Source organism: Centropristis striata, chromosome 13 (genome assembly GCF_030273125.1).
Source record: "Centropristis striata isolate RG_2023a ecotype Rhode Island chromosome 13, C.striata_1.0, whole genome shotgun sequence".
NCBI lineage: Eukaryota > Metazoa > Chordata > Actinopteri > Perciformes > Serranidae > Centropristis > Centropristis striata.
Genome location: NC_081529.1, coordinates 26,399,575 through 26,471,663, shown reverse-complemented (window position 1 = coordinate 26,471,663; position 72,089 = coordinate 26,399,575). Strand labels below are relative to the sequence as shown.

Here is a 72,089-nt window from a genome sequence, read left to right as displayed (position 1 = left end):
TTTTTTGCCAGCAGTGACTTCAGTGTTAATCATCAGTGGCAGAGGAAGCCTTCGTATCATTCACAGGGAGTGAGTAATTAGCAATACTATAATGTCAAAATACTCCAATAAAAGTACAAGTCCAGCAATCAAAATGATGTATGGGAAGCACACATATAGAGATACACATTATCAGTATGTATACACATAAGTATTATCAGCAAAATGCACTTCAAATACCAAAAGTAAATGTACCCAATATTCAGAGTTCATATTATAGAAGTGGATTTTTATTATCGGTGCAGTAATAGTATACAGCTGTAAGATCAACCTCACCTCAAATGTAAGAGGGTGCAAATATAAGGTGACATTACATTTAATATGTTAAAACACAAGTACCTTAAAATTGTACAAGAGTACAGTGCTTGAGTAACTCTACCTAAATGCTGTTCATAGGTGTAATTTACACTACTGGGGTACTGAGGCTATGTCCCCACCTCTTTTTGAAATGGTTGATTTCGTCCCCATTACATTTTTTAACCCTTTGATGCACAACATATAAACACCTTCTAATGCACAACATGGGTCAAAAATTACCTGCATTCATTTCCCATGTTATTTCATGCTGGCTGTGTGTTTGAATATCTTTTTTTTTTATTACAACTGATCATTATATCCATATTTCCTTTCATACTTTATGAAGAAAAATAGTTTTTTGTATTATTACATCAAGTTGACACACATGGGTCCAAAATGACCTTGTGCATCAGAAGTGTAGTGATACAAAAATGGTTTTCATTCAAAAAGTAAGAAATGAAAACAAAAAATAGGATCAAAAACAAGTTGATTGAGGAAAACCTGGAATACTGAATGATGAAATGAATGTATTGCAAAGTTATAGAATATAAAAACTTAGTCGGGTCACTTTAGACCCATGTTGTGCATCAAAGGACAATTACAAAAGAAAATTTGTAATTTCTTTTATTTTGAAAATAGAACACCGATATGTGGACGAGGTTTTCAGCATGAGCAGAAATATTGGTGCTAAGCTCCTAAGTGCAGGGCTTTGTTCATTAAAGAAAGAAACAAAATACTAAAGAGGATGGAAGAGTAAATCATGCCTACATGTGTTTTGACTCAGGAGGGATAACTTACTACATAAGAAAAGTTTATCTATAGGTGAATAAAATCAGTACAGAATGAATGACACTATCTACATTATATTCTATTATACTTCACCCGCACCTGTATTTTATGTTTCCCTTCACATAAATAAACACATTTCCACCATAAAGATGTCGAAATGAACTATTTGATGCTCAACATTTCAAGGAGGAGGACTCACAGATCCCTCACATCAAGTGCTGAAAAAAAATCTGTCCTTGTGTGAATGACTGTTACTTATGCGGTTGAATTTGTAAAGCTTTTGGGTTATTTTTGTGCGGGTCTATAGGATAAAACTTTAATTTAAAAAAAACACCTTCAAGAGGCCCAAATACCTTCATAGACCACAGACAATTTCCCAGCTTTTACAGTTCAGTCTAATACAGGAGTTAGTGTTGTAAGCATGTAATCAGATCATCTGGCAAACATATTTCGAAGCCAGAATGTTGTAGCATCTGTCATCTTCTCCCACCACCTTGCTGATTTCCTGTCAGCGGGTCATCCTAAAACAGCTGTTAAACCAAAGTTTGAAGTATTTTAGTCCCACTCCCTCTATGTCTGTATCAGCATGTTGTTTTATGCCATAAAACTGAACAGCCAGTCAGCTCTTGGCTGAGATCCACCTCATGAATCATTTGAAATTTCCTGGTAAGCAGAGGATGCCATTTACTCTCATTCTCCAGTGCTTTTAAATGGAGTCGAACCAGCATCTGACTCCTCTCTCACGATAATATCAGTCCCCCACGGTACAGTGGAGTTACTTTAGCAATTCGCCTGTGGTTTTATCTCCTTTGTCCCCTCTTTTGACTCCCAAGAGAGTGCAGAAAAATCAATAATAATTGATTTTAGGAGGCAGGAAAAAGCGGTTGGAATTCAAGGGAAGAACCGTGAGAAGACAGAGACAGAGAGGTACTAGCAGAGAGGCGAGAGACCCTAAGCACAATATGCATGTGCTGGCACAGCTAAAGGTCACCAACATGAACCTGTCTGTAACAACAGATTATGGAGTGTCTAGGCCTCACAGCTACTGAGGTCTCACATATAAGATAAGAATAATGGCAGCCTCGAACCTCTTAACAGTAAGTCATTTTAATCCATAAAGAAGAAGGTTGGTTGTGTTCAAGTGCAGCCAACTGTAACATATTATTTGAAATAATTTTCTTGAACTCTGTCTTCCTATAGCAGGGCTGATTAAGCTCATAAGCACTGCAAGATTTAGTTGTTTTTTTACTGTTCATTGTAAAGTGGGAAATAATGTACCGAATACCGAATCTGTTGTCAAATCTGCTGTCCCACTATCAGTACTACTTTGTTGTGTTCTCCCTTGTAGCAGCCAATTAGTTGCCTGTTTTCTACTATCTGTGGCCGAGATGCATTTCACATTCACTTGCACACTGCTGGTCTGTTATCCCTTTTTTCCCCTAGACCACTCAATCAACCTTCACAGGCTAATGTTCAAAGCAGGACAAGACAGCAACAGACTTTCACTACAGAGAGGAAGAGCTGTTTGATTTCTATTGCAGGATTCGTCCGGGGTCCGGTGGGTCAGTGTGGCTGACAGCTCGGAGATTGATAGTTGAGATCTTTCCCAGGCGGAACAGTGTTGGACAACATGAGCAGTGATCCAAGGCACCAGCGGAGCGAGGTGGAGGTGGGGCAGCTGTGGATGTGGTATATCTCTTAGTTAAATGTGTGTGTGCGTGTGGTCTTTTGGTTTAAGGCCGTGTCCCCCCCTGTCATCAGGACTGCTGAGTACTACTCAGGACCTGCAGGCTCAGATCTAAGCACCTGGGGACCCATCATTGGTTCAGGACAAGTGAAATTTCAAAGAAAATAGGAATCTGCTTTTTCTTTTTTTGTTCCTTGTTTACTTTATTGATTTTTTATTATTCCCTGCTGTCATTTCCTTTCTTTCTTTATCTAGTGTTTCAGACAAAGCAAATACACCAAGATTAGCAGTGAGAGAAATCGTCACTCTTCCTGATTTTGATCAGAGCCATCCGAACGGTGAGTTGATTTTAATATAGATGCGCACACACACGGACATCCAATCACAAAGCTGTTACGGTGTTGCACAGATTTTATTCTCTTATGACAAAAAACAAGCTTATAAAAAATAATTCTTCAACATCACAATAGCGATTTTAGAAGTTGATACGCCTGTGGTGGGGTCATGCTCCACTCTAGTGTGTGTGTATGTGTGTGTGTGTGTGTGTTTTCTTACACTTCCTACATAGTGATGACAGAGACAAGTTTTTAACCAAAAGAGAGAGGACATTTTTAGGAAGTGAGGACATTTCAGCTGTCCCTCACTTCGTCAAAGGCCTGTTTGAGCATTAAGACTTGGTTTTATAGTGAAGGTTGCATTCAGGTTTAAGGTAAGGGTTGGGATATTTAGTTGTGATGGTTGATGTTAGGGTAAGGGAATATGGAATGCATTATGGCAATGAGTGTCCTCGTAAAGATAAAATTACAAAGGTGTGTATGTGTGTGTGTGTGTGTGTGTGTGTGTGTGTGTGTGTATATACCTGTACTTCCTACATAGTGAGGACCATAACATCTTTTTAACCAAAAGAGTCAGGGCATTTTTTGTACACATTGCTATAAGTCTTCGAATGCTTATGGCCGAGACGTGAGGTACATCTGTGACAAGAAATATTCGGTTTTGTAAGATTTTGAATCATTAAAAAAAGTTGCCTGTAGCTAAAACTTGAATCATTTATAACCTTCTTTCTTATAATGTAAAATATTTAACCATGGTCTCATAGAAAAACATCAATATCTAAATATCCAAGTTTAAACATAAGACACTCTGAAACGTCTGAAATGGAATCTAAGATGCAGCAGAATACAAACGTGTGTTTTTTAAGCTCAGCAGTGTGGATCAGTGTGTTGGCATGGTTGTAAATCCAAAGCGTTTTACAGCAGTAGCATGCAGTATGGATTAAATATCCCATTATCTGTTGTTACGGTTGTAGGATCAGAACCAGACAGGCTGTAATGACCCTTTGCTCAGCGCTGCTCAGCAGATTTTTACTGACCGTAGCTTCATTGTGCATGTGTTTCTGTGTTTGGTCAGATTTCCATCAAAGTGGGATAAAAAATGCCTGCACCTGTGAGTGAGCAGGTCATACCTGAGTTCTTCATTTGCATGTACTGTATGCATGCATACATTTCTGGAATACCAATAGAACACAAAGGTTATGTTTGTGAACTATTTCCTCAGAACGGTAAGTAAACTTGCTTGTTTACTGGAAGTACTTGAAAGCAAGTACTTCCTGGAAAGCAGTACTGATTCTGAGCGGATTATTTGTGAAACGCATACTTATCTTGCAACAAAGAAAGAACATGGAAAAAGTAGTCAAATACAACTGTTTAAAATATTTTTTTTTATGAAACAACAAGCCAGTCAATGAAACCTCAAGCTGGGCATTATTCAAAAGAGTGAAACCACATCATGGACTTAGAGGGGGCAGAGCTGTCACATCTGAAAGCAACAAGTACTTCTGCTGGATTAAAGAGGCAACAGAAATCTGGAAATGGGCCCAATGGGCCGTAAATGGGGATAATGGGTTTACTGGCTCTGCCAGGCAGCATCGGAAGTCACTGTCCTGCAATTTCCAGCCATTAAAGATATTTGACCACCTGTTGGATAGTTAATGAGAAAGACAGAAGAGCCAAAACTGTCAAGGTAACACACGAAGAGGTACATACCTGTCAAGTATGAAATAGTTTATAAACATTAAACACAAATCTGTTTAATTTACGGTAAAATACCGGCAGTTATGGTTGCCAGAATTTCACCGTAAAAAATACAGGGAGTTTTCTACTGTAAATTTAAATGTAAAAATCAGCAAAAACTGTAATTTAGACTGAGTAGTGCCTTTATTTTTAGGGTGATTATGTCCTTGTGACATTATGGTATTTCTCCATTCATTTTACATGAAAAAACTGTGTGTTTTCTACAGTCTAAAAGTTTTGCATTATTCCTTGATTTACGGTAATTACAAGCATCTACTACAGTGATATTACATTTTTAATTTTACGGCCTATTTCTGATGCAATTTGACAGTGTTTTACTGTAATTTTTACAAACATTTTTTACTGTGCAGAGAGTAGATTGATTGTTTTTCAACATGAGAATTTTATACTGCTGTTTGTAGTTTCTTAACCTGGCCAAGGACATGGTGTTTGTACTGAATATCTAAAGTAAAATTACATATATTTGGATTAACAGGCAATAGAAAAGGAAACATTGCATGACCCTTTATGTTATGCTTTCCTGCAGGAACAAAATGCTGTAAGGAGCAATATTTTAAGGAGGCCTCAGTGCTCATGAATCCTCTTTATCATGATTCATGGTTTCATGAGCACAGCAGCTAATACGAATATAAAGCCAGATGCTGCCATAAGCTGTTTCACCATTATTTATTTATGAATGAATATTCTCCAACTGAACTAATATGTCCCTGGGCTTAGGGAAATGACCTAATGTATTTGTTAAGATCGGTCTGGGATTCTTTATTACCTGTCAAATCTCTAAAAGTAACACTTTATCATGTGGTTTTATTTCTTTTCTTTGCACCCCCCTACAATACCAAGAATCCTCGTGGATGACAGCTGACCCTAAATGTTCTTATTATTATTACCTGCAGTTACAGCATTATAAACGGATATGAAAATTTGATGATGCGAGTTAAGGGCACAAATGTTATTTACTGCATGAAAGCAGGGCTGTTTGTGAATCTGGTGAAGGATCAGGGAAAAAAAACGAGTTCCTTCAATCATAATGTAGCACTAAAAAAGCACCTGCATTTCTTAATGACCCTGATATAAAATCTGTGTCTCCACTCACATATTTACACCATAAACATAATGTGCCGAAAGGGAGTTAAATAGAATTTGAAGGGGATTTATCATTACTTTCCTGCAGCACTATTTTTGTCCAATGGAAGAGGAGCGAAGTGGTTGACAGAAAGATAAATTTAAAACTGCTTTAATTCACACAACAATCTCTGGAGAATTCTGTTCGTTGGCTTAGTGAGGACGAATACAGGAACAAAGTGCCTCCCATGTACCGAGATGTGCTTATTCATGCTGTTATGGGGTTTCCATGCATCCTTGCAACCCCTCAATTAAACACAACAATGAATACACAATGGAGCGAACTCACGGGGACATAAACATTTGAAGCACTGACTGCCTCGTTGCCTCTTTTTCACCTCTATGAAGCATTTCCCTGGTGAAAGATAGCTTTTAAAAAGGAGAAGTTGACTAAAGACTGTATTTCAGCCATATCGCAACGACTCAAATTTCCCAGTCACCGAATAGCCTTGTGTCATGTTCATGACAAGTTTAAAAAAAAGCCATCCTCTCTGCTCCGCTAATTAACAGTAACAAGAGGCCCTATCACATTCCCCAGACTCTCCTTTTCACCAATGAGAATAACAATGAACCCCAGCAGAATGAATTATAGATCGTCCTATACTCTGAAGAATAATATGAGCACTTTAGTATACATTCAATTTTGGTGACCATTTATAGTTAATTTTAAGCTGTTTCCAGTGCCCACATAAACTGACTAATGAGTGTACTCACAGTGCTGTAATGAGTCAGCCAAGCGTTGGCTTTAACCAGAGCAGCACCCTAAACCAGAGCCCTGCTGCTATGGGTGTGTGTGTGTGTGTGTGTGTGTGTGTTTGTGTGTGTGTTTGTGTGTGTGTTTGTGTGTAGTAAGCTCTCTCCTTCAATTCCCACCAGTCCCTGGCTGGCCTTCTAAACAGACTTTCTTCAGTGATAAGCACCGCCTTTGCTTTTTAATTCCGCTATTTAAAATGCAAATAATAGCCCTAATTTCACCTTTGTACTCACTAGAAATTCTTGAGACATACAGATCGTAAGATGAAAACGCATAATTTATATTGATACATGGTTCTACTTAAAATAAAACATTTTAAAAATTCTCAAAGGGTGACATGCACTGCTGAAATGTAACAAAGTGCATTTCCGTCCATTGTTTGTTGATATAGCTAACAAAAAAAATGCATTATTAAAGTTTGTAGGAAACCCTCGTTTATTGTGATCCGAATGGCTCCTCTAGTGGCCACAGTAATGATGACGGATGCAACGGGAGCATAGTAGGAAGTGAGGCACCGTACTAGATGTAAATGCTAATCAGATCCTTTTAGGATAACAAACAAACAAACAAAGGACTTTGACCCAGGAGTCCGGTGTTATTTTAAGTGAATTGGTAAATAACCGTCCATAGATGAATATGTCACTGTCTACATGACCTTTGGAACCTACACAATCGCATCCAATATGGAAGTAGTTTACCCCCCCCTCAGATTTTTTAGGATATCATATAGACTGATGTGCATACATTTCCTAATACGAACCCATTCAGAGTTCAGTATTGTACTTTTTAATCCACTACATTCATCCCACAGCTTTAGGTGTAGCTCACTAGTTCCTTTTTACATAAAAACCCCATATGACATCCTTGAATAATATGCTGCAGTACAATAGTGCTAATCTACCCCGTACTGTCTCAAATTGGTTCCATGTTGAATAATTACATTAAAATGCTCTTCAATGTCTGTATATGTCAATGAATCAACTTGGAGTGGGTTCTTTTGGAAATGCTCCTGTGGGTTGGAGTTGAGGGTAAGAACTAATAAGGTATTTGGTCTCATGGCTTGGAGGACTTGTTGTTTAAGACTATAGTATTTTCTCTATTACTTCATTTAAGTATATGGGTATGTCCTCCAACTGCAACAGAATTCATATTGGGTGTGAAATTATTCTGGATTTCATATTCACATTTTTATATATACTGTATTTATATATAGTATATGGAATAATTTAATCCCTGGTGATAAGTTATGCATTAGGTCTCTTTCTACAGATTCTTGACCTCAATATGACGGCTTTCTCTTCTCTATAGAGCCGGAGTGTCCTAAAGAGTTCATTTAGCTGTAGCTGTAAGAGATGAGATGAAGCCCTCAAGAGCTGGAGAACATTCACCGCAGTCAGCTCCTCATAAAGTAAGAAATGTCAGCCATGACTCTGAGGCAAGCTGTTTAAGTCTACCTCCATAATTATGATGTAAGGAAACACATTAATGAATAAAATATCAAACTGTGCCTTGAGTATGTGAACTTGAAAACCCCTTGGCAACTCATGAGGATCTTAAAAACTCTTATTTTCATGCATTTTTAATTGGTGGTAAAATAAAGGGTAGAGGAAAGAAAACAGAGCAAAATGAGCTCCACAAAAAGTCTTTACATGTAATGCAGAGGCAATTTACAGCAATTTAGTGTGGCTGAAATCCAGTAGCCTCCTCAGGCGCCTCTTTTATTTTCATAGAAGATCCAGTGACAGTAATGAATCATAGTTAAGAACATACTGCAGTGTAAGCTCGCAGTTTATTAAACAGTCAGCAGCTCATTGCTTTTGATCCTTGGGAACGTCATTGTAATAGATTACAGTTCACCATGTTGATAGTTCTCCGACCAATCCTTCTCTGATATTCCTTCCCCTTCCACGTTTCAGACTTCATATTTCTTCAGCTTGAAGTGGAAAAACAACAACAAGCAAACAGACCCGAGGAGCCCTCCTTTGGAATGTGAATGAAATGACCTTGGCTCATGTTATCCTCCTGAGTGTTGAGTTTCTGTGGCTGAAGGCAGGAATTTAATCATTGCATTCTTTTGTCTGTGAAACAGGTTCACTCTGACATTCTGGTGAAGGACGAGATATGTTTGGGGAGAGTTATCAGGTCTTACACAGAAGCAGAACCCTTTCAGTTTCCCTCAACTGCATCGTTTATCATCACATGATTGATACTTATATCTGGTGCTGACACCAGGCCATTCTTCTTAATTCTGCTCAACATCCGCCATTAACGCCGCAGCAGCGAGTCAGGATGGGGTTTTGTTGTTGATTAGTGTGCACCATCAGTATGGCTGAGATTTGTGACATTGACAGTGTCTGTCGAGGCCTGGAAATATTGATGGTGAAGGATGGAAATGTTGTTTTGTCACTCTGAGGAGGCCAGAAAAAATATACGCTTTAAAATTTCAATGATAGTCGTAAATTGTTCCTGGTTGTCTCATGCAAGTGCTTGTTTGAAAAATTGTAGCGACATGGCACTCAAATGGCTTTTTTGTCTCCTGTGTGCAATTTCAACCAAACCATGGGCTTTTTCTGAGAGTTTTCTGGTGCTAACAAAATACCAAAATAAGGCCTTTCTGCAGAAAGAGGTGTTTTAAGACTGATTATCATTCATTTTCTTTATTCTGAACAATACATCATGAGCTCTAAACTTAAACTTGCTGTGGCTCAGTAGACTAATACTATAATACTGATATCCTTATCATGTCTATCATAAAGTTCTGTTATAATCCTCTAAACCTAAGGCAGCTGTCACTTTGGGGTTTCACTTTTAGGTTTGATCTACTGTTCCGAAAACAAACTTCACAACAACAAAAAAAGTACATATATTTAAAGAGGTGAAAGCACAGAAATCTGGTGGAAAGCTACTTTGTATCAGCAGGCTATTGGTGTATATCTGTAGGGAACTTTGCTGTCTGCGCTGCTTGTCAGTGTCTACCATGAATCTGTCATAAGTTACTGATAGTGTAAGAAGAAGTGGTCAAAACTTGATTCTCTGCAATAGCTGCTGGATTGCAACTTACACCATTTGTCAAAAAAATGTTGATTTAATTTAATAAATGTAATCAGATGTTATTTCTGAGGAAAATACCTAAAACATACATCACCTTATAGTCAAGTAGTTTGCTGCTAATACAAACAGCTTGATATTTCATTGAGTTACTGAGCTAAAATTTTACTATTGTGGTCTTTTTGTGAAAATTAATGTGCAACCAGTTTCTTGGAACCTAAGTTCTGTCACCATATTAAGGTGGAAACCAGGATATGCTACACTTCAGTCTTAAGACCTTCATCAGGGCAAATGTTTGCCAAAGAAAATCCAGCACCTTTTAACCCCTTAATTCCATAAAAGTCCCCTTAAAACTCCTGTAAAAAACCCAAAATACCCAAAGTGAATAGTTTGGAGTAAATCTGTGGTTTTTGTCACATTTGAAAGGTAACACTTATCATAATGTTTTTTATTGGCTAAACCATACGCCGGTCATCAGCTGGGCTGTGAGTGGTTCATCTTACAGCTAATCAAAGTGGGCGGGTACCTTCCCTCAACACGGGCCCTCGTTGGCTATTGGAGGTTGTGGGTTGGACATAGATTTTCGTAATCGATCAAATGAGGTGTCAATCGAAAGGTGAGAGTTCAGCAGCCATTTTGATTAAATGTGCTGGAAATTACATGTGACTTTGAGTTATGAGTGAGAATTAGACATATCTACAGAATTTTTGAAAAGACGAAACAACAGTCTGTGGGTAGTCATGAAAATAGAAATGTGTTTTGAACCAAAAAGTCAACTAGATTGGATAAACTGGACCTCTGCTAATGCAAAGTTTTTCATTTTCCATTACTTAGAAGGAATACTATTGATTACTGGATTACTATGAGGCTTCAAAGGTATGTTGCATCATTTCTGTAATTTGTTATTGGTCTGTCAGAGATGTTGATAAATTTGGCTGTTGTAGGTTGTATCTTGAAATGTTAAAATGTGATTTTAATCAATACAATCACAAGAATCTTGGCTTTTCAATGACATGTAGCATGAATATCAACTCAAACACAGTGGTTTTATATAAGCGTAACAGTGCATAACAGTATAAAACACCCCTTAGCGTTCCTATGTCCCAAATACTGACCAGATTAAGCACACCTGTTCAATCGTTTCATGCAAGTGCACATTGGAAATGCAGTGCAAGAGGAGTCTAGTTCCCAAGATCTTAGTGCACATCTTGGAAAGAAGAACTTCATTTCCCATGTGCATTTGCAGAACTTAGCACAGGTGTATTCTATTTTGTCTTATTATCTGGTTTTGGGTTCTGTTTTGTCAAATATTTGCCCTGATAAAGGTCTAAACAGTGTTCTTATTTCTGAATGGTTGCTTTGTTCACAAGTGTGCAGAGCCTTCCTCCTCCTAATGTGAATGTATTAAAATTGAGTCAGATTCTGGCGTGTGTGAAATAGTTCACAAGTGTGTTGCAGCCACTAGCCGCCAATCATTCATCCTCAAACACGGTCCGAGACATAATGCTTCACAGATTGCAGATTCCACACACAGAGCTGCATGTTGAAAAATGAGGTCTACACATTACATAATATAGCAGGTGCTACTGCTTCCTCTGCTCCCCCTCGGCTCTCTCAGCATGGATTTTTCTCTGGTGATGTTCACAGCGGGGGGTCATGTGGCTTAGACGGTCCACGCTGGTCAAAGCTTTTCCTTTTTAATACAGGGAGGGCCTTTGATGCTGATACTATAAGAGCTGCAATGAAAAGTTTTCAGTCATTTGTAGCTGGAGGTATATATAGAATGTGTTCAACTGTGAGGTGAGGTCATGTGAAACACACATATTATACTTGTACTATTTCAGGGCTGCTATTTGTCAAATGTAAGTGACAGAAGATGTTAATTTCCCATTTGTACAGTATCAGTCTGAATAAAAACATCTGGTAAATGGCCAGTGGAGGAAGAAGTATTCAGATCTGAAGTAAATTTGCTCATACACGTACACGTTATGCAGAATGTCCCTGCTCAGATTGTTATGTATATTCCAAAAATGTTTATGAAAGCAGCATTTTACTGTTGTCCAGGGGCTGTTTTTAACTACTTTAATATACTTTTATTTGGTTTAATTTTAAATTGATCATATTTTTCCATGTTAAAACTCAACCTGAAAAGTAACTAAAGCTGTCAGCTTAATGTGAGTGAGAAGTGCAATATTTGCCTCTAAAATGTTGTAAAAGTATAAAGTTACATATATGGAAACACTCAAGTAAAGTACAAGTACCTCAAAATTAAGTAAAGTACCTGAGTTAATGTACTTAGTTACATTTCACCACTGTAAATGGCTTAAAACTGACCTTCAAGAGCATAAAAAATATTCAACAATTTTGTGACAGTAAACCTAAAATTAAGAATTGCAATGCTATTTCCACAACAAAGGAACGTTCTGAGCTTCTCTCTCTCAAAGCCAGAAACCAGAGAAAGAGCCTAAATCTCCAACTTGTGATGTCATAAAGTCTGGAGCTGCAGTGTGCATCACATCACACAGCGGGGTACGCAGTATTTTCTCACAGTGCGTAACCACTGATTAGAAAGATAAGACCCCACCTGACATGCAATAAAAGTGGCTTTAATCAGTGTCATCATATCCTGAGACCCCTCTGCCAGGTATTATCAAGCCCACAGAATACAGTGAGACAGTCAATCCCAGGCCTGCTGTGCTCAGCATAAGGATATGTGAGCGCAATCTAAAAGCTGTTCCACTAACTGAGACAGAGCATCTACAGAGCCCTGTTCCTGGGAGCATATAATTTCCCATTTCAGCATATTGGCCTGTTGTGTAATTAATCTTAATTTGAGGGCAGGAGGTGGCAGGGGAGGGTGTTATATGGAGGCTTCAGAGATTGGTCTTCTGTCAGGTTGGACCTGGACTCTGTTATTTTAATAAAGAATAAAAGTGGGAATTGATCACCATCGGTTGTCATCAAGAAACAACGAAGAGGAATGATTAACTGTATCTCTTGGGATCCAGATGTATGCAAAAGTGGAAATAAGTTTGATTAAAATATTATTATACTTGCTGACTATTCTGATAGGCTATCTACCTCCAAAGGCTATGATTATAAACCACTATTCAGTCCTTTTCAGTGTAGTTTATTGTGTCGTAAATCACTACTGGGTTTATTATATTGCTTCCCCAAAGAAAATAGAGAAATATGTTTGAAACAGAGGTATATACACTCACTTCTTAATGATTATTACTGCAACCGACGTGCCAAAAAGCAATATTTTCATTGTCATACATAACCAGGAAGACTGATCCTGAGATGATAGGAGCATTAATCTAGCAGTGATGTTGCTATGCTTCTATAATCAGGTTTGTATTTATGTATATATTTGAAAACAGATGTTTGTGTCATTTTCGATGAATCAGATTTTGTTTATATTATGACGTTTAATACTTCATCACAATGTGAATATCTATCAGCTAGATGTATGAAATATATACTCTGTATTGAGATGAGACAAAGCACTCGGAGGTCATTGTGTGCTGCAGAGACCAATATGGCCACTCATGGTAATACGGTATCTATTTTCTGTTTGCACGGGAGCCAAATAGATGAATGTAGCATGAAATATGGCTCGCAGCTCGGGGACTGAGGTCGAACTGGTGTTTATGTTTAACTGCAGCAATTTATTTATTTAAATCTGTTAAAGAACACTATGTGCTGTAGGATTTACCGTTAATGACCCACAGTTTAAGGAGTGCAAAAGAATGCTAATGAGGATAGGACAGTAAATACACTGAGCAGTTTTCAAAACACTTTTCAAACATTAGGAAAGACTGCAAGGAGCTTTTTTTTTTTTTTTCATTTGAATTGGGAATCAGTTGCTGAGCCTGTTTAGGCCAAATTCTCGCGCTCCACTACACAGAATAATGAATGCATTTTTAATATTACAAAGATTATCAGGCTGATCCTTTTAGAAGACAGCAGCTGGTTATTCTCAGTCTTCCACCACAGTCTCAGGTTCAAGATGAAAATCCCTGTGACATGTTTAAAATATCAAGCAGTTCAACACTTGCAGTAATTGTGCATATTTGCATTGATGTGCTCGCTGTTATTTCACTCGGATGATATGCAGGATATGTCGTGTGGGGGATATTAACTTCTCACCTCACTCTATCTCTTCCTGTCTCTCCTCCAGTCCTCCCTCTCCGTCTCTCCCTCCTCCTTTCATCTCTCATCTGCAGTTCTCGGCTGATCTGCCACCATCTTTAAAGTCGCTCTGGATCTCTGAGAATATTCCTCGCTCAGCAGCTATGGATGAACTGATCCTCACACCCTGCTGCTGTATGGAGGACAGTTGAGAGTGTGAGATATCCACAGTTTTACACTCTTTCTTGGTATATGGCAGATTTACGAAATACTACACTTCAGCACCAAAAAAAATGGTGCACTAAATTATATATTTAAAAAAAATTCCCCTGTGAGTGTGGAGGTTTAGATGAGAAAATCTTTGTTTTCTGTTGCAGCAAAAGCACAGACTTTATTCCAGTTACCACTAACCGAGAGTCAACATGTCTGGTTTTATTTGTCCAAACATTGGTAACACACAGGCCTGAATACTTGCAAAGATCTGATGTAAGGCAATCCAAACAAGATGGGCCCTTTCGTCTAATCAGAGTCTTGATTGCTATTGATCTTCTCTCCTTTCTGCAAACAGAGGTTCAGGAGTATTTTTATCATTTCACAGTGAAGCAGCTTCTATCCTTTGACTGTTTTGTTTCAGTAGAAGCCATTTGATTTTTTTTTTCTTTTTTTGTAGCAGCGTTTTGCCCTGTGATTGGTCTTTATGCAAGAATAAATACAAGTTTACATAGCTGCGGGTTTATTTAAGTGATGCACATCATCATACTCAACAATGACTAAGGAGAACAGCCAGCTTGGACGAGGGTGTGATGTGAATCAGAAGCTGCTGTAAATCTTTTTTATGTGCCAAGCCGGAGGGAGTTTGCTGTACCATCAGGGAAGTTTTACAGCCCATTGGTACTTTAAGCATCATCCTATTGTTTGGAATGTGTCTTCGTTTAAACTTGTTTCTTGCAACAGGACCCAGGCTGCAGCGGCAAAACCAGCCCAGTAGCAAAATAAAGGGCCATTGTACATTTCTACAAACCACTTGATCTGCAATGTTTAATGGAGATGTTGACATGATGTTAAGAGCCAAGGTTCTGCCATTGGGTGGCACCAACCAACCACAGACTTTAAACTGGGAGAATAGTGTTTGCATCCCATTATTGGAAGTTTTATTTGGTCAGACTGGTCTCCCCCAAAAACGTAACTATATGTTGTATGTACAGGCCAAGGTTATAATAGTTTTGGATTTTTCATTAGTTTTAGTTTTAATTTCGTTGTGAATTTTTGTTTTCAAATTCAGTTATTTTTAATTAGTTTTTACAGGGAATTTGTTAGTTTTAGTGTTTGTTTTTTTGTAATGGGGTATTTTTTGGGTGCGAGATTAAAAGAGGTCACAATAAATATTGCCTTCATTTCCTTTTATTATCCATCTTAGCCCCAATAAGGTTATTAACTCTTACAGTTCCGGGTGTTTTGAATTTTGATTCGAGTGTAGACATCCCAGTCTCAATAAAGATATTCACCAATGTGTTCCTGCATGTTCACTAACCAGCAGCTATTTGTTCGGAGCTAAATAAGTACATTTCATATCAACCAAAAAGGATTATCCAGTGTCGCCCTAATATCTATTTTGCTGGATTTTCAGCGTTGCAAAAAAAAGATTTGATTTGAAATATCATGGGTATCATGAGTGTTACATTGGCGACACGTTTGCGCAATCGCATTTCGGATTACCATAAAAACTGAACGGTTTACGATATCTGAAAATTTAAATGTTTTCTGAAAGCAGAGAAATTGCTCTTTACAGACAATATGGTGTCATTACGCTAATTTAACTTGCGCCTCTCCCGGAATCCCAGGATTCCGGGAGAGGTGCAAGAAAAAGAAAACGGTGGAGAAATAGAAACACTGGATTATGTATGAAAAAAGTTGACAAAGACGAAACAAAAGACATTTTCACTATAATTTTAGTTAGTTTTGTAACCACACAATACAGTTAGTTCTCTTTTTTTTAAATTCTCCTTTGTATTTTTATTTCAGATAACTAAAATGTTTTTTCTATTCTAGTTTTCATTATTTTGTTTTCGTTAACTACAATAACCTGGCAGCGTAATACAACCTATATTTACGTATAACAACGTCATCTGCTAAGTAGTAGTGTTTTTGAGTCCCAGTGAGATGTCCCAGTGTATTGTAGTATATTTTCAGCCTAATCTTTTCTTTTTACATTGTGATTCCAAAAAACTGATGTGAAAAAAAAGCCTGTAAAAAACGAAATAAATAATGCAATAAAATGCAAATCCTGTGTGACCACAGTACAAATACAAGATATTTGATGTTCAAACTGGGAAATTTTGTTTATTTCTTTGGAAATGTATAGACATATTCTGAATTTGATGCATTCTGTTTTTATTTACATGTTACACAACCCTAACCCTAACCCATCCCACCTTTTTTTGAATCTGGATTGGACCTAACCTTAACCAAGTGGTTTTGGTTCCTAACCTGAAACAAAGTATATATAAAGTTTTCAAACAGCAATCGGTGCAACGTACAGTGTGTTGAAAACAGTGGCTGTCTTGTGCCACAATGAGAACGGGATGCAGCGAATCATAATAAACACATGTATATATCCTTTATTTAACCAGGTAAAAACGTCTTGTTGAGATTTAAAAAATCTCTTTTACAAGAGACACCTGGCCAAGAAGGCAGCATAAAAGTGACAAGTTACAACATTTAAAACACAATTAACATAAACAATTAAATACAAATACAGCCATCACAACATCAATGAAAGAGCCTCAAGTAGAGACTTAAAAGGAGCAGTCACAATGACTAAGGGAAATTATTTCTTTATCCTTTAGAATCGATTTAAATTCACCAATTCAAGTTTGTGATTGAACATTGTAGAGATGTAACGTTTTTGTGGTTTGCAGGAACTTACAATGCTAACAGTTATTCTGGGGACTGGTTTGCAGCGGTTAACTTGGATGTATTTTCAAACCCTCACAGCAGTTAAGCAGGTTATATTTGGGAATTCAATTACCAGCTACAGTAAGTATCAGACTGTATTCCATCCTGCAAACAGCACAGGTCACTAGTCAGCACTTAGTCATTCTCTCAGCGTTTCACAAGAACATGTAACATCCCTCCACACGCTATTCTGAACATCTAACAAGTCCGCCTATAGCTGTAATAAATTATATAAGACAGATGCTGCTCCCCTTGGACGTGTCAGCACAAACGCTTCTTCTGTACAACATCTTGCTCTTTTCCCTTTATAATCACATGAACTCCTGATGAGAGAGCAACCAAAAGGCAACCTAACTAAAACACTCATACATAACTGTTTGCCTTGGTGTTGTGTTTGTTTTTACTTTCGATCTGACAGGGCTGAGGTGAAGATACGCTTGAGTGTTTCTGAGGGCAGTGGCCCATCTGCCTTCGCTTCACGTCCCACCAGTGAAAAGCATGTCACTTGGACATGTTATTTACCAGACGGTCGGCATTCTTTAATGCTGCACTAGAGCGAGGCATCCCATGGAAGAAAGAGGTGTTTTATCATCATCTGTGCTCCCTAAAAAGAGACATAATGCCTGTCAGGCATTAAACCAAGCTTTTACAAAAATAATAATAATAACACAGAGTAAATATCCCCTGCTCTTGTTCCTGCTGTGGCCTTTAATTTGGAGATAGTGAGCTTTTATTGTCAAACAACTCACACTGCCTGCAGCCACACAGGTTAATCTGTAATAATGACTGTAACTGAATACCTAAGCACAACATTACATTCATAATTGGAATCGTAATAATGATATTAGTGACGTATATGCAGTGATTTTATTGCTCCTGACTAACACAATGTGTGACTGGGAACAGTCTGAAGCGGCAGTCAAAGGATTTCACTTTCATTGGTTTCAATGAGGGTCCATGGCTCATGGTGTAGAACTGTTGTAGTGCTCCTGCACCAGGAAAAACTGAAGGAAAATCGGTGCCCCGTTTAGTTACAGACAGATACTTGAATTCTAAATGACTGTGGCTCATCACATTCTTTTTTCATGCTCCTGTTGATTGTGCTCAACCACTTATTCGGCTATTATTATGTTAACACAGCGACTGAAGGGCAGTATATTATATTTTGGTAAATATCTCTTTAACAACTAAACTATAGCATACATTGCTTTCTCACAAGCTTGTATCACTACTATTTGATTTTATCTTATTTCTTAAGTGGAAAATATCTCTACTAATGAAGATAACACCATTTCAAGGCCCATTTGCTGTATAGTCATTTGCAAAAAGACTGAATGAGTGGGAGGTTAATTGGGGAATTTAAAATCTCACTTGAATAAGATGCGACTACGGAGCTAGGAATGCTTCAGTGTTACTTGTTTTGCTGGTCGATTAAGCTCATTCACGACCATTAGCCTCTGGAAATCGATGAATGTAGTTTGACAGGGGGCATAATTATTGTAATGAGGAAATATTTATCATTATTACCAACACCAGTAGGTTTCTTCTTCTCTGGTGGGAAAACGAGCTTGGATTGCACTTCTTTGTCTTGAAAGTGACCTTGTTGAATTATCATCATTGGTGAGCGATTAACCCTACAAAGCCAAATGTATCATATTTGTTACACAATAACTTATTTGAAAATTTGTCAGTTGTCATTTTATTGCATTTCATACATTATGCATTAAATAAAGCAACATACAGTCTTTTTCTCATTTAGGTAAACTAGGTATAAGGTTTAACTGACATAATTAGGTATATTAAGAGTAAAATTGAGATATCTCTCGAATAATTCAAAGAAATATGTTTTTTTTGGTGTGTATTTTTAGATGGCAAGAAAATTGAGCATTGATGATGTGTTGGAGATAAACAAACTGAGCAACAAATTGCACAAAAATAACAGATGTAGCAAAAATGAAATGCTGGTTCCACTGGTGGATCTGTCATTGCTGCATGAAAACTTCATATCAGCAGATGTATGATGTTGTGTTATATGGAAAAAAAATATTTTGTATGTTTGAGGAAAATGTTAAAAGAAAAGTCAAAGTTTTAATTGGTTAAAAATATTAGGTTTTATATGTTTTTGTTAGTTCAAGAAAAACAAACTGTGAGCAACAAATTGCACAAAAAGACCCAATGTATCAAATATGATACAAATTAGAATTCATATATATGCAAATTCATATATATTATTTTTATTTGTCAGCAGGTTTTCTTTTTAAATTTAATTTTCTGGCAATTATTTCATGGTTCAGGCTTTATAGGGTTAAATGAGGATGATGATTATTTTCTCCACTTATGTATTCCCAATCAGAAATGCTTTTCAATCGACAGGTGTTCAATTGGAGCAAAAGATAATTCAACTCTTCTCCTGGCTGCAGCTCACAAGCTTGTTAAAATGTCTGCCCACCATTCCCGGTATGGAGATTAGTATGGGGGCTGCAGGGTAAGTATCAGGAATTGTCAGTCAGTATCACGGCCACTTTTTGTGCTCTCCGACCCATGTGGGACCACACAGTGCATAACAAACGTCCCCGTGTACTTCACTCACATCCCAGCAGCACTTGCTGTGCTCTCAGCCTCTGGATTCCTCTCTGTGGGAGTCTGCAACACTCCCTCCTCTCAGCAGGAAGGGTGCCAGTGATTTTGGTGAGGATACACTGGTTGGGAAAAAAAAAACACCTAACACATAAATTCATCATTGCACGCTGCAAGTCACACCACTTGTGCAATCAGAAGTGTGAAGCGAGTGTAAATGAGCAGTTTGTGTGTGGCTGGTGTGCAGTGAGAGAGCTGCTATCTGATTCCCACAGCAGAGCCTTCTGATTGTTCCTTCAGGCCAGTTTGTGTGACACATAAATATTCAATTACCATCAGATTAGCACCGGATCTGCATCTCCCAGATATTTATTTCCCACCAAGGATCAGTCCACTCTTTATTCCTCCTTCCTTTTGTGTTCATAAAGTATAAGCTCTTTTGTGTATATTCAGGTGTTCAAAATCCACCACCAGCTCTTAAATATTGTTTTATCTTTGAGTTCTGTGATTGAGCTACACTGATAAGACGGAGTCTTTAGTTTCTGAGTGCTTTGGCTCATTCAACTTGAGACATTCTATTCACACCAACTGGAGTGAGTGTTTGGTGCACAGACTGTGGGGTGGATTTACAAGTCCTCCAGCCTGTCCCATTTTCTCAACATGTTGAACAGTGATGATAAAACTGTCAGGGAGTTTGCCAGAGGCTCTTTGTTTCTGGACATGAGGCGACTCGAGGTTCTGGCACAACAGAGCCAGCCGTAGTCTTGTATCAAAACCCAACCCACTGCTAGAACGGACCCAGGCTCTGTTGGCTGTGTTGACCTGAGCTCAGTGATCTTTGCAGAGGAACTAAAGTTCTTCTCTGGACTGAGTGAAGTCTGGCTCTGACTTGAAACTCTTTCTGAAGATACTATTACTCACTCACTCACCCCAGTCAAGGTCACTGATGCACAAGATGACACTGGATCATCTTTCAACTGACAGGGGGAAGTCGCCTTAGAGGGAAAAAATGAATTACGTGCTACATCAATATTTACATTCTCCAAATCTGATTTCATGCAAAACTTTATTTATATAGCACTTTTAATTCCAGGTGGAAGCACAATGACAAATCAAATCAAATCAAATCAAATCAAATCAAGTCTTTATTGTCATTATATAGTTCACTATACAACGAAATTGAAAGTACCACAGCAGAAGGTGCATAGTTATGACAATCATAACACAAAACAACATGAGTAAAAACATTTAAAAAATACCGAGCTAAACAAGGACAGAAACAAGAACAAGGACATGTGATGTAATAAATAAGTATAAAAATAAATAAATGGCTACTGAAAATGCCATTTATTTATTTTTATACTTATGGCAAGAGTTAAGAGAATTATAAAACATTAAACATAAGCAAATACAATTAAAACACATACATAAAATAATACATGTGAGTTCTAAACCATTAATAATTTTTAACATTAATAATAATTAATAAACCCTTTTTTTATTTAAAACAAAATTCAGATAAAAAAACGACTAAAAAAAGAGTAAAATAATTCAAATAATAAATAAGACCATCATTTGACCAATGAAGATGCCAAGACATGTGTAAGTTAGAATAAAATAATAATAAAATAGTAAGTAAGACTAGATACAGAAACAGTGAGTGAGTGCCAGAGATCAGAAAGAAACAATGTTACAACTACAGAAAACTTTTCCTTCACACAGCGTAAATAACACACACACACACACACACACACACACACACTAAGCTGTCATTTCCACACAGTTTGATGTGACAGTGATTTACAGAATTAACTATCTCACCTCACATCATTGAAATAAATACACAAGCTGTTGTGATAATTAATGAGGGCTGCGGGGAATCGAAAGATGTGTTCTTCCTACAATAACAGGTGAGTAATTTTCAGCTTTTCAATAAATGCTGCCTCAAGTAACAGTCTCTCTGCAGAATAAAGAAATTAAGATTTTTAACTGCACATTTTAGCCAGAAGAAGTATTTACTCTTAAGGTTTGCTACGCCTGCAAGATTTGGTTTAAAGTCCGCCTCCAGGTGTGTTTTTTAAAATACTAAAAATAATGACTATTTTTTCAAAACTCTGAGGAGGGGCTCAGTACATCTGTCTTCTCCTTCAATGAAAACTTCTAGATCTTATCCCCACCTTGGCCACCACCACTGCTTGCCTTAGGCTGACTGACTGAAAAAGCAGTGTGAGCTTGCTTCTTGATCTACAAGATCAAGAATTGTTGGTAGTTTTCCGTCCAGAGGAAACACCAGAGAAATTCAGTCATACACGTAAATGGTAAATGGACCTGCACTTATATAACGCTTTTCTAGTCACTTTTGCGACCACTCAAAGCGCTTTACACTCACTCACACTCACCCATACTGGTGGCAGAGGCTACTCTAAACAGTCCCACCTGCCACCATTGGGAATTCATTCACACACCGATGAACACAGCACATCGGGAGCAATTTGGGGTTCAGTATCTTGCTCAAGGATACTTCGACATGTAGGCTGCGATGGTCAGGGATCGAACCACCAACCCTTCGGTTGGGGGCCAACCAACTCTCCCAGCTGAGCCACAGCCGCCCTAACACGTGGGAGCCTCCGGACTCAGACAAAAATCACCCAAATCACCCACTAGTTAGCATCTATTGGCTTGTTATCTCATACAAATGGCAGTGGCTGACACCGAGCAGTGGTAGAGCATAGGTCCACTGATAAGAAGGTCGGACGGTTGACATGTAGAAGTATCCTTGGGCGAGATACTGGATCCCAAACTGCTCCTGATGGCTGCCCCATCAGTGTTATCTTATTGCTGAGCAGCCAGTGTATGATATGATTGTGAAGGGGTAAATGTTGACTTGTAGTGTAAAAGATTTAAATTATTCGGTAATGCTTTAAATTAAGGTCCTTGTAATAACCATTAATTAACAAGTAATAAGTCCTTGTAAGTCCTTACAAGATGCTTATTAACATTATTGTGTGTTTATAAGCTTATATAAGTGTTAATAATGGCATTACAAACACCCATGACCCACCCATTATGTCTTTGCCATGCCTTTATTAATCTTATTTTGTTTGCTTATTGATATTAAAATATACTTTATTGCTCACTGATTATAAGTTAACAATAAGTTAACTATGCTTTTTGCAACTACCGGATCTAAAGCGAGAACAATGCCTTATTACTTGTTAATTAATGGTTATTAAGGACCTTATTATAAAGCGTTACCAGTTATTCCTAACCCTAGCCTTATGACTAGAAAAGCGCTATACAAAAACAGTCCATGTAATTGCCTTTCAAAGTTGTGACGCACCTAATCTTGCTTGCCCGGCGGGGACAGTCAAACTTTGTGTGGATACCAGTCAGTAGAGTCAAGGTCAGACATTTTAGACATAAACAAAAAAAAAACCACACACATTTTTGACTAGAAGAGGACTTTAAATAAAGGATAAAGCAGCCAGTCCACAAGCACCATGTATAAATGCATTTATAAAAATTCCTTCATAGAAAATTTCACTAGAAGTATTATCACACCCAATCTGTGGTCGGTCAGGAACACCTATGTATATTGCTGAGTTGCCTGAGGAGGGATAAGTCTGCCCAAAGTGTATGTAATAGGATTTTAAAAACACAAACTGTTTTAAAGCTTGACTTTAATCTAAATGCATGAATTTCAGTGCTGCAGACATGTAAGCCTATACATACAAATAAAGCTGTCACCTTTACTGCCTTATAGCACTAACCACCTGCCACTGTCGCCAAGCGTCCATCTAACTGATTGAATCCCCACCGGACTGTCTGGGACTGACTGCTGCTGTCCCGGAAGATGGCTTAGTAATTGTAGAAAAACAGACACATCCCAGCAGGTAGTGTACTGTACTATTAGGCAGCCGGTGACTTATTTGCATCTTTCTTGGCATTGATATTACAATCACACACTTAATGGCAGGTTGTTTGAAATGTTTCTTAGGAAAGCCTGAAGCATAAATATTCTTTGAACACAAAAGATCAATTGTCTCCAATGATCAAAAACTACAGTGCTGCGCTGATTCCCTTTGAAGTTTAAGGCCGTTCTGCTGAAGGCTCCTGATTTCAAACATTGCTGATTCAGTGACATTTCATAACCCCTACAGTGAATAATCACACTCTAATAAATTTTGAATAAGAATCACAAGGATGGCATCTTACAGACGCCAAGCTGCTTATTTGGCTCTATGTTTTGATGGCAGTGATTTAAAAAATAATAAAGTTACAGCTTTTAACAGACTTTTTCCCACTTTTTTGTTACAATTTGAATTAATCCACCCTCATGGATGAGTTTCAGTTTAACCTTGGCAATCTATGACTTATGACACTGGGGACGGGACAAATCAACGACACAGAAAAATACTCATCTGTGATATGTTGTGAATTGTTTAATTTGAATTCAAGTGTATGGTAACTAAATGTCATTCATGTTGTTTAGTTTCTAAAATGTTTTAAAAGGGCATGTTAATCATGCTATTTACACTTACTTTGTGTTACGCAGAATACTTTTATTTTGAAAGCAGGAAGCAATCTGTTGAATTGTCCCTAGAAAAGATGAGATTGCAAGATTTTAGACTTGAGGCTCTGTTTGTCTACTTTTCTATATTCTTCTTTGTAAAACGGCAGCATATTGGAGAGTAAATGTTCCGTTAGAAAAATGTCTGAGTTGGTCATTATTTGAACCTTCTACAACACAACACAACACAACACAACACAACACAACACAACACAACACAACACAACACAACACTATATTCATCAAAACAATTTAAACATGAGTTCAGTGGCAACGTCTGGCAGTCCGGCTTGAGGTTAATTATAATAGCTTAGGCTACTGTTAGCTATTTTATTAAGTTTCCTTTTAGACAAATGCTGTCCTCTGGCAACCAGTTACAGAGTTTAGGCTATATGTCTAGGGCTTTTATTGCGAAAGGTAAGACGAGAAGGAATGGATCTCATATGTGATAAGTTGACAAGAGTAATAAACTTGGCCATCTTTCTTCAAACTACGATGCCTATGCAGGATTTTTTTTTCTTCTAAATTAGATGCACCTAATATCTTTCAGCTACAGTGTACGTTTTAAATATGTTCGCTGTTCACACCATGGTTGTTTGATGCTTTTATTGGTTGGGGGCGAAAGCCTCAGCCTCATTCCACATTTTACTCATTGCTGTCTCTCCTTTCAGATAGTGTTGATGTGGTGTTTGGAAATGTAGAAATGATCATCATCATTAATGCGCACATTAACATCCTTGTAACAGCTGACAGACGTGCTTGGGTGGGAAATTGCTCTCAATGAAACTGTTCATAATCAAATCTGTGGATTATCAGAAGGAACTTTGACATCTGAAAGTAAATAAATAACATTTTTCAAACCAGCCACTGCAGAAGTGAACGCGTTTCTACTGCAGAAACGTCAGTGAATCACACCAAAACCATCAGCATGATTTGATACTATCCAACATTTATATATATATATATATATATATATATATATATATATATATTGTATTTTGGGTGTACAGATCCTTCAAATGACACCCTGTCTCAAGGGAAGCCTCTGCTGTAACTTTTTCATTTTTTGTGTGCCTGGGAGCTGAAAAACGACAATGTCAGCACTTCAGTTTCCAACAGTTCATTATGCTGAGTTTAAATTTGGTCTGTTATCTGTGACTGCATTGGCAGGTCGGCTCAAGGTCACCAAAAGTTGAAGTTACACTCGCAGCCTTTTTAAACATCAGGGTAAGACAGTATGCAAAACACTTAGGTTGGATTAAGTGTCTTGCAATAATCGTTAGCAAACGGAGTCTGTAAAATTGCGGCTCCTGTCGTCTTGACATAGTCTCTCTCTCTGGATGCTCATCAGGAACCTCCCTGCAGCAATGTGTGTGACCTTTACATGATAAACCATGTGGGGCCACAGTTCTGACATGTCGTTTTGTCTTGGGAGTCTTTGGCAAAGAGGCTCAACTCTCCTCAGTGCACGAGTGCATGACAGAGTCCTGGGGTTTTCTGAAAGGCCACTATCCATTTTCAGAACATTTAACAAGCATCTAGCACACACTGCATTTGCTTGGCCCCATGAATCATATCTGTTCACCCACATCATCCCCCTTTATTGGCTCTAATGTGTTCTTAGCTTGAAAAAAAAGTACTTCAGTCAGCATAGCTTTATAACATGATTGCTCTGTTGTATTAGGGCACTGTGAACTTTACCTATGCTTACATTTATTAATTGCTTGGAATGCTGGTCCATGGCTTGGACCATTAAGAAAAGAACTTACTCAATAACAACATTCAATGGCAATGTTTTTAAAATACGCCGTTGCTCATAAAGTTGGAATAAAATATTTTTTAACTCTTTCCATGAAATGATTGTGACAATGTGATTTAAATCCTTGACAGATAATCTAGCGGACGTAGCTATGCAAGGGACATAAAGGTGATGATGAATTTGAGTACGCAAGTTTATTTAGTTTAATTTAGTTTAGGTTAACTTAAAAATAATGCTGACTTTTGACCCCCGGCATAATTAGGAGGTTGCTGCCTTACAGAAACATCGATATGGGTTGTAATAAATTGTGCCACCTGGCTCACAATTATGTGGATTATATACGAATAAGAGTGTATTACAGGGGTGGGCCATTCATTTTCCCAAAGGGCCACATAACCAATACCATGAAGGTTGCGGGGGCCGGACCAAAACTCTGAATTTAATCGCTTTATAAAATACAGTAAATGATCTGGTTTTGAGCTGCTACTGATAAGAATACATGTTATGATTAGACTGTTAATGTGGAGTAAATCAAATATAGCAGTAAAAGGCAGTAAATACTAATCACTATCACTTTTCCATTTATTTTAAACACAACTGCAAATGACCTTTAGCAAGGTTCCTATTGGTGTTTTGTATTATATAGCTTGTTTTTCATGTTTGTACATTTTCTAGGTGTTTTACAATGTTGTGAAGGTGCCGTCCAGCGTGAAACAGGTGCTTTAATTTTGAAAGTTAGCGACAGGAAATAGCAGGTGGAAGGGTTAAATGAAATAGAACGGTAAATAATAACGAGTGCGTCGTTATTCATATAAAATTGATATAAAGTATCAAAAGGCTTCTATATTGGCTGACTGACAGGACACAAGGTTTGTTAAAGTTTATTTTCTTCTGTCATATATATTAGTGGCTATATTTGTTGTCTTAACTATAGTAAAAGTGCTTGTTAGCTCTAGTGCTAATGCTAATGTTTGTTATTGTTTTCACACCTAGTAGCTCTTAAGGTGGATTCACAAGGTGACCAAGTAATGTCTTATTTTTATTTTCATGGAGCTACGATTTTAAATAAATCTTGTGAACTATCAGTTAAAGAGTCTACCGTCATTGAGCCAGGAATGCATACGTTCAAACCACAAACACAATATAGAGCATGTATGTAATGCAGTAAACAAATAATTTATTAAATTCATGCGAAAAGCAATACATGTTTTTGACAAGGTACCTAGGTAACTCAATGTATTTTGTGGAATGCGGTTCTTTGCAGGTGGGTATGTAAAAGCACTGCGGTTGTATTGGTTTCTAATTTCTGGGTAACCTCACGCTGGCCGGACAAGGACAGCCAACGGTCCAGATGTGGCCCGCGGGCCGCCCAATGTCCAGGTCTGGTGTATAACTTTACAAACAGTGAATGAGAACAGCCTGGTAGGTTTAAAGTTATAGCTCGACATACACTTACTTACTTTCTTGCAGAGAGTTGAATGAAAAACTTGATAAAACTCTAAAGTCTTTGTAATAAATAAAAAGCCAGAGCTAATGGACATAAAGTTTTGCTTAACACAAAGACTGGAAACAAGGGGAAACAGCTAGCCTAGCCTTGTCTAATACTGACTAAATCAGAGTTCACTCATTATATCTTGATTGTTTAATCTGTGCAAAACTGTGCAAAAGTGATTTTTCTTCTCTTATTTTTTTGTCCTCTTATTTTTCCTGTTTATTTTTTCTGCCCGCATTATACACACAGATGCTTATTTGTTTAACTGACTTTTAATTCTTGAATGCTGGAACCAGCAGCCACAGCGGTAGATGAATACATCAATACAGGAAAGTATTTAAAGCAATCCATGCTTTCATCTGCTTTACTATGATATGATAATGTAACTTAGCCAGACAAAAACATGAACCTTTGATCTTAAAATATTCCCCTCAAGTTTATTTTCATACCAAACTAAATGTGAACTGAGACCACTCGCTGAAAAACAAACCTCGCATACCATGAAATCTTTGGAAAATTGTTGACAGCGATAATAATAATAATGTGATTTGTACTTTAATGACCCAAAACTGGCAAAAACTCTCATGTAATCCTTGAATCTTGAAGTGCCATTGGAACATTCTTCTGTTCTGATTCTTGCAGCACACAAGTCGTTTATTTTGAGTGAGAGAAAAACACATTCGGAAACCTTCAGCTTCCGCTCCTTGAAGAAGTGCGGAAGCGTTGGCGTGTCTAAAAGAAAAAGACATTCACTTCAAAGTCGAGCAATGATCTCGGTCTATGTCAAAGCACCAGCACGACTTCGAGAAATGGGGAAAAAAATCCGCAGCAAACAGAATTGCACATACTTGTTCTTGACACTTTTGTGGTAAGTCATCAGTCGACACTTACAGACAACACTGAGTGAAAATGTATTCAAATTCCACACAAGTGCGATGGTAATAAAAATCTCTTCCTCTGTCTCAGGAAAATCCATTGCAAAGCTGCAGGGTATACTGTAGGATGTTTCTGTCTCTTTCTGTACAATATTTATTTAGTAAGAAGTTCAGAGAGGTCTGTAATTGCTCGGCTATTCACTGTAACTGAACATGTCCTGAATGAATGATCACCATCTGAACTTTGATCTCAGAGTTATTTCATCAGCTCCTCTGAAGAAAACAGACCAAGCAGCGTCCACACATTATATAGTAGCCCTTCATATATAAAGTACTTCCTGTGTATAAATCAAAGTCGTTAAACTGAATTGGTTCAGACTGAAAACTGTTGATAGACCAGTTTTAATAATTCAGTCGTCAAACAACTTTGATGCTGTAAGACACAAAGGCTGACAATTCCAGTGGAGCTCACTGTAAGTCCCAGTTATGTCAGCAAACATTAATAATCCTCTTACATTTTGAACCCATGTAGTGCAACTTGTCATGCATTTCAGATTGATTCTTTTGTTGCCTTCATATAGCTTTAGAGCGTCTCTGCCAACCACAAGCCATTAAGCTGTGCCCATTTTACAGGCCGACAGAACAGACGAGCCTCGTTGCGTCTTTTACCTTTTTCTCTCAGATTCCAAGGGTGCGTGTGAAGTCATTCAGATGTAAATGACTGTACTTCCACAAGAAAAGAACCGTTATAATCTGAGGCAAATGTTCATTGAGTGATTTTTCTCAAATTTACCAAGAAGATGAGGCTGGTAGAATGATGTTTTAAAGGTGCATTAACACATCATTTTCAGCTATTTTCTCCCCGGGCACATTGTTTTGAAGGATGCCAAATTGAAGCATGTGTCTATGATGACAGATCACCCATCTTTTCTTTGGGGTGGTAATAATATCCTGACAACTAAGACATTTGATATTGCCAAAGGTAAAATGTCTCCTATAAAATCAATGACTGTGTTGTGAGCAGAAAATGTAACACAGTGGAAAATTCCAGCCTGAGAGCCGATGCAGGACTTTGTAAAAAAAAATATTGAGACCAAACTGGATTAATCATATTCCCTCTTCAGAAGCCATGCAAGAGATCCAAGTTGACTTTTCAAAATGTCATTAAAGTTCTCTCTTGTTGAAATTGTGTTCAGTATAACCAACTTCCTGGTGATCCTAAATTAGTCCAAATCAAAAAACTCCACATGTGCCTTGGATTGATTAATTTTCTCACTGAACTTTTCTTTATTAAATTTCAGGTTATTTTGTACTAATATTTTGTCTACTTTTCCTTCCAGTTTTATTTAATAAGTGTGACAATTTGTGAAAAGTCTGCATTTGTGTTTGGAGTTGTTGGAGTGTATTTCTTTTTAAAGAAATAGTTCAATATTTTGGGTAATGCATTGATTCACTTTTAAACTGGACTTACCCCCAGGAGAACGGGGTTCGTGTCCTGTGTGAAACCAAAACCAAATAACTTAAATTTTTGACGTAACGTGGCTGGCGGTTTGTGATTCTAATTTTTTACGTGACTGAAGGTCAAAACAGCTGCAACACAGCAAAGTGGTTTTGTTTGGCAGCGTAAAAGTGAAAAAGGAAAGAAATCAGTGGTGCTGTCAGCAGAGTAGCAGTGGACCATTCAACCCCTGGTGAGGTTGGAATATTTAATTTATACATCCTGATATATATAGCCTAATAACCTATATGATATCCAAATAATGTTATTATTATGATGGAGAGATTTTTTTCACTTCTTTACATTTAGTAATAATTCTGTCCCAGTGAGAGGAGTGTGTGGCAGCGCTGATTGGGAATGTTTCTATTCGGGTAGAACCGCTGGTGAAGGAGATGCTGGCGCTCCGATGTCCAGCAGGATAACGGTAAATAACAGAAGACAACAACATTTAATAGCCTCGGCTAATAGCCTGTTTAAAGAATTTCACAGTCGCAGGGAGTTTTTATTTTAAATGCTAATGAAAAATTATATAGCCTAAACATGCCAGAGTTTTATTAGCTCCAGGCATCGATACAATAGTCTGAGATAAATTCTCAGACTCAGACGTGTGGACTTCACGCTGACTCAAATTTGCATACACAAGCTGAGACCCGATATGAGATCTGATCGTACCCTCTGCTCATGTCCAAATTGATAAATGCCGAGCCTTGCATAGAAATGATTGTGCGCCCACTTTACGCTCACTTTCTGTCGTACGCTTGTTTGATAAATGATGGTGCATGGTGTTTGCATGGTGTTGTTTATGTGGTAATGGTAAATGGACCTGCACTTATATAGCGATTTTCTAGTCGATTTGCGACCACTCAAAGCGCTTTACAATACAGATCATTCACCCTTTCACACACACATTCATACTGGTGGCAGAGGCTACCCTAAACAGTCCCACCTGCCACCATTGGGAATTCATTCACACACCGATGAACACAGCACATCAGGAGCAATTTGGGGTTCAATATCTTGCTCAAGGATACTTCGACATGTAGGCTGCGATGGTCAGGGATCGAACCACCAACCCTTCGGTTGGGGGCCAACCAACTCTCCCAACTTAGCCACAGCCGCTGGCTGCCACCAGCTACCTAATCTTAAGGAAGTAGTTTTGTTGTATAAACCTAATCATTTTAAAGCATTAACAACACGTTTGAAACAGTGATCATGATGTTTAAAGCTTACAAGAGCTTATTATATAAACTCCCTTACAAGAATATGCTGCACTGTTGGTTAAAAAGAAGAATGGCAGCAATGGTGTAGATACTGCGTCAAACCTTGAGACCATTTCTTCATTGAAAGGAGAGCAAAGAATGGCACTGTAGGTTGGAGCCAGAAAGAATATTAGGGATTTCCTTAAATATCGAAAATGTCACTCAGAATGATGGGGTAGAGTTTGCATTAGATGTTCACATGTCAAACATCTTTCTCTTTTTGTTATTAAAATCAGGGGAGAAACATGAGTGCAGAATCTCCTTCATACAAAGACATATAGATATGTGCGTTAAATGGTAAAACGCAGAGAGCTGGCTGGAGTGAGCAGCACATTTCTTAAAATATTTAACATGTGGGTTGGGGGTTGAGGGGAGACAGTAAAAGACGAGAAAGAGTTAGACTGATGCTGACTGAATGAGCCCATTTTCTCTGAAAGCATGAGAGTAATGACACAATGGAAATGCTTTGATAAGTCACATTACACTAAACTAGAGCCAGTGTGATTGCAAAGAGCTTCTCTACAATCTATGATAATTTCCCTCAGAGAATCTATCCCGGGCAGGCAGAAGCAATCTCAGAGGCTTTGCATTTTGCTCTGATTATTGTCTCCTGTTCTCCAAAAGTAGGGCTATTAGTTCCACAATTACAGAGAGTTATATTCAAGAATGATTCACAATTTCTTCCAGAATGACGACACATTAAGGGTCAATGAGGCATTATATCAACAGAGCACGTCCTCCATCCATGTTTACGGCGCTGATGGCATTTTATTCACACCCTGAAAACAATCGTGACAGCTTTATGGCGCCATTTCATTAGAGATGCCTTCATAAATCTCAAACTCGCGTTAATAATTACATCTGAATAAGCAACACAAATGTACAGTATCGATCAAAAAGCCAAACAGAATCATTACTCCTGTAATACATAGCTGTAGCACAGAGGCTATGAGAGTTTAAATACTGGATGTCTCTGCAAACCATTTATCTTATCATGTCTGCAGTGGCTCATGTACCTGAGGTGGTGGAGGACAGATAACGAACACTGAATCTGGCCTTTCAAAGAGGAAATAGCGGCACCTGCATGTGGAGCGTGTACTGTATGTCTGACAGCTCAGTGGTTCTTGTAAATGACATTCAGATTACCTGCTTACTTTCCTGTTTTTTACCCATTAGTAGTTAAGAGAACCCTCTGTGTTGTTTAGAGAGAAGTACTATTAATTTTTTACTACCTGCTGGGATTTAAAAAGTTTTCGAATCTGTGCTTGAGCTGCTTTTTCGATGAGGCCAGCGGGCTCTGGGACTTGGCAGAAATGACAAAAGTGGTGGAAGTTTGGGTAAGTGGCGGTCATTTGGCAGAGCTCCTTATTGTGCTCTGCTCTCCTGAACAAGCCGTCGGGCACATTCCCTCAGTTGAATAAGGACTTAATTATCTAAGTTACAGACTCAGACTGACTGCATTTATCAGGCTTCCTGGAGAGGATGTCTGTTATCACTGCGGACCCCTTCTTTTCCTCCGGGGGTCCCCTGGGCGCAGTCCTGTACACTGAATTGACATCCTCTGTGATCCCACATTTATATGGAAGGCGGCGGGCAGAGCGCAGTCCTCTGCCAACGCTGAACAACTCAGAGACTTACAAAGCTGCAGCCTCCAAAACAGTGTGTTTATCATTTGTCTTCCAATTTGAAAAAAAAAAAAAAAGCATTAAAATGTAATGCTGTTGATCAGATGTTTTAGAATTTCCAGGTATTACAGCACTGGGAAGCTGTTATGGTTACAAAAAAAAACCCGAACATAAACCAGACTCCGGTACAAAATCTGCAAACCCGCACCCCGAAACGTCACGAGTTAACACTTTACACCACGTTTGTTTAATCTGAGTAAAACAGAATAAAAAAAACAAGAATTTGCCATTTTACATGAGTGGCTATGTATTGGACTATTTCTCTGGAGGAGCCAAGCGGAAACCCCCAGGACTGAAAAATAAAGCCAATGTAAAAGTCTCAAAAACTATAGTTCCTCGAATGACCAGTTTCCAAAGAGTTTTTATATAACACCTATATTTAAAGACTTAGGTTATGCATAATTATGGTGGGGTCACTTTGAGTCATCGGTGTCGTGTTTCAGCAACTAGCTCTAGCATAACATCAAAACCTTTATCCAAGCTAATCAATGGTGTGTTGAACACCCCTGTTGGGTAACATAAGTGTACTGCACTGTAAAAATCATGGTACTTCTCCATTAACTTTACATGAAAATGTTGTATTTTTACAGCAAAACTGTGTTTTCTACAGTTTATGACAGTAAAAGTAAAAGTTTTGTGCTATTCTTTGATTTACAGTAATTAAAGTGCCGACTAAGATGATGTACAATTTTTAATTTTACGCCCTATCGCTGATGTATTCATGTTTAGATGTCTTAGCTATCTTGCAATAGTGTATTGAGGGTTAAATACAGATCATCAGCCCGCCTCAGCTCCACGCCCATTTTCAGATTAGCCAGGGGATAGGCGGAGTAAATAATGGGGTCCTTGAGAGGGACTCCTATGGAAACCTATGAGTCTCAGAGAGAGACTCCATGTTCTCTAGAGAAACACGTTTTATGTTTTCTTGCGGAGATTTAGATATGAAAATTGTTATCACTGTCAGGCCCAGCCAAGAAGGTTCTGCACATAAGTGGTATCCAGTTCTTATCCAGGAACTTTTCTTTTCCTGAGATGCCAGCTGACAAAATGACAAATCATTGAAAAACCCCTGCACATCCAGCATTTTGCATTCACATTCTCTAGCTTTATTTCATGTCCACAGTATCAAAAATACAGAAAACCTTTGTCATATTTCCATTGATAACACAGTTTTAAATGATTTGTGTTGACAAACATCAATAGCAAGTTAAGACTCATCTTCATCAGTTCCTTTTTTACTATACAGCTGCATTCTTTCCTGCCATGGCATAGTGTTTCCTTTATTATTGTGCATGAGAACAATGTAATGCAAAGTAATGCAAATCCCTACCTCACCTGCATGTGAAACAATGTGTTCCTTACCCCTGAGGGTGGCTACGGACTGCTGTGGTATCCCAGGAGCTCTTATGCATCTACCACCACTACTGCCTAATTAGTTGACTGTGTGCCTGGAGACCAGTTCCTGCACTTGACCTTTCTGAAGGTAAGGCAAGCAGCGAGACCAAGCAGCACATGTTCAACAGACCACAGGAAATGAGCTGAGGGGAAAGGTTTTTACATTGAGCATATGTTAGATGTGCATGGGTGGCTCTGTTGTCCACCCCCAACCCCCAAAGAATGCATGTCTTCTTTAATGGGAATCTTTATTTGTGTGAGCTTGTCAGTTGTAATACATGAAGAATGGAACAGCATTGCAGAGACATAACCTAAGAAAGAAGCACGCACCTGCAGAGGAAATAAATCTTTTTTTTTTTTTTGGTTACATCTTTTAATTTTTGAAGAAGTATGATGCACAGTGATAGAACATGTTCCGGGAAAAACCTTGGGGAATGATGACAAATTCAAAAGGTGCATTGATGCAGGTAGAGGTTAGCTTAATGAGATTTCCTCTGGAGGGGTTTCTGGCAGCCAAGTTTCAAATCATCTAACAGGAAGTCTGCTCTTCTCATTGTCCATTGGAGAAAAGGAACATCCTCATTATCCTCCATAGCTTTAGCTCATTATGTGGGCCAAGGAGATTTCTCGATATAAATACTTCAACACTGTCCCACAAATGGAGAAAGTGAACATTCCAGTAAGAAACAAGATATCTGCTTGCAATACATCTGGAGATTTCAAGGGACATCAGTAAACAAATCGCAGCAAACTTGGTACATTACGTACAAGAAGCCAATAAATATTATAAGATATTCATCGCTTTTTCTACTGTTGTATTTGAGCTTTTTTTTTAGCAGCCTATGGTTGCTCTGCTTTCTGGGACACAGCACATTCGCAGCTGTTTTTCTTTAGATGTCGTCCCCGCAATATAGAGATTACAGACACGAGCTTGTAAAGTGTGTGAAGTTTCAGGGTTGGAGCCTCAGTAGAATTTCAATAGGTTTTCAAGGCAGGAGTTATAAAAGAGCTCTACAGCTTTGGAGTTCGTAAGAGGCAACTGCAATACATATATTTGAAAGCTGCCTCGTTATTTGTTTTCATTTAGTAAAAAGGAAAATAAATGGACTCCGTGGTAATTGATTTTTTTGTGCGGTGTTAGACATTTGTGATGAGTGGCAGAGGTGTATTTTACCTCAGAGTCTTTGAAAGTTCATGACATTTACAACAGCTTCTTTGGTATTTACTGTGAAGGTTAGAATGGTCAGACAGCTTTTAGTTACCCAGAGAACACTTTTGTTCTTTCATAATGAGGAGTTAATACATTACACACGTCAATGAGCAGCGTGCTTTCATGGCCACAATTGCAAGTGTAACATTGCAGGGAATGTAGAAGCACTGTGATGATGCAAAATTAAATGAGCACAAACATTCGAGGAAAAGATGTTCAGAACTTCCAAAAGCTCCCACTTTCCTCTCTGCAACATGTCTTGAATGCTTTAATCTTCCGAGCAAAGTTCACCTGATATTCTTCAACGAAAGCCACATGGAAAGTAGCCATATGCTGATAATACATCAAAGTATTCATTGGGTATCATACGGTGGCAGCCGTGTGGGAGTTTATTCCACACTGCCATGTCATCAAGCCCAAAGCATTCTTGGGGGAAAGTTATAATTAACTGAGCTGAGATAAAGTTGAGCTTTTTGCTAAACTGGCGTGTCTGCTGATGGCTCACTAAGTAGCAGGCAGCTGCAGACGACATTGGCAGGTTAATCAAAAATTAATGGAGAATATCGCAAATGACAGTTTAAATACTGCTGTTGGCCAATGGACATGTACTGGAAGAGCACAGTTGGAATGCAAGTGAATATCTAATTTCTTTTATATGGAAGGTCACATTGTCACTTTTGCACATTAGTCTAAGTGCGACTAGATATGGCTGCTCCATTCACAGCCCTGCAGCGAGGGATTAAACAATGAAAGTGAAACACCTATCGAAGAAGTCACAGACATTTTTTATACCCCAAAAAGTGTTTCATTATTACCATAGCAGCTTAACTTGGCTGATTCAGTCAGGGTGCTTTGCTTAGATTATCCCATTAGCTCAAAATGTCCTTAAATAACCTCTCAGGACAATTAATTATCAATGAATGCATTTGTAAATTTCTTGGATCAGGAGCTATGTTGTGTTTGCAACACTTTTGGACCTTATCTGAAGGATATTCCGACTATTCCTTCATTGTGTGTTTTATTTTTGTAAATGCACCAGTTTAGGCTATTTTGCCATATCAAGAAAAAGTGAAAACCCCAAATGTTGCAAACAAATGAATCAAATCAAATCAAGCTGAATCAAAATTAGCCAGAATCACCAAAACAGTGATATAAGGTGAATGTTAAAGTTGATAATTCAATGTTAAAGGGATAGTTTTTGTTTTTAAAATGAATAACAGAATTATAATAATTTATTGTAAATATTGCTTTCCTTATCTTGTTATCTTTTTTTCTGATGCTTGCTTTGACAATATATACATTGTTACGTCATGCCAATAAAGCCAATTGAATTGAATTGCATTGAATAGTTTTTGTTTTGTTTTCTAAGTGGTGTCCCCATATTCAGCATTACATTGCTTAGCTTGCCTGCTGCCCTACTGTAGGTCATACACTGGAAAATTATGGATAAATACCTCCTACAACTCAATTTCATCCTTACTACCCCTTTTAACCCAGAAACAACATGCCAATGCTAGCACTTTCAGCAATGTTGGAAGGTCATATTGTACTCACAATGAAAGTTAAATCTAAAGCTGCACTCATATGAGACACAAGTATAACCTGGAGACTTAATTTAATATAATTGCAAAGGTCTTTGTGTTCTTAATCCTGTGCTTATCTGACATCTGTAAACTGCGCAATAACAATTCCACCTTTGAGTTTGCTGCCATATTTTACAGAACAGACGTACATCTAGCATACATATAAACATACGTTTGGAGGGTTTTTGTATTATTATTACTTATTGCACAGATTCTTTGGTTTTCTGCACTTTTCCTTCTCTTTTGTGTTGTGAATTTTGGAGGCTTCAGTGGAAATTATTGATGACAACTGTGATTGGCTTCAGGGTGCAAATTCAAGAGGTTAATCTAGCTGCTTAGCACCGGGACACATTCAGAAAAGAGCATGAACAAATCCATCAAAAGAGGAATCTTGAAAGTTAATGAGATCAGTGACATGCATGGCAGCACTCGGTAAGGAAGGTTTCATCTTTCAACAGCCTCAATACTTTTTATATGTATGTTATATATGTTTTTTGAAATTAAGTCAGGCGGTGTGAATGAATGCCCTTAAATCATATGAAGTCCTGTGTGAATGGGGTTTTACATTATACAGGCAACCTTTATTATTATGATTATGGCCACATGTTTGACCAGTGAAACCCCAATGTGTAAGCAGATAAAACAGAAAATATATCAAATAAAAACTTGAGATTTAGACGTTTGCCTTTTATTTCCATGATCACAACAAAAATACTGACACAGAAAGAGCAACAAACGGTTAAACCTTTATCAGTGTTATAGCATCTCTTTTAATATATTTCTTCTCTGTTACAGTACATTTATTCAATAAATCTGTCCCTGTTGCCTATGAGCTTTATTCAACAATAATGAGATAAATTCAATTGCAGAATAATTGACAGGCATATTTTAATATTCATTTGACATTTTGCTGCAACTTCATGTTGAGAGCTCATTTTAACAGTAAAGCCGGTGGTTCATTTTGATCAGAATGAATATGTAAGCAGTGTCATTGATGTAAGTGTGGTGTTGCTATGGTAGGAAGGCATTGTGATGAATGCTAGTTAATGATTTGGTTAATGAAACAATGCTGCCTGACTATTGATGGCTTAATATGTCATGTACAGGTACATCTCACTACATTAGAATATGATGGAAAAGTCCATTTCCAGTAATTTAAGTCAAATAGCCCCAACCAAGTATTAATTGTATATAGATGGACATACTTTTCAGAGGCCAACATTTCCATATTAAACACTCTATTTAAAATTGGTCTTTTCTAATATTAATTTTTTTAGACACTGAATTTAAGGTCTTTATTAAATGTATGCCATACTCATTATAATAAGAAGGAATTAAATAAATTAAGACATGAAATGTATGTTTCATTCTCTGTGTAATGGCTCTATATAATGTGTTATTTCCACTTTTTGAATTGAATTACTGACATAAATAAACTTTTCTATGACATTCTAATTTATTGAGATGCGCCTGTATGTGGTAAATAAACCTTGTTTGTATGCTTTTTTTATTTAAAGAAATGTTACCTGTTATTAGAATGACCCAACCCAAAACCCAGCATGATGTGAAACCATTTATATAATTGTATTTTAATGAGTTGTATATTCTTGTAGATTATCTTTTTCAGTGAATACATAGCTCAATAAACTAGTCATTTAAACTTTTTTGTTGAAGACACCCTCATTTATATTTCTCTCGTGAGAAAAAAAGCACTGTTACTGTATGTCAGTCTCAGTCCCACTTGAAGTCTTGCCCCACAGTTTCAAAGAATTTGATATTAAATGGCCTATAAAACTCCTGAAGCTGCTCTATGACCTCCTGTTCGATCTGTACGTGAGTCCTGCCCTTGGATTTGCCGAGGCAGCGCGGCTGGCTGCTGCTCTCCGGCTTCTTCAGACACGGGAAGCCTTTGGTTCGATTAAAGTAGAAGTGCTTGTCCGTGATTATTCGTTTCAGTCCTAAAAAGTCCTGAACGCGGCCCATTTCCCCTGCCGGATCTGTGATCAGTCGCTCCCCGCTCACAAAGTGCATCTGGGACAGGCGGAAATACTGCAGCCAGTTCTCCAGGTGCAGAATGTACATCCCGATCCGAATGGCGTTCCAGGAAGCGTCGACTAGACCCAGACTTTTGTTCTTAAAGGCCAGCTCTTCAAACGTAGGGATGTCAGGCTTCTTGGAAAGAGTCTGTGTGTAGTCAGAGATGGCTCTTGTGACTGGGTTACGCACCACAACAATCAGCTTGGTCTCGTGGGACATGCTGGAGATGCGTCTGGGTGCCTCTCTGGTGACAAAGTAGCTGGGAGTCTTCTCTAATGTGATCTGGCTGTCTAGTGTTCGCGGCATTAGCCCCCTTGGGAGAGAAAGAAAAGAAAAAAACACAAATGGATGAGTCAGCAAAAGTTGTTATTTTCCTGTCCAGGTGCATTTACACATGCATTTTCTACTGGATGGATGACATGTAGTCAGAGGGGAGCAAGCATTAATTCATACTTGTATTACAAATACTGTTTTTTTTTCAAGTTAAAAGCAGCGTCTATCTATAAAGAAAGAAGCTTCTGTGTGTGTGTGGATGTGTGTCTAGGGCATATCTCGCTGACCGTTAGTCAGACTGACCTAAGATTTAGTATGTGGCTTGCGAATGGCAAGAAGGTGTGCATCCTCGATTATGAAGATTTTTTAATTCAATTTTCAAAATATCATTATATACGTAGGATGTGTTGCGGCAGTGCACTGTTTCCGATCGGACGCCTTTCAGGGGAGCTCCGCCCCCTTGTGTGATAGGCCTACACCTGGTCAGTAACACAATTCACTCTGGATTTACACACCTGACTCATCTCATCTGTAAGTCTATTTAGCCTACCTATTTTTCTTTTGTTTTGAGTTTTGAAGTGCGCTACAACGTTGGATTTTCCAATATTTGAATAGTTTCCAGCGAATATCAATGTTCAATGTGTATGTGCTGGATGGTGTGGTACCTTATGAAAAGTAAGTGTTTTATGGAGTTGCAGACGTTGTAGTGGTCTGCTTGTACAATTCTGTTATTCGCGATTAGCATGCTAAGCGGAGATTTATCTTTATTCACTTCTTATTACATTCATGTTGCTTAGTGTAATGCCCATAATCATTTGATATGAGATACTTATATGCAATAGTATATCAGCTATTTGGGTTCATGTTAATGTAGTTTCAGTGCAACATACTGTGTAATGTGCTATGACACGATTAGCATGCTAACGAATTAATTTACTTCCTATGGGCACTGCACTAGTTATTATTAACATGCAGGCTGCTCTCATTCCCTGCTTGTGGTTAAATATTTAGGATGTATTATAATTAATATATAACCCACATAAAGATGAGGAGATGCTGCTTGTTATGACCCATATTGGTAAAAAAGTAGATTTTTTTTCATTGCATTGTAATGGAGTAAAAGTATAAATTAGCAAGAAAGGTAATTATTCAACGAAATTAAGTACCTCAGAACCAAACATTACTAAATGCCCACGACTGGTAATAAAGAAAAGCCAGAACACACTAAAGCATTGGAAATAAGTAGTGCCAAATTGTGAAATTACAGACACAAAACCGTTTTATAATGTTTCACAGACTTTAGATGGCAAACTGTTGGGTTTTTTCCCAGCTAACACAGAGAATCAAATAACTGTAGACAAATTAATGCAATGTGAATGTATTTGTTTGATATTCAGTGGTGACAGGACAGCTTGTACAATCAAAACATGCATCATAATTATCATCATCATGCTGCCAAGATAATGGCTTTGCAAACTACAGGCAAATGTTTCTATTTGTCATATTTGTCATGTGAGTTTTCTTTCCCGGTCTAATGTGTCATTCTGTTTTGGCACTTTGGTTCAATAAAACTTGATTAATGAGCATCTGATGTTGGCTGTTGAGACAATGAAAGCCTCGGCCACTATTCATCCGCACTTTGTTCTCTGCTTCCTGTAAATAGAAAAAGGGCTTTGCTGTAGCGTCAGCACAATAACTCTGCAATGTGGGGAGAATAATTACAAAATAGTTCTATTAAACTATTGTTGTTGGTTTTTTTTTTACTTTTATGATTACAGAAGATATAGTACTTGTATTTCTCTATTCCAGAGAATCAGTTTCTGGATTTCGGGTACGTTGCCTCACTATTCTGATGATTAAATACCACACTTTCTTTATTATTACTGGGGGAAGGCTTCGATTAAAACCTAACCTTTCTCAAAGCTTTCTCTCTCAAGGTAGGGGTAGCCATAGGTTACCTCTAAAGTCTTGGAAATATTGATCCATTTAGTTTTATTTATGAATCCTGAGTTGTTGCCTAGGGTGCCTCAGGGCCACTAGGCAACTATTAATCTTTTATGAGAACAGCACCTTTTCAAGCAAACAGCTTTGCTACACACTAAAAAACTTGCTGCCATTTTCCAGGAGGTGCAGAATCTTTGGCTGTGTGTTGAGGAAAATGTCTTTATTATCTGGCATGTCAATTCCATACATTTTCCCCATGCTCAGAGATAAAGATTGTGTAGATGAGACGGCCCTGGACGCGCTGATTCAAAACTGCAACTTATCATATCGCAGAACTGGCCTGACAATGTGAACACGTACAGTGAAAGGTTGCAGATGGTTCACCATAAAATAGTTTATTTATAGAGCAGCCTGTTGTTGACTATTGACGGGATTCTACACTGAATTTCCACACACAATCTTTTTTGTGTGTGTGAATGGATGCAGAATATAATACTCAAAGTGAACATGTCCATCAGAGGAAGCTGCAACATGTGCTAACTTACCTTGAGTTATTGATTTTTACAGCTGTAAGGCTTGGCACCAGATAAATTACAGGTTGACGGAAATGATATGGCATCGAGGGGGGCTGATAAAGACAAGGTGGAAATAAGGGTGTTCAAAAAAAGACTGATGTGAATCTCAAGTCGAGAAGCCAGCTGCACCACTGGGATCAATTACCATGGAAGTGTAAAGACGGGTTAGTATAGCATTAAGGTGTTATGATGGAAACTCATAACAAGTTTTGACATGTCGCTTTTGAATGCAAATCAGCAGTCAGTTAGGTATTATTAACATGTGATATGGATCCCATACACATTAATTGAAAAAGGAGCAGCTGTCAAATGGCTTTTATTTCAGACAACACAAACTCACCAGAATGATTCTTATTCTTATTATTTGAATTTGATCCATCCTTCCCAATAACATTTGGAAAGTCTAGAAGAGCCATATAATGAACTGATCTTATTGTGTTTATGTGTGCAGGGAGCTAAAAGGAAGTCAGGCAGCTTGGCCAGTGAAATTCTGGGACATTCTTTCTTTCAACTGGCCTGGCTGGAAAAACAGTGAACCATAGGCTCAAAAAACAAAAGCATAAGTAAGCAGTTATGTGCGCCAAGTGAGCAACTTTTATAGAAATGAATGGGGCTCCATTTGTAAACACAGTTATCATTTTTTATTCAACAGCATTGCTCTGGGAGATTCTTTGAGGGATCAACAAAATCTGCAAATGTGTCACATGACTGACAGGAGTGGCAGAGCTCCCAGTATGACTAGGAAGATGCTGTATTCTCACAGTGTGTAACATTAGCCTTGTGTCTTGTACGTAAACATACTTAAATTATGTAGGTAACTAAACAAACGTATACACTAACAGTATTTTACAAAAAAACATAATTCCTAAACCTAACGAAGCGTTTTTGTCTCAATTTGGTGTTTCAAACTGTGATATTCCCCTTCAAAATGTGAAAAAGACAAGGTTGCTCAACTGTCCAACAAGCCCTCTAAATGACAGAGCATTGTCCTCTAGAATGACACATACTTTGTCAACAACCAACACAATGCAGCCGGATTAGAGATAGCAAGAATGCATACTAATAACACATTTCAGATGCAAAGCCCTGTGATGTGATCTCAAAGTCAAAGTAAACATTTACTGCATATGATACAGAGTAAAATGATAGTCTTTTAAGAGTATCGTCACTGATGAAATATTAAATGGTCCAAGACTTTAGTATGTTCTTTTGAGAGCCGTTCTCTTCAAAGAACACAAGTTGTTTCCATCTATAAGATAAATTAAATGTATCTCCAGCATCTGTTCACACAAGATGAGATGAAAACAGAAATATTGACAGAGCATCATCTAACTAAGGCTCTAATCTCGTGCTGTGGCTCATTAAACTGATACCTACAGCCTCTGTGTCCTCTGAGCTCCGTTACCGGTTGTCCATTCAAAGAATTGTTTAACTAGCTGTATCTGCGGCCGGGCAGAACAACGTGCAATCCCATGATCAAAGGAGGTTAGTCTTTATTTTTATTGAAATCAGGGCTATTTATAAGACATGCTTTCATGTCAGTGGAAGCAGTCTGGAACAATAAATTCCAAGTCTCCTGTCTTGGAGTGATGTTAATGAGGAACGCTGGGGGGGGCACCTGAGTTTTATAGTTGGAGCTGATGATCAGTTAAGACAGCTCTGATTTTAATGGCCAAATATTAACCTTTAATGGCCATATGTGATATAACAAGCAGAATGCAAGTGACGAGCAGAGATTTATTATTTTTGATAAATGGTTTCCTTGGCCGCCTCAAACGCACCTGGCAGCAGCAGCCTCATTTATGTATCTGTTCGTTGGAGAGATAGGGAGAATCAGGCCAGAAGGGGAACATGTGATACCTGAGGCAGGTGTCTGAACCAACCATCAGGATTTCTTTTCCCTCGTACCCCCAAGAAATTATCTGCACTGCACACAGCATCTCAAAGTAAAGGATGAAATTGAGGATCTTTATGGCAGTGTGCTCTTTCACTAAAAGCTGTTTCGCGTCCATGCTTGGGAATAATTATTCGCAGTTAGAAAATCTACATGATTGTAATACCAATGGAGTTGCTTCGAGGGTAATCACCGATGTTTCTGACACTTTCCTATCTTTATCAGCAGTGTGCATCAGTAGAAACAAACTTTAAAATGCACATTAATATGAACGTCTTGCTCTTGCTTTGGGACGTGTGTGAACACACGCACAGTGACACACACACCTTGATTAACTGACATTTGAGTGAAGTGCTCTGATTGATTACCACCTTTTCACTCAGAGTCAACACTAAATCCTTCTGGGTAATTTACAGTCTTCTTACCAATTCTTGGTGAAACTTTAAGTCAGGGTGCATTACAGACTTGGCTGTGACATTTTAATCACTCGGGGGAAAATGAAGTCAGGTGTGAAAGATCAGCTCAATACTGTAAATGAGACCTGTTCCTGGTCAAATGAGAGGACATGGTTGAAAGCTATTTTGTTCTGGATGCTTCAGCATTGTGCTTGATACGCTAATTGCACAGTTCTTGTTGGTAACTTCTGTAAAAAAAAAAAAAAAATGCAACTTCTATTCTTATTTTGGTATGCCGAAATACTAATACTTGCAGCATTATATATTTTGCCTTTGTGAAGATTATTTTGATGCCTACATGATGAATTTAGACAGTTTCTTACTGAATATGAAGCAAAAAGCAACATTGCTGTTTTTTAACCAAGAATGTCCAACAGTGAAGAGCTGCTTTGTGTGTTTGAACATCGCAGGAAGTCACTGTTAATGGGCCACTAATAGGGTTTACATATGGTGCTCCTTTTATTGTGAAGGTTTTTATTTGTGTCCCTTCACAACAGGGAGACTTTACTGCATGTTATAATGTGTACATAACAGAATAATATCCTCAGAAATAAAGTTAAAACTTAAAATAAACAGAATTATTTAGATGCATGCAGTCATTATTAAATATGTTTTTTAAACTAGAATTTGGACTATAAAGTAAGACATTAGTAGCCTTTTTGTTAATTTTTAACATACTTTTTTTCTGCTCTCACATTTTGTAATGATTAAATGTTTTATTTTAGCTTAATCACCCACTCCATGACAGGATAGAAGGAAAAATAAAAAACCCAGCATCCTTCTGCGGCTCTTATCTACAGGTAGTTAGAGTCAACAGTGGAAGGCATGGCAGTCGCTGCCACTCATTAATGAGCTGTGGTGTGCTGAAAGCTAGTCTGCATATTGTAGTGACCCTGAAAGAGCCTGCGGGCTATCTCGCTGAACAATTTATCTCTGTTGAAGCAGTGGAGGAAAGAGGTCTGGAGTTCACATTTAGTTCCCTCTGGACTCTGCTATATCATTATGGAAGAATAAGCCACAAACATGGATGTCTTTATTTCAAAGTACCAAGGACTCCGCATTAAAGCCAGATACACCATTTTCCCACAGCATGCAGTTCCACTGGGAGAACAGGCTTCTCTTACTACAGTATTCATACCTAAAGCTATTCATCAACTATGGCTTCATGGCTGTAAATTAATCCCTGCTTTGATTGCTTGACTTTTGCCAGTTAATATTTGTAAATTACTCGGTTGTTTTTTTCCACTCAGGCTTCGTCTTCTCATAGGGCACGAGAGGTTTAGTCATTCTTTGCTGGTGTTCAACATACTGAACATTTGAATATTTTGTACATGCTGAACCAGTCTGGAGGAGCCCTTTCAGCTCTACAGGGTCTGCCCTCACAGTACACACAGGTCTGGAGAGAACCAAAAAAAAAACCAGGATACACAGGCTTTAGGCAGATATATATATATATATTTATATATATATATTTGGCTTAGAATTCAAAACCACCCATCTGGGCTGCACCTCAGGTTAGTTTTTGTTTGGAGTTCTCCCTTGTGAGATGCTGTAGTGCAACCCATTGTGTAGCTGACTTTTGTGCTTCAATTGAATGGCGATCTGGCGATGCAACATTGGCAGTGGCTGCACTAGAGGACTGCATGAGACTATCATAGTCCTATCTCAGCGACAGAAAATCACTACAGAAATCACTACAAAATCCCATTTAACCGCCAGTTTTCCCAACAACTCCAGTTTGTACTTTCAGTATTTAAGGCCATCAGAGCAATGGGTTTTTCGGTAATGGCCCATTAAACAAGTGGGATTTTTTGGATCCCATCCAAACAATTGGGACATTGCAACAATTGGCAGTCTCTCTGAACAAACAGTGATTTAGCTTGAAAGTAGATTTTTAGTCCGGACTCCAATCTGTCAGAAACAACACCATCTACAGTAGAGTCCCTCCAGGACTACAGAGGGTGGCACTAGAAGAAAACGTACAGTGTATTCATCATCCTCTTGGATGAATATATGCAGTAACTTTCATGGCAACGTGGCCTGTATATTTTGATGTTTCTTTCGTTAAAATACTAGTGAAGTGCCCGAAGGAAGTATGTATTTGTACATTCCACACTACAGTATAACATCTGCAACTCCATAAAACACTTACTTTTCATAAGGTACCTCACCATCCAGCACATACACATTGAACATTGATATTCGCTGGAAACTTTTCAAATATTATTGGAAAATCGAACCTTATAGCGCACTTTAAAACTCAGAAAAATAGGTAGGCTAAATAGACTTACAGATGAGATGAGTCAGGGTGGAAATCCAGAGTGAATTGTGTTACTGACCAGGTGTAGGCCTATCACACAATGGGGCGGAGCTCCCCTAAAAGAGGGCGGAGCTCTCCTAAAAGGCGTCCGATCGGAAACAGTGCAATGCCGCAACACGTCCTACGTAAATAATGATATTTTGAAAAAATAATTAAAAAATCTTCAAAATCAAGGATGCACACCTTTGTGCCATGCGCAAGCCACATAAGAAATCTTAGGTCAGTCTGACTAACAGTCAGCAAGATATGCCCTAGACACACATCCACACACACACACACACACACACACAGACGCTTCTTGCTTTTATAGATAGATGTAATTTTGGCCTGTTGGTGGTGCTGGAGTAAACATTAAGGGGTCAACAAATATCAGAAAATTTGTTCAGGGTGCATTCATATCTATCCAAAGACTGCAGGGCAATTAAAATCCCTGTTTCACACAATAACGGTTGACAGATGAACGGACCCTCTTTACACTAAATGGCTACAAGAGCGAACAGCAAAACTAACCAAACTTCAATCCAGTACAACTGTAGAATACAAAACACCCCTAATTACGATCAAATCATCTCTGACTCACAAACTAAACACAGATTGGATCTTCACTGCTATTGGTGCAGCAATGTTGTATTAAAGAACAGACTGGAAAGACCCACCGCCTGTATGTGAAACTGCATGTATAAAAAGCTGCAAATAGCTGCTTCACCTACCGCATGTGTGTGATTAGTCTCTCAGTGGACTGCTCGGTTTCAGACAAGTGTGTCTTGTTGAACAACTTAAACTTCCAAAGAGCAGCGCAGGTTCATCAGGGATGCAGACCATCAGAACAAGTAAAGGTCAGCTTTGAATCATCTCCTTGTGAACGATCAATGAACTCAGAATTTATTACTGTCATTTCACTGTGGTTTGAACTTAAAACAGAACGTTGCATGTTGTCAGTTCAAGACAAGCTCTCAGTAAATGTTTGCAGCACAAATACAAAAACTGTAATAGGCTACACATGCAAAATAAGGTCCCTTATGAAGCAACAAACACACCAGGCTACATTATGGTTTTCCATAGAACAAAAATCTGCACCTGTTTAATGTGGCAACAGACTGTTCTAAAACAACAGTTGAATGAAACACTGATCTGATTAGGATTTAACTTAGAAACCATTAATGACAATGTTAAGTGTTTTCTGCAGGGGCAGGGGCACAGAGATTTAGAGAATGGCCTTTCCCATCCGTCAGACAACAAATGTTTGTCATTACAAGGACGAATAATGAACCCTGCCCATTAAACAATATGCAGACTCGGAGGCTGACCATGGAGGGGCCCAAATCAAAGTATCCATTACATGTGCGGTGTTTGTTTGGTCTCTGGAGTAATTTAACAAAAAAATAGTTACACAGTAAATTATAAGAAAAAGTCTCCTGGGTTTTCATTGGCTGTGTGTTATCACAGTAAGCAGCATGCGGAGTAATGACGCTCTCAGTCCTTGGCGATGCACAATAGGCTTTGGTTTAGAAACAAAAAGGTGACATTCTCCAGAAGAAATAGATTAAAACTTTTATCAGAGGTCCTGCAAAGTCAAATAATATCCAACACAATCATGAAATGTTATTAATTGCTTCTGTTGTTATCTTCGGAATGAATTCGAGCTACACAAAAACATACAGAGCTATCAAGAGTAAGTAAGGGCAACAGTAAATTAGTGCTGAACACACACAAAATACTTCACTTTGCAAAGTTGCACTAATGTACCAAATATTGTGGTCTGCTTAGAAAATAACTTATTAAATACGTTGTGCACTGTCCTTAGAGCCTTTCATAGCAGGTTCAGGGTAATTGCTTTTTTGGGACACATTACATGGATATTTTTTTCATTCCATTTTTTCCCCCCTTGTTTTTCTCTTCATAAAATGTAAAAATGCTGTTCACCCAACCTTCAAAAATATCTCTGTCCACACTAGAACACAAATCAACTCTAAACACTGGCCAGCCCAGTAGTTGTGCAATAAAAGCTATAAAAATAGCAGCTTTTCAATCAACAAACTTCGATGCGCATTTTGAAGATTTGCATGAGAAAAGCTTGATGGAAACACCAAAATTCGATCAAACTTTAGAAAATGTGCATAAAAGTTTTTACACTTACTTCAGGTGATTTTTGTCTTTTTCGAAAAATAGTTAATGTGGTAAACAGGAGATGGAAATGATTTTTGCGACTAAGTTCTGACATAGCAAACATTTAACTCACACGACTGATCAGCTGTTTCCACTCCGCTGGTCAAGACGAGACGAAACAAAAGAACAATTTTAAGCTGCCCAATTAAATCTAATTCTTGAAGACATACTTTCTGTCATGGGTGAGGAATTAGCAACCTCTTTTTTTTATTTTCTTGCTCAATCTTTTCTTCCCCCTAATTTGCATTTTCTTTAATGCAACATTTCAAAATTTCACTTCAATACTCAATGGGACTTTTATGGAAACACGGCTATTGTCAGAGAAAAAGATTTTCAGTTTTCAGAAAATATCTGTCAACATTTAGACAGGGACTAAGTTGCAGCAACATTTTTTTGTACTTATGCATGCATGAGTTCATAATATTTTGTATAAATAACAATCTGAAGGTTTTCAATTCACTTTTTGCAAACTCCTTTTTATACTTTCAGAAACCGACTCATACTTTCAGAAAGTGAAATTGCATTTCATTCAAACCATTTGCCCTGAAATGTCCTGAAAAGCCAATACCACACAGAGACTTGCTTCCCTACCATCTAAACCCATTAACAGTTTGAATTACTCAGGTAGACTGTGCAGAGAAAATGTTCTTATGCTGCGTGATTCTCATAATGTCTGTGCCACTGCACTTCCTAAAAATGGCATCTTTCTCTTTTCTTGATACTGCATGGATCCAGTCTCCACTGGAGAGGCTGCTCCATTATTAAAGTATCACTCACTTAGATTACAGCTGTGATGACATCTGATCATTAATCACCGGCAACAGAGGCCCGCCGCCTTGAAAGTCTATTAAGAGTTAACAAAGAGCAGTCCAGACGTATACGACAATCCTGCGGCCAATTCAGCGAGGTGAGGAACAGAGGTGAATAACAATTCAGCGCTCTGAGAATCAAGCATCTATTTTTCTAATTTAATAGAAGACAAATTGGTTGAAAATGGCAAACTGACTGAGCCAGATGTGCGGCAGAGGATCCCTGGCCAATTCTTAGTCACATAATAGAATCAAAACATATTCATTGCAAGACAATTCAGTCCTGCAATAGTGGAAAATAAATTGCATAATATATTTGACCTTGAACCAAAACCTATTTAATCGCTGTCATTTTAGCACCGGGCTCTTGTTTTCTTGAAATAACAATTATTCATGGTTTGGTCTGCAGAGGGAAATGACTGACACTTGCTCTCCTTGAACAATAACGCGTTGAATTGAGCTGAGCTACGAGCTGTCACATTAACATGTGGCACGGAAAAGTATCCGCGGACATTGAAATGAAGATGGGAAAGCCTCTGAAATTCTAAACTGCACATTCATAGAAGAAGATTACTAGTTAATCTGCTTTTATAATATATATATATATATATATATATATATATATATATATATACATATATATATATTAACAGTTAGTTTCAGGCACCAAAATCACTATTCTAATGTTGCAGACATACCTTCCTTAATTAGGCCTATATATATATATATATATATATATATATATATATATATAAAACTTAACTAAATGTTTTACCACATTAACAATGTCTTTCAAACTGTGGTAATACTTTTTTGACAGACTGATTGTGACATATTGTGCAACAGCAGTTCTGAGTTGAAAACAGCACTTGTTACAGGTTTGTAAGAAATCACACAAACACCTTCATGAGAATACATTGCAAGTATTTATGAGCTGTAGTGAAGTCATACAAGAAATTTTCTCTCTCTACAATCTTTTCTGAAATATAACCAACTAGATTTGTTGTATAAACCCAACTTAGTTGTTCTGATGCCTAAAGCTAGCCAAACTGTGGCCAATTCACAACATTGGGACCAATCGACTTTAAACCGGAAGACTAGTGTTCGCGACCCGTTGGTAGCTATGTTTGGGATTTACATTTTTTAAGCCTAACCGTGTTATATTTACCTGAAGTGAAGTTGTTTTTCAAGTGTTTAAAACAGTGATCGTCACGTCACAATGGGAATGGGTTGCAGCAGTTCAGAAATTATCATTCAACATATTGGTTCAGAAATGTAGAGATTCAATGTTATTTTTGGTTTGCACAATGCCAACATTCATTCTGGCTACAGGGTTCTAGAGGATGAGAACAAACAACCTTTGTGGGTTGGAGGACTTGTTGGTTTATCATCTATTTGTTCAGTTTCACAGCAGCATCTTGACTGACTGATAAATGGAGATTTCTTGAAATTTCATCAACATTAGAGCTGTGAGAAGTTCTCTCTGGGTTCACACTGTAGCCTCAAGCAATGTGACAGTCAAGGATATTTATAAATGGAGAGTGGACAGTCCACACACCTTTAGCGGTTTTACACTTGAGTTAGATGGTGAGAAAGTACAAAAGGAGAAGGAATCGGGGAGACACAGGAGCGAGAGCTCAGACAGGATTTGATCCCTGGTCAGCAGGGAACCACTGAGTTCGCCAAGGGGGGAAAGTTAACAAGCTGACAATCTCTGAGGATGAGCCGAGGTGAGCTTAGGATCGCTGACTGCTGGATATTTCCAGAATCACAATGTCTCCAGAATCATAGCCTTAGTTTGATAGTATCATTTGTTTCAGGGGCGACTGAGGCTCTGAAGTGAGCTGAAGACACATCAAGTAACAAACCAGATTTCCATCATCAGTCACTTATTGTTAGACCTACAGCAAATTGTGCGACCATGCAAAAACACAACGTATATCACTAATAACTTCATCAATAACTCTTTCCTAAAACCTAAAAGAAAATAAAAAGGTTTTACTTCATATACTTTTGAATAAAATTGCACTAATGCTAGTCTCTTCATTATGTTTACTGGAAACATTTTGTCCAGTGAGGAAGTGTTGCATTTTATGCTGCAGAGGAATCAAAGGGAGGTGTTGGGGTGGATGATGAAGACTTTGACACAGGAGACATGGTTGCTCATTAGGTAATAGGCTACTTATTCACGTCCTGTCCTTCAAACTAGTTTTGACTTATATTTAATATTTCATCCAGACATGCATCTGTCTCCAATATTAACCAACTGCTTTGAGTTGCCTAACCATAAATATAAAAATGTTAATTATTCTGTAGTTGACACCAGCGGATATTGCAGGGAAATTAAATATGTCAGTGAATTTTTGGCAGATAGGTGCAGTATGAACATCTTGCGACTTTGCAATATGTTTACTGAAACTGTTTCTAGGTGACATTTGCTGTGTATTAATATATTTTTATGAGACAAGATAGTGCATCTAATTTCCTTGTAAGTGGAAATATGGAAATTATTAGCATTTTACACATGCCTGGAAATGATCGAGTGCATTCAACCCATTCAACTTATGAGCGCTGGGCATTAGTTTGTATGTATTTAGTTCTAAGGGAGGGCAATGCAGTATTAACCCCCTCTGCACCCCCCAACTAGACTCTTTTTAAGGCTGTTTTAAAGCAACAGTGAATATATTGGTGACATATATGAAACTAGACAACCTAAGGCATCCATTGGTACAAACCATGTCATGATATGTTATAGGGAAATAATGCTCAAAAGTTAGGCACAAAAAAAATGACACGGAAATTTTCACAGGGGTCAGGAAGCCCCAAAATCACATGTGGCCCGCTACTTTAAATGTAATAGAAACATAACTAAAAGTGGTTGAACAACTGATTGATGACTAATACGCAAATGGTGCAAATTATGAAATCATAATAAATTACACATAAAGAGTATTGGTTGTTGAATTGTGCCTTTAATGCATGCATAATCACATTATTTCCTGAATTATTCTATTACAGGAGTAAAAAAAAAACATATCTCCACGCTTCAGCCTGGTCTCACAGGGAAACATCTCAGAAAGAGTTGTTTTTTAATTAATGTTAACCACTACATGTCTCTGAGCTGCACTGAAATGAAGACAGCTCATTAATAATGCAGAGTTACGCCTTACGATCCCTTGCCATATAATGTGCAGTTTTCTGTGTTAAATGAGAACCATCTAACTTTCTGTCCTCATCAACCTTTCTGATGATACTGTTCCAGAGCTCCCTGCCTCCCCGAGCCAATTAATGTGGACCAGGAGAATATTTGTTGCTGCAGCCTCTCATACAATTTCAACCCTTCTCGGGGAATCTACTGGAAGTGCTTCTGACTCCTGTGAAATCAATAGAGCTGAGATGCCCTTTTAAGTCTTGATGGTGTATAGCAACGTGTTTTTGTTTGATCTTTCTGAATCTGTGGAGGATGGAAAAAGTGGCGAGAGAAGTGCGAGGAAATTGGTGGCAGCGAAATGTCTGTTTTATCAGGTCCTGCATGGTTACGTGAATATCCTCACACAAAATAAATGAGGCCATGTGTGTGTTCTGCTCAGGAGGCACAGTAATGAACACTGCACCATTTTTCTTCAGAGCCTAAATGATCTGTCACACACTTAATGTAACAGGACAGACTGTGCAGAATAACTAGCCACTACACTGAAAGTGACGAGAGTTAATTTGGTGTCACATATTGTATGATTCTGTCTGTTCAACAGATATTAGCTAATAAGAATACCTTAGATTTAAAAACAAGTTTTAAAATGTATCAGAATAAATAAATGGTGCTTTTATAAGGTTTTTTTTTTTACTGAGAGATAAGTACTGAAAATAATAATTTTATTTTTTTTGTCCATTGTTATCTTGTGATGACACTTGCAACTCGAGATGGTGTTGCAATAGTATTTTGACTTACTGATCCCAATGATCAGTCAAATGAATTTACAATTAATCATTGCGCTCATTTAGTCTTCATTACACACTAGAAAGATAAGTTTGCTACCAGGTGGAACTTGAGTTCAGATTATTTTGTTGTGTTAAGTTCACAAATAACAGCCAAACACTTAGCATGTAACCTAATGTAATGTAATAAATTTTCTAATGTTTAGCGCATTAGTAAATTCCGTATGACTTTGGTCTTAAAAGAATACTCCACATGAAAAACAACCATTAGTATTTCAATAACTCCCTGTGCTCCCCTGGATTCTTGAAGAAAACTTTGTATTAGTCACATGCATTCACAGTGGACAAAGATTCCAAAAATGGAGAAATTCTTGGTGAATTTATGTAAATGGGGGCCTCTCATCCAAATAATGTTTTAATTGGTAAGGTTTTAGCAAAAGCCCTTTTGGGAGCATATGACTAGATCGCAAAAGTTATCTGAAAGTTTGTAAACAGATGTTTTGATATGGTTTTGCTGTTGTTAATTGCAATGCCCATTTATTTAAATTCTTCAGTGATTCACTCTTTTTTTCAGATTTTTTTAGTAACCATGGAGGCATGTGTGAAAAACAAACTTTTCTTGAAATATCTGAGGTAAAGAGTCTGGTGAGTACAAATGATCATTTCTCAGGGAGAAGTGTTGCTTAAGGTTTATGGAGATATCTTGTCATGAGCTGAAATGGAAAATTAGGCGTATTGGTGTTGCAAATAAAAACGTCAATCAACAAAGTAATCAGGGGGCAGGCTGCACCAAATTTATTGATATTTCAACTATTGTCCAGGCATTTAAGACCAATGTTTTGTGGTTCACTTTTTGGGATTAATAATAGAATTAACTAAATGTCAGTTTAGTTTCTGATAACTTCCTATTGATGTTAAATAGGATTTTTATTCATTATTGTTTACATTGTTTTACATGTCTATGACTTCTATTTTGCAAAGGAAACTTCTACTTTTTGTTCTATTACATTCATATTCCCTTGAAGGACTTTAAATTTTCAGGGTTCTATTGATTTGTATTTTATGGATCTGGGGGCACATGTCATGTCTTGTTAATGTATGTGTTTGTACAATGATTATAGGTGTCTCAGGTCCTTCTGATTTGATTGCTTCTTTGATTGATTGAACAATTGAGTGTACAAATGTTTCTTTGTATTATAAGTTCAGCGCCTGCCAAAGGTCTATGGACGGAATGTTTCTTTCCCAATAAATATTGGGTGAGTTTAATTTTAAATTTAATATACTGAAAATAAAATAATGAATTGAGAAGAGAACTAATACATTAATTCATAATAAGAGTAACTTATTTACAGCCTATTGATAGACAGATAGAAAGGCCAACTGCTAATTCATGCACACAGCAGAGCAACATGGAGAATGTACAAATACGTTGTTATTTGCTATTGAGACGAATGTGACAGTTAATCAAAATGGAAAGATACTTTATGTGACGTGCTGCCAACAACCCAAACATTGTGACAGATAATCACTAAGGGCCGGTCCAACACAATGAACATCACTCAGTCACTCGACAAGTTGAATAAATGCTGCTTCAGCTTGAATTAAACCACCAGCCTTTGTGTCCACGATATTGTTTAAGTGCCTTGAATATATAAACTGTCAGCTCGTCACAAGCGTGTAATATTCCAGCTTTGTAATTGTGCCATTATATCAGCCAGGGACCTCGACTTATCTTTGCTTTAACTTGGAGTGACACAGAAAAGAAAAACAAGTCAAACTTCTGTAAAGCCCAAACCTCTGGGTGTTTACGTGAGTTTAACGGCTGCTACTGCACCATTAGGCTGCATTAAGATGGTAGATTCATGTGAAGGAAGGTTGCTGGTGCAGTGAATGGACTAATGGTTGGTGAAGGATGATGTCTGATGAGAGAAAATGCAGTTAGCCCTCTCTACATATTCTGCCAACAAGATCTCCAACCTAAATGACAGAATAGACCGTTTGTAAATACCACCCATGACAACACATGCGTTTGTTAAAATGATCCATATGAGCATTTCACGGCTTACGGTACAGAGAGGAGCCTTCTAAAAATAGCCCATACATCATTATACATACAGGTATGTAGGGGTGGGCGATATGGCCCTAAAAGAATATCACGATATTTCAGGCTATTTTGGCGATAACGATTATTCTTCACGATATTACGAAATACTTAAAAAGATATAGATAATATAATTTTTTTTAGTCTATTTGAATAAATACAAATCTTAAATGTAGTGTGAAGAGCAAATCTCAACAGTTACCAAATACAAAAAAAATGTACTCTTGAGTATGAGCAAATAATAAAAGTAACCATTTAGGGGTTCCGGGGGCATATTTTAATGACATTTTGTAAAGGAGAATAAAGGTTCTTGTATGTTTTATTTAAGGCATCTTATTTTGACAGTCTTCTTTTAAGTTCTGTGGTGGATTCTGTTAACACACTGTGCTCTTCTTTTGAAAGCTGCATGTGTTTAGCTACAGAGAGTAAGTAGCTTTTTGTGATTAAAACAACTTTAATTTAAAACAACCCCCCCTACTCTCCTACCCGCTCTCTCAGGTCAGCTGACCAGCTTCTCCTGAGAGTGCCAAGAGCTCGGCTGAAGCTCAGAGGGGAACGAGCTTTTGCCATCGCAGCTCCAAAACTGTGGAATGAATTGCCGCTGCACATCAGACAGGCCTCCTCACTGTCTCATTTTAAATCTCTTCTTAAAACCCACCTCTTCTCGTTGGCTTTTAACACCACGTAGAGTGTTGATTTTATGTTGATTTTATGTTGATTTTATGTTGATTTTATGATTTTTTGTTTTTATTGTATTCATGCATATTTTATTTTGTGCGGGCAGTACATTTTATATTTTATTTTATTTATTTTTATCCCATTTTTAATTTATTGCATCTTACTGATCTATTGTTTACTACATCTCTTTGTATTGTGTTATGTATTTATTGTTTGTGCAGCACTTTGGAAACCTTGTGTTTGCTAAAATTGTGCTATATAAATAAAGTGGATTGGATTGGATTGGATAATTGTTAGCCTTACGCCACTACATCAAGAAGTAGGAATGTTGCCAATATCATGATATGCATTTTTTTTAACCATAAAAAAATATACCGATATTATCGTGAACGATACGATATGGCACACCCCTACAGGTATGGTTTGCGGTTGTAAAAAAAGGCTGCAGTTTAAGTAAGTACAGGGGTGCACTGCAAACCTGTCATATCACTGCTGAAAAAGGTGAAAATGATGCAATCCCATAACCACAGATCATCAAATGAATGACCCCTTTTGAATTTAGTTTGCACCCATGTACTAACATTAGCTAGCTAGGTAACAACACATTGTTTTTCCATTTAACACATTAGCAGCTACAGTAAAAAGAAGCAGGCTGTGCAGGATCCCTGTATGCTAGCTAGCTGCTATCATGCATGAAAAAGAAAATAAACAAGATGGTTCGACGTTACAGCCTAACATTAACTTTAGCTACTTTCCCCTCTAGATTCATAGATTGTGTTCCTAAAAATTATTAAGCTTGGGCTTCTTCTAGACTCTAGAAGCCCAAGCTTAATTATTTTTAGGTACACAATTCTCACACACTACAATTGCATTTACAGACAGATGCTAATAATAAAATATCGTTTTTTCCCATGTAATATCAACTAGCTGCTAGCTAGCTAACGTTAGCTACTTCCCTCTACTAGTTCCAGCTGCAACACTCTTTTCGAAATTATACATTTTTACATAATTTCTATTTTATTATTTTTTATTCTATTATTGATTATATTTCTGTTCCCATTACCAACTTTGGGGGGAAAAACATGGAAATCTTTTTTGGTGACATGATATCTTGTTACACTTCAGCTGAACAGCTTGCTGTTGTCAAGTGGCCTGCTGCCTGACGCCGCTGTTTTGGGTGAATGACGTCAGGTGCGACCTGAAGGTGTTAACCACTTGTGTGCCAAAGCCAAAGTAGTGGCTTTTTAAAAAATAAAATAATTAATTGTTACACAAACATATCCAAAAACACTGTTTTATCAAAGCATCAACATAAGATAACAGAAGTTTTTTTTTTTTTTTTTTTAATTAATATTCGGGGCTAATTAAAAAACATCCGGGGCTGTAGCCCCGAATGTTTTAGCCTAGGGACGCCACTGCTCCTGGGTGAAAGTCTGCCATTTGTTCAACTCATCCACCTCCACTCCGTCCCGCCCCCAGTGTGACATCCGCCATTTAAACTCTAAAATGTAAATATGAGTCGTATTTTGCTACCTGTACAAATGAGGGGGAGACCGGTCCCCCTCTGCTGTGTCCAGATATTTAGTTAACTTCTGCTGCTGTAGTGTGTTTTGTAATGTTAATTAAGAAGGCATACGGATATGTACAACTGACTCCATTACACTGTGTCTACATTTTGCCTTCTGTCTGCATGTGTAAATTAATCAACACTTTCACCGCTGGAAAGGGACATCGTCTGGGCTCATGTTCAACGTCTCTGTGTCTCGGAGTATTCACTGGGGTTTTTAACAAGCTTTCCAGCTTGTTCTGATAAGTGTTACAAAGAGCAGCACCTTTCATTTGCTAATGTTTCTAAATCAATTTAATTTGTGGAATAGAACAACTATAAAGACTCACTGCCTATAAAATAGCCCCTAAGGAAGTTTTACTTTAGTGTTTAAAAGGCTCCTTCCTGTGTATTCAAGCAGAATGACTTCCCAGTGTAAGCTTGATAACCAAGTATAACACACGGAAAATTAAGATTCATATCAGAAATTGCAATTAAAAAGAGACCTTAATAAACATGCAAATTATTAAACAAGTGTTTGCTTTTTACTTCCAACCAGGGAACTCTGGAGTGTTTTTGTGTCTTACGTTAATGCATTTTTGTAATTTTATAGCTGCTGGTTCATTAGTTTGAAGATGAAAAGGGTTGATTCTCATTTCAGGAGTATGAAGCAGCTTTTTGCTATAAATCTATTGTACAACTGTCTTTGTGCTAACATTTCAGCCTGTCCTCACATTTCAGTTCACTTCAGAGGCCTGTTGGAGGGTTAAGACTTTTAGTGTTTAGGTTACAATGAGGTTTAGGGTAAGGGTTAAGGGACTTGAGAATACATTGTGTCAATGGGGCTCCTGGCAAGAAGTACTTTGTGTGTGCTTATTATTGTGCTTCTTACGAAGTGTGGACCACAACAAGTGTTTAATCAACAGATCGGGAAGTGAAGAAATTTCAAAGGCCTGTTTGAGGGTTAAAACCTAGTTTAACGGTTAAGGACCATACATTTCAGTCTCAACATGAAATACTGCTTCCATGAGAGCTAGCTTAACAACAACAAAAAAATAACTTGTAAATAGTCACAACACAAATGCATGAAAAAAACACCCATACTACACATGAAAACATAGATTTTTCACAGCATTTAGATAAGTCTTGCAAAAAGCTCACAACACAGCAGAAACTGTATCTGGAGGACACTAGAAATGATACACATGGTTTGGACATGCAGCACTTGTTTGTGGCTCATGAAGTCATTTTAACACTGTGATCGAATGATCAAGATCATATTGAATTTATCTGATATATCTTAGCGTTCGCCTTTTTAAAAAAAAATTAATACAATATATGAATCATGTGATCACAATGATGGATAGCAAACTTCAATAACTTCATAAGCTGCTCACAAACCATGGCAACAACAGGCGTGCCAGCAATCCACGTGAGTTTTTTTTCTTCCCCCCCTTGCCTTCCCATTGTGTTGTGAATGTTTTTTGACTTTTTCGTCATCAAGCTGGTGGAAAGATTTCCTAAATGCTGTGCATATCTCGTCAAACTGGCGAAGATGTTTCCTATTTGCTTGTGTTGTGTATGTGCACGAGTTTTCTTATTTTTTTTAGTACATTGAGCCTTTAGGGACACCATATTAAACAGTGTCTCTGAAGCTCAAATCATTAAATATTTAAACATGCACCTCCTGTTACCAAATATTTAATGGCTACTGAAAAAGCTGAAAATTGAGGCTGGTGAGAAGGCGGAGACATCAGCTGAAATATGATGTGCAGGTACTCCTACAAAGTACAGACTTCATCTCTTCTAGGAAGCATTACTCTGTGGTCTACTCCTGCCACACTGGTGGCATTGTGGGTATGTGACCGGAAATCTGTAGGCAATAAGACATAATGTAACAAAATACCATCGAGCCTTTTTGGACGACATATGCAGACTTGAGTGCAACATTTTTAGTCACTGCGTACACTTTCACAAAGAAAGAGAGAAGAGGGAACTGGAACTTTCTGCTTCAATTTCAGTGGAACAGAGAACAGAAAAAAGGTCTTTTGATTAGGCTCAACAGGGGCCGTATAGACAAAAAAAAGTGACAGACAGAGCTAGAGGGACAAGGATGGGTGGGTGGTGGTGATGCTCTGGGCTCAGGGCACCTTGTGAGCCTCTTTGCCTCCACCAACCAACACAAGAACATTCTGTGTAGCATGTTTGACTGGTAACCTGCGGGCTGCCTGTGTCATCTGTGTGCTGTTGACTGTGATTGCTTATGTGAACTGATCCTGCTTCAGCCTAGTGGTGCTGTCTTTTCAGCACCACGGAGCTCTGCTGACAGCTAACATCTGTAGCGCTGAGACAAACGGCATAGACTGGAAAAGTAGAATCAAACTTGTGATCTTAGTGTCGGCATGCTGTTTCTGTATGCGTGTGATACAACCCTGATTCCTAATAATCAAATAAAACAGAATGAGATAACATGCTAAACCTTTTTGACATATATTCAAATGAAAACTGTAGAAAAACTATACATTTTATTTTTAATCTGATACCTGTGTCTTTGTAAATACAGACACTGAATTCTGACCAGTGTCCCCATTTTCTGGAATCAGGACTGTATGTGTGATATCCACAACAAAATATATGATGCCTTTGTATGCACACAGTGCAGCAAAATGTGGCCCTTAAATTGAATTATAGGCCACTGAGAAATTATTAAATATTCATATGACTGAGTGCCTTGGAATATAATCTTACATTCACAGCTACTTTTCAGAAAAACAGTTACATTTTCTATATCAGGACCTCTGCACTGAAGTGAGTGACAACAGTGCATATGTGTAGAAATGTATAAAGCAAGTGCATCTATCTGAGAAATACAATACAAATTAATATTTATGTTTGTTTATTTGTTCCTCACCTGTACCAGTCAAGCCCTCTGTCATAGTTTCTATCGAAAAAGTGCGGCTCTGTTCCAAGTGCGCGCACATCTGGATGTATCCGGATGAACTCCAGCACCGCCCTGGTGCCTCCTTTCTTTACACCGACTATTAACGCATTAGGCAGCTTCTTATTCCCATATTTTTGCGCAACACTCATGTTTCTCAACTTCATATCAGCCCAGTGGCTCCCAGACGAGGCGGGGGCTTTACTTTGGTCGCGGAGATCACTTGATCCTCGCTGGGCAGCAGACTCATCCAGAGCGGACCTGAGTTCCAGCGAAGCGCAATTGTCTAATTTCCCCAGAAGTTTCTTCCCTCCTGCGTTCTTGCTCGGCGGGCATCTTTTCCCCTCGTAACCCTGGTTTGTCATGATTGTGCTGCGACAAAAAATGATACTGTAGCATAAATAGGTGCAGGACAATGACACAGTGAATATAAAGGCGAATCTGGCGCTGAATCTGTTCGTAGATAAGAGGAACCTATGTGCCATGTCTCCATGGGTTCAAAGTGCTGCATGATTTTCCATCGGAGTCTTCCTCCTCTCTTGGTCTGCGGTCGGAGTCTGGCAATAATATAGGTTCCAAAGTCAGACAGACTGGCATATGAGGATAGGGGTGGCTTCTCGGAGGCATCAAATGCGCGTAAGTCGCATTATTCCTTTTCATAGGCTGCTGAACTGTGCGAGAAACTTGGAGCAGAATATGATTACAGCAGGGAAGAAATGGGTCAGTCCTCCTTGAAACAAGTTTTGCTCAAGTAGTTTGAAGTGAGTCATTTGGATCAATTACTGATGCCACCGTCTTAAAACGAATCCCAGAGGAATTTGACGCCCATCTTTATCCTCCTTCTCCTTGTTGTGTGTCGATTGTGAGAGAAAAGTCCGACGCGTCCTGTGTCCCCAAAACTCCCCTCAGCGCGGTTTCTCTGCTCGCCTCCGAGGGGATTTTGATGCTCAGCCCACCTTTCTTTTTCATAAAGAAGTTGTGATATAGGCTATGCACTTAGGCTACCGGCTATAAATATTTAATCAACCCTGACGTCATGCACATGATCATAATTCCATATGCGTTTTATGTTTTAAAGGAACATCCTGAATATTTTAGGTAACATCGGATTTGGAGATTTTAAGATGCAGCATTTTTTTCTGAGTGCCAGTAGTTAATGTAGAGAACAATCCAACTTCAAGTGCATGTCTTCAGGATATCAGAGTCTATAATATTCAAAGCAACTAGCTGTATTTCAGAGTAATCCACAAAAAAAATATTTGAAAGCATCAACAGTTTTGTAATCAATGTGCCGCTGTGTACAACATGTTTGCTGCTCACTTGTAACAGAATGATTCATCAAGGCTGAGCACTTTCTTCTCTCTCTCTTGTATTTTCTTTACACACACCTTGGTATTAGCAGCCTCTGAAAGTCAAGATCACACTTGATCCTCTGTGCTGCTATGATGCAAGCTGGATGCAGACTGGAATGCAAAGCTTTCAGGGCTTTCAATGTCATGGTTAAAGTTTGTTTCATTCAGGAGGACTATGCAGTGCCTGGATAAACAGAAGCTGCAATATTCATGTTTTTCCACTTTGAACAGCATTTATTATATTCATATTTTGTAAGTGTTGTGCAATAATGAGCTATGTTTTTTAATAATACAACTACTTTGTTAAGTTATGGAAACATTGTTAGGTTTAGGAAAAGCATAAAATATCGACTGTCAGGTGTGAGGTAAAGTTTCAGTAGTTATCGTGACAAAGAACATGACTTAGCTGTGTGGAAGTTAAATAATATACATACATTAAAATAACAATGACCATTTATGCTTTCACTGGGACACAAACGTGTTCCTGGGCCAAAGTCTTGTGTTTGTTCGATCTATCCATGACCCCTGCCCGGAATTCCTAAGTGGACCTTGTTGTTCTTTATACTCTGTATCATCAAATCTGGATTTTAAACTTATAACCTTACTTCACCCTTGCTGTAGACAATTTCATGGCTTTGGATGCATTGTTAAATGCTTTTTTACATGTAATCATGGAGCTTATACCTAGTGAGTTTGCAAGAATATGCAACTTTCACAGTGTTTTTCTCCTCATACAAGGTCTGCAGCACACAGATAGCAAAGTTTGATTACATATTTCCATTGTGGGTGGTAGAGAGTTGTTTTTGAGTTTTTTAATGCCAGTGTACTTTCGCAGTTGGTTCTCAAATGAGTTGCCTTGATCGTGATGTGTCTTTAGAGGGAAGCCAATTTTCAAGGCAAAAGGATTGGACATTTCTTCTGCTGCAATTGGCTTGAATAAAGGCTCAGTATCTTTGGCATCAAAGGCCAATCAAACCTTTGTCGGGTAATTTGTATGGCCCATTTTCACCCCAGGTAACCCATTTCACTGTAATGGTAGTTACATATCAGGTCTTTGTACTTCTCTTGAAGCCCTATTTGAGTGCAGATTCAAAATACCCTCTTGAGAAATATATAGTCTTTTCCATTCATGTAGCATTTGCTAAATGTTGCTGTTTACATATTCATGCCCCTTCTGTTTGGTTTTTCACTGGACTTTTAGCTGGAGTACATGAGGTATGGCAGGTCTGTGTCTGCAGTAGATCTCTCCAACAACTCTCACGCTCACAAGCTTTATAACGTGCACAACCAGTTTTGTTTTAAGTGTCCTTTAAGGACGTCCTTTGAAAAACCATCCTTGCAACAGCAAATACTTTATTTACATGCCCACTTATACTCTACTATTGTTACAAATATGACAATATTAATAGCATATCCCACTTGTATATACTATATGCATCATTCCAAATGTAGATATTTCTGATTAATAAATGGGATTTGCTGATATTAATCAGGTTTAAAAAGCATTACTTGTAAATGTATAGAGCGCATTGGAATAGGCATCTCAGTTGGGGTTTTTCCCGCAATTTGTGACACAAAGCATCCTGCCTGTTTGCACACACAAAATAACTAGCCAGCAGTATCAAGGAAAAGAAAAACCCAGCTAATTTTAAACAATATGAGATACTTGGATTTCTACAGATTTTTGGATCTGCACAAATATCACAATGCTAACCTTTTCAAGTTGAAGTAATGAAAAGGGCAGGCGGAAAACTTAAGAAAAAAAAATGTTTAGAGGCAAAGACATTAAATGGCATAAGTGGCACCAGCTGTTCTACTTGTCCACATGTTGACGTGATTGACAACATGTCACGTTGATAAGAGTTTGCACAGCTGCTTGAAAATGTGGAATATTCATTGTCAATAGTCTTAAACATCTTAGTATGGATATTGTCTTGTTCAGAATGAGGGCAGAACTGGAATATTCTCTGCATGTAAATGTAGTCAATGATGTGAAGCAGTTAGAAGAGTTCATAGCAAAGTTATGCAGCAGCACAAACTTCCTGCTTCAAGGCAAAGAGTTCTTAAAAAATAGTAAAGCACAAAGTGAAAGAAGTTAGTTTTCAAAAGGATTATAATGATAAAAGTGTGCTTATACTGTATTAGCTAGAAGCACAAACAGAAGAGGAGCAAGGAGGTGAAGGTGAAACCACTCTCAAACAGAAAATACAGATACTCAATAACCAGCCTCTGCCTACTTCTAACTTGTTATTATCATACACCTGCAGTCAGTGCTCATAAAACATTTAACATTAAAACAACAGCAGTAGCTTCAAATTAACAGACCAAAACATCAAGTTAATTTTTTTCTAGCAGCAAAACATTTAACCCATAAGAACCCATGGTGACACCCGTGTAACAAACACGTTAAATCTTCTATTTATTCGTTTAAACCCATTTAACAATTCTAATCCGCTAATAGGGTTTCCTGTATTGAATTTAACTTGTTTTGACCATATTTCCTGAACAAATTAAAGTCACAATTTTGATAAACAAAAAGACAAATGGTTATTTGTATTTATTATCGATTTATTATTATTATGCTACTTTAAAACAAATCTAAAAAATAGTTTGTTGTTAAACAGAACTAATAATGTCACAATTTTGATAGATGTTGTGGAGATGCTCAGAAAAAGGCAAATTTGTGTCTAGTTTTTTATTTATTTTAAAATACTAAATATTATAAACACAAGTACTATAAGCGCCCATTGTAATGTTTATGTCACATCACAGATCTTTGACATTTAGGGATAGTGTTTTTGAAAACACATCAGAAATGGTGGTATATCCCCCATAACTTTCCTTTAAGGATAATTGGGTCTGGGTTCTTATGGGTTAAGGTTGGTACGTGTTACTACTCAATTTCTTGCTCTTTAACCTTTGGTTATTGCAAATTAAAGTTGGCTTTAAAGCCATATTATGCTGCATAGACTAATAGTTGGGTTAAGTGAATCATTTTAGGGGAACATTCAGAGCTGCTTTGTGAAAAGGCCTTTTACATTATATAAGTAAAATCTGAGATTCAGTGCTGCTTAAACAGACAGCAGTCTTTGCTCCCTGGAGTTTACTGCCACACTGCTGCACTGTACTCCAGGAAATAAACAAGCAGGGTTTTTTTTAAAAAACTTATTCGTTTATTTACCCTTATACAGGGTTTTATGAAGTCATCCATCAGGCACCTTGAGCTGGCAACCAGACAGCATCGTTTCACCTGCAGCTCAAGCTGAATGATGTCAGAAAATGTAATCATCTCCGAAAAAGTTTGATGATGTACCGCCACTTGGACACAAGCAATTCCGTTGGGTGAGTCTTTATTCACATCTTGTCTAACTGGTGCCTGTAGTAGCCCATTAAAAATTAATAAATAAGCTGTAGTGAGAAAATGAGCAGTGAAACAAGACAAGAGTTGATGTAATTACTAATTACTTATATATTTTTCTCGGCTTCTCCCGTGTAGCGGCGATCATGTACATCACATGAGTTCATCAACGTCAAAATAGCTGAAATATGAAACAAAATTGTTGGGGCCCAAACTATTTTTCAATTCAAAGGAACACTGAAATACTTGAAACATTTAAGACAGCCCCAACTCTTTCCCACTTCACTGTTTTGATGTGTCTTTCTAAGGCTGTACATTAGAGTCTGGCCCTGAGCTGCAAGGACACACATATTTGTAGCTGGTATGAATGGCTGTGGAGTCAAAACTGAAATTCAAGGACACAAAAGGAGAGACTTTTTCAAATCTATATTTCTTGTGTTACTATTTCCCCCATTCCCAGGGTCCAATTTTGAACCCCTTTTCTTTATAATCTGTCTGCATGAGTGAGTGCTTCACATTTTTTAGTCAATATCATGTGGTTTCCGAAAGCAATAGTTAGTTACTCTGAGGCAAATCTGTGATTTGTAATTTTGGGCTATATAAATAAAATTGATTTGATTTGATTTGATTTAATTTGTAGTTAATGGTTAAAGTACTATAAATTGGCATTTGATCATGTTAAGTGACCCATTGCTTTCACAATAACCTTGCATAGGCACTTCACTAAAGCTTTCACTCACATAGAGAAACACACACCTTAAGCAAAAAGAAGAAAAAAGTCCTTCACCTACTTAAAGTCTGCTCACATAGACAGCAAGTACTGAAAGGGTCTTTCCAAAACACTTCCTAGAACACTTAGATGTGCGGACAACGCTGCACTTTTCTGCCCTCAGCCTTCAAACTGTGAAAGATGAACTCCCTCTCTCAGAACAGCATCTCAGGACAGTAGACTGTGAGAGAATATACAGCGCAGGATTTTGTGATTTTTTTAAATTAAAGACTGAGCTCAAATACACGACCATACACCTCACAGCCACATGTAAATGCACACAAGATTAAATGTGCTGTACGTGACTTTTAGAACATTAATATAGCGGTAACAAATACCTGTTGTGTAAAGATGAAGTGGATTAATGGCGTCCGGATTTGAAAATTAGGTCACACTCTACCTGTATGTTCTACAGTCTGTTCTCTTCCGGATGCGTATGCATGTAAGACCCTCCTTTTGAACCTGTTGGTCTCAATCCATTCCCACTGGGTAGCTAATCACCACTGCTCTGCACAATGCACTACCCAGACTCAGCATGTGCAGAGGAGAAGTAGTTATATAGCAGTTACCACTGATAACAACCTGGCTTTTGTGAAGAAACCGGTGAAAAGCAGGTCGCCCATTATCGCCGTTAGCTCTGTCAGCACTGTTTCTGTTGCAGCACTATTAACACCTCTTAGAAATATCCATCCGAACCACAGTGGCAGTGTAGTATTATCCGCGAGGTTGCTCTGTTGCTCAGCTTTCAGTGCTGTTTTCCCTGTTGATAATGGCGCTGTACCCACGGTGGTGGTACGCAGTGTTATCAGCCAGCTAACCCTCTTAACCTGTTAGTTCCATAGACTGTATATAGATATTGGATGTAGTCACCGTGACGTCACCCATTGGTTTGTGGACTGCCCGTTGGAAGCATCGAGTTCATCATTACATTTGTCACCATCTTGCTTCGCCATCTTGTTTCCTATACGGGGAGCAGACCATATTTGGACTGTGGAGGAGGAGAGGGATCTGATCACTGACTACAGCCTCTCTACACCTCAACCTGACTGAGAGAAGCCGCTGCTAATTCATGTTAGCATTAACTGGAGCATTAACTGGGATGTTCATTTTGGCTAGCAAAACACAAAAACAAAATGTCCATTACTTACCTAAGAAAAATGAACAGCGACTCCTTGGAGTGTCTATTAGTTCAACCAAATGCTGAAAAATACAAATTTGAACAAAACGTTCAAATAAACTGTCATTAAGTGAAAATACAGTGTGAAAGGGTCAAAGTTATGAGATCAAACCGCTAAATGTCCTTTTGTATATCTATATAACATTATATATAACTTTATTGACATGTTGCCGTGGATACGCATTGTTCTGCTTCTCTCCTGATGACGGCTCGCCCTTTTAGCCACCTGTCAATCAAAGGTAGCCACACCCCAAATCATACGATTCTTTATCTTCTATTTTCTTCTAAATGGGGCCATTATTTGAATTTTTAATACCAAATTGAGAAGCTTTCTCATTTTGCATTGAAATGAATGGACAAAGTTTTTTTGCAACCACACCCCCTGCTGGAATTTTCAGTAGAATGCAGCTTAAGGCACTTCCTGGTTTGCCTCCCTGCTCAGACCCGGAGGTTGCCGCCTGGTTAGTTCACAGACTGTATGTAAAGATGCATGACATGACAGCTCAACACTAGTTAGGCCAAAACATCTGGATCGCTCCCTCCATGTTAGTAAAGGGATAAAACTCAAAGTTCATGTTTCCCAAAGATGGATTCTGTCATTTTAGGTAGTTTTTTTATCACACTGATGTTTGTTCAAGTGTTTGTTTTCCGATTCAGTTCAGTTTTTATTAGTTATCTGTTGTAAAAAAAAAAGTGGGGCTACCACGTCTTGATTGTTGGCTGCAATTGGCTGGATAACGTGTCTCCACTCTTTGTCCCTACTGCGCAGACTCTGGCTCTATATGACGTCCCCGGCACAAGTTGGAAGCGCCTGTAGGCGGGACATTTAGGCCTCAATGTTGTACAGTGGGAGGAAGTGGAAACATGTCGTCCATTCTATGGCTAACACCCTCCATTCCTGCCAGTTAGCCTGTTCTATGTTTGTTTGTGACATCAGCCAATCCCGGCCCAGACTGAAAGTCAGTCAAACTCTGGTGAGAGCCATGTAGAGGCAGTCCTGTCATAGACTGAATTTTAAAGATTATTATTATTTTTTTATTTTTTGGCATTTTTTATGCTTTATTGATAGTGATAGAGTGAAAGGGGGTGATAGAGGGGAAGACATGCGGCAAAGGGAGCTCAGGCCGGATTCGAACCCGGCTCCACCGCAGCGAGGCGCCTCTATACATGGGGCGCCTGTGTAACCCACTACGCTACGGGCCACCCCATAGACTGAATTTTGTTGTGAAAGTTGTGTACAACACTTTCAAGTTTTAATGAAAACACTGAAATGTGTGCACTGTATGCCACTACACTTCAGGAATAAATATCACTGTATGCTTGCCATTCCCAGCAGGGAGAACTTTGATAAAGATGAGCTCTGAAGTTTTTTGTATTCCGTGCAAATGGATGCAATTCCAATGAGTAATAGAGCAGAATGTTATAAAAGTCTTGTTTGATGTGTGCAGGTAACCCAGAAATTGCTCCTAAATTACAAGCTTCTGCTATATGTGATAGTTTGTCATGCAGCAAGTTTTCAGAAAATATGACATTTGTAGGGCAGCATCCCGACTTTCATGCTGTGCCTTCTGTTCACACAGATCCTGCATCACAGCAAACGCACACATAGCCCAATCACGCTCTTGGTTTTTCTGCAAATGACTTATTGTTTCATGTCAAATTAATATGATATCAAAACATCAAAACCTTCACAAATACCCTGTTTCTGTTGACCACTTGCTGCTCAATGGCAATTAACCTCACATAGTATCTCTTTGCTGTATTAATGCAGCTAAACTGCCAGCTGTGCCCTGGCTGAAGCTCATGTTTCAAGCAGAGCATATTGTCCTCAGGGATTCAAATAATCTTTCCCTTTTAAGTGGATATAAACCACTGAGAATAAGCAACGTTGCCAAGGCTCTGCACAGTGGCGCAGTGGAGCGCCCTGTGGTAATGAAACACCTTCCCTTTCTTCTTACCCCCGTCCTATAATGCCAAGGATATCAGGATATCTCGCTTTTTCATTTAGTTTCTTGCTATTCAGAGATTATAGGATCACCATATCAGTATGATATCAGGACTTGACAGCATTAAGTTATTCCGCCCACTCTATGTGGAAAACCTGACATTATAGAGCTAAATTATGTAGCACACTGCAGTTTTGTAGATAAACTTGAAAGAGATGCCAGCGTAAAAAAAACAATAAGTATTGTTTCTTTTTAAAAAGTTTGACAGCGATGATGATTTTCAGAATTGGTTTCACTGTAAAATGTGTCATCTTTAGTTGTGGTAAACACCCACTCAGTGTTTCCTACAGATTTCTATTTGTTTGGTGGCAAATCAGATGGAGAGTCAACGTGACTGTGTATCTTCACAATCCTCCTTCAACCAAAAAGATGCAAAGATCCAGTGGAGATAGACTTGGTCGTTAACTCAAACTAGTGCTATAAAAGCCAAATGGTTTGTCAAAAAGACAATCTGAAATTTAAAGTGTCCACAGAGCTGTGTTCTTTGATTGGACCAGTTAAGGGATAATTGTTGGGAGAGAAGAGCGGGGAACAAGAGGCACAAAGGGAACCCTGGGAGTTACAGCAATGCTTTACTGCTCTGAGACCGCACTAATGTTTTCTCTGAGAACAAACAGAAGTATCCAGGATGTTTATTCCTCTCCACTGAATCCCTAACACAGTGTTATACAACTACTGAACAAACCCGCTTCATCAAAACGTCCAAGCAGTGATATAAATGTGGGCTGCTGTGAATCAGTAGAGTGAGATGATCTTACCGCTGCCTCTTCCGAGGAGAGAGACACTGCTCTGTTTTAGTTGACACTTGTCTTCTGCTGCCGCCAGTCACTCCTGCACATTTCAAGTAATTGAACTAGACCCAAAGACTGACAGAATAAAAACTTAAGAGGCCAGTAAAGAAAAGCCTTTACTGAGGGATACAGTAAATCAGCTACAATTAATTCAATATTCTGCTGCATGAGTTCAGCTGACCAAAGCCAAAAGGAGAGCACACATTACGTCTATTTAAAGTCTTTTCGCCAGTTTCCTGTTAGTTTTGTATGGATTTTAAATCATTTTATTAGTGTATAAGACTACATGGCTGTGCATCGGACTAACTTTCAGTCGTCAGCCAAAGATGTTGGCATTGTACATTTCTGCAGCCAGGAAACATTGATCTGCAACGTTTTTACCAGCAAAAATGTATCTTTGTATGAAACTGTATATGTTCATCAGCAAAGTTTTTTTTTTTTATGTTGTGTCGTAGCAATGTGATGTTCTGTGCTGCATATGTTAGCTGTCGGGCAGGAGGTGAGGTGGATGGGACCAACAAACCCAGGATTATGAAACAAGAGAATGAAAGTTTTCACATCCCGTATTGCTTTTGTGTCCCGTTGTTTGAAGTTATGTCTGGATTAAACGTTTTATTAAGCTTAACCTTGTTATCTTTACCAAGCTACCATCTTAACCTTAACCAAAGAGGTTTTTAGTATTTACAGTGTTTTAAACAGCAGCTTTCATATGTTAAAACGTGTTTACAGGATTATTTAAGCCAGTGGTTCTTAACCTTTTTGAGTCGCGACCAATTAAACATGCATGTTGTCTTGTCTCTTCAGTTTTACTGGTTTCAAGCTTTGGTTTGCTAGCACTTCAGAGCAAATGACACACTGTGGATATTCTGTGTTGTTTTTTGTCATGCACGAAAAGCCGCACTTGAAGAAGTCAGGCTGATATTTACGGAGCCAAGCCGGTGTCGGCGCCACTGCCCTCCGTTTCTCGAGTGGTGGTCCTGTTAGGCTTTCTGGTGGTAGACCTTGGGACCCCTGCTGCTGCTGCTGCTGCTGCTAACCCTAAGTCTGGAGCTTTTCTTTGCAGCCATCGCTCCATTTTTCCAGAATCAGTTATAGCTAGCAAACTGCAGCTGCGGTAAAGCAGCAACGCACCATTGTTTTTTGTTTTTTTTCTGATGTGCTCACTGAACAGAATCTCAAGCGCACAGTTAAGATCATACAAACACAGTTGATATGACGAATTTTGGACAAATAATGAAGCACACAACAACTAAAACATCTCCCTGTCCGAAATTATGTAATTTAATATGAATTTTGTGCATTTATATTTTTTCCAAAATGATTTGATGACCCCCAGAAATCACCTCGTGACCCCAATTGGGGTCGGGACCCCAAGGTTGAGAATGGCTGGTTTAAGCAACGGTAGTCTCCTGTTACAATATGAACGGGTTGCAGCAGTTCAAACTTTCATAGTCAATGTATTTAACGATACAATGGCTACATATATTCTGGCTACTGGGTTGCATTTTGTGCAACTGGAGCTTTCTCTGTGCTTGGAAGGAGTTTGGTATGTGTGGATAAATGACAGGTTCCCATTGTTTAAGTCTGTCTTAAAACAATTCTTACAGGCCCAAATGTAGACAATGATGAAGATCAAAATCCACAGTGTTTATTCTATAATACGTACAATTTGTCCATTGCAGTATGTTAAAACAAAATTCAGTGTTTGCCCTCCTCCCTGGCTTACCGAAAACCCTGGACCACCGTTTTAGTTTAGTTTAGTTTATTATTAAGATCCCCATTAGCTGCAGCAAAGCTACAGCTATTCTTCCTGGGGTCCAACAGTATCAAATATACAGTTAAAAACACAAAACATAATAAAAATAAAAAATAAAACAAAACAAAAATTATTCACATATTAATCCATATTACACACATTTCTACATATATGTATACATCATTACAAAATCTACTAACACATAATACATATGTTGTATATACACCTTCGTTCTACAGCATATACAATATAATAACACATATCATATATCTATAGAAATATACTACATACATAGAAATATATATATATATATATATATAATGTTTTCTTATTTTGATAAATACTGTTTTATTAATATTTTGAATTGCTTTATGTTAGTGATGAGTT

The 72,089-nt window shown here is 38.1% G+C and overlaps 1 protein-coding gene across 1 annotated transcript; it reads right to left on the bottom strand.

The window, feature by feature from the left end:
• Window positions 1–37,074: 37,074 nt before the first annotated feature.
• hs3st2 (heparan sulfate (glucosamine) 3-O-sulfotransferase 2) lies at window positions 37,075–61,370 on the bottom strand. The gene is made up of 2 exons (XM_059348694.1): window positions 60,467–61,370; window positions 37,075–39,171 (listed from the first exon to the last, which is right to left on the bottom strand). The coding sequence occupies exons 1-2, from the start codon at window positions 60,976–60,978 to the stop codon at window positions 38,553–38,555; spliced, it is 1,131 nt and encodes a 376-aa protein (XP_059204677.1). The 5' UTR covers window positions 60,979–61,370; the 3' UTR covers window positions 37,075–38,552.
• Window positions 61,371–72,089: the final 10,719 nt, after the last annotated feature.

Excerpts from the sequence above, each read along its gene's own strand:
- hs3st2 (XM_059348694.1), bottom strand. The coding sequence starts at position 60,978 with ATGGCACATAGGTTCCTCTTATCTACGAACAGATTCAGCGCCAGATTC. Across the intron at positions 39,172-60,466 it reads AGAGGGCTTGACTGGTACAG|GGGGCTAATGCCGCGAACAC; the intron begins GTGAGGAACAAA and ends TTCTCTCCCAAG.